The 66,159-nt window shown below is 32.9% G+C and overlaps 2 protein-coding genes across 3 annotated transcripts; both read left to right on the top strand.

Annotated features, from left to right (window-relative positions):
* Nucleotides 1-6,942: 6,942 nt before the first annotated feature.
* On the top strand, nt 6,943-24,808 carry LOC137387760 (protein unc-93 homolog A-like). 2 transcript variants are annotated; one of them, XM_068074265.1, is made up of 10 exons: nt 6,943-7,132; nt 12,526-12,712; nt 15,207-15,361; nt 19,102-19,192; nt 19,963-20,045; nt 21,161-21,244; nt 21,578-21,823; nt 22,285-22,420; nt 23,056-23,187; nt 24,322-24,808. In XM_068074265.1, the coding sequence occupies exons 1-10, from the start codon at nt 6,998-7,000 to the stop codon at nt 24,501-24,503; spliced, it is 1,431 nt and encodes a 476-aa protein (XP_067930366.1). In that variant the 5' UTR covers nt 6,943-6,997; the 3' UTR covers nt 24,504-24,808. The 2 variants fall into 2 exon arrangements, with proteins under 2 accessions (XP_067930366.1, XP_067930368.1); XM_068074267.1 differs by having other exon boundaries at nt 7,035-7,132; nt 12,578-12,712.
* A 7,157-nt stretch (nt 24,809-31,965) lies between these two features.
* On the top strand, nt 31,966-56,791 carry LOC137387385 (protein unc-93 homolog A-like). The gene is made up of 10 exons (XM_068073796.1): nt 31,966-32,090; nt 33,878-34,064; nt 36,816-36,970; nt 45,198-45,288; nt 46,709-46,791; nt 48,593-48,676; nt 49,489-49,734; nt 50,487-50,622; nt 54,246-54,377; nt 56,119-56,791. Exons 1-10 carry the CDS (start codon nt 31,998-32,000, stop codon nt 56,400-56,402), a joined length of 1,491 nt encoding a protein of 496 aa, XP_067929897.1. The 5' UTR covers nt 31,966-31,997; the 3' UTR covers nt 56,403-56,791.
* Nucleotides 56,792-66,159: the final 9,368 nt, after the last annotated feature.

Below are 66,159 nucleotides of genomic sequence, written 5' to 3'. Positions count from 1 at the left end.
AGTGTGACGCATTGGCATTGGGCTTAACCCAAAGCCCCGGTGATGATTTTAAAAGAGTTGGAGCTCAGCTATGTTTACTAAATCTTCCTAGCGGCTAGTTTCTAGTTTGAGGTAGTTGTTAGATTGCCATCATAAAGCTTAAGTCAAGCTAACTTTGCGCAATCTATTCTAATATAGCTAAATATTCTAATACAAGTAATGCTTTTGTTTAGCTATTTATTACATAGCCATAGCTCAGGCTTATATAAACTAGGTCTGGAAGGCAACAGTGCAATACATACTATGAGAGTGAATAAACCACATCTTGTGCTATTATTCATACAGGAACATAACAGAAGTTATTGGTGACAAGGATGGGATATTCTTAAGCAGTACAACTGAGATTCTTACAAGAATATAACCCAGAACCTATACAGCATTCTCAGTGTATACAAGTATGTCTTCGGAAATGGATAGCTTAATTGAAGTAATTACAGCTCATCAAGAACAACAACAAGCTTATCTGGAAGAAAATAGGAAACTCATGAAACTACTGGTGAAAGGTCAAACCGAAACAGCAGCTAAGCTAGCACCATCGGCTGCCTTACCTAAGTTTTCAGAGTATGATTCAGCTACCGAACTATTAACTGATTACATGAATCGATATGACACTTTTGTAGCAGCTCACTCAATACCTGAAGAGAGAACAGCTAACATGTTCTTAATTAATCAGTCACCTGTTCTCTACAAACAGATCAGCAACATGGCTGGCCAACTGGAGACTCCAAAACTTATAAATGAAGTTACCATGGAGGAAATAAATAACTTCTTAAAAGAACAATATGATCCCACACGATTTTTAGTACCCGAGCGATATAAATTCTGGAGTACTATGAAAAGGAAACCTGGAGAAACTGTTCATGAATTAGCGAATAAAATTAGACAGGAAGCGACCACATGTGACTTTTCTAATATTGATGATCCATTAGATGAAGCTATGAGAACACGGTTTGTCTGCTCAGTAAATAATGAAGCAGTTCTCAAAGCACTGTTCAAAGTAAAAGAAACTGAGCTATCTTTTAGAAGAGCTATTGACAGAAACAGAGGATGCAGCCAAGATAGCCAAGGAAACCGTATATGGAGAGCAACAAAAAGTCAACAAGGTACAACCAGATCATAGAACTAAGACACCAACAAGAACTTCAAAATACAAAGAAGCAAGACAGACAACTTTCAATTGCTACAGATGCAATAAACTACACATACTGCTAAGGAATATACATACAGATCTGCTACATGTAATTTTTGCCAGAAGTTAGGACATCTAGAAGTTGCCTGCCGAAAAAGAAAAGCAACTACTAATAAAAGGCCTATAGCACAGGAATCTACATCAAAAAAACAGCTTAAAACTATTCGAAGAATACATATAGAACAACTTCAAAAGAGTATTGAGATAGAGGAACAGATCGTAGAAATGGAGTTAGATACAGGAGCCTGTGACAACTTCATCACTGAGAAAGTCCGGTGTAAACTTGGAAAACCTATACTCTCTACAACAACGACAAACTACGAATCTGCTTCAAAACATCCAATTGAAGTAATTGGACAGTGCCAGCTGAATACTAAAACCGTAAAGGGAAATCATTTTGCTTTAAACTTCGTAGTTAGCCGGGTTCCAAATCTCAACCTGATAGGAAGAGGAGCAATCAAACTATTGGGGATATCAATAGACAACCTGTTCAGTCAACAAACTACTATGACTTGTAAAGTAATAGACCAGGAAACAGCTGACAAAAGTCTACAACAATCTTGCGAGCAACTCTGCAATGAATTTCCTGATCTATTTAACAACGATCTAGGCTGTCTAAAGGATTACGAGCTAGAAATAAGATTCAAGGCAGATGCAAAACCAGTGTTTCACAAAGCTCAACCTGTGCCATTTGCTATTCAAGATGAATTAAATCTAGCCTACGAAACTGGAATTCAAAGAGGAATTTGGAAACCAGTACAGTTTAATCAATATGGTACGCCTGTAGTTCTGGTCAGGAAAGCGCAACTTTCTAACAGTCATCAAAAATCGATCAGAGTATGTGGAGACTACTCGCAAACAGTCAATCCACAATTAGAGACTCACCGACAGCCTATACCTCTACCCAAAGACTTGATGAACAAGTTAGGAGGAGGATACGGATATACTAAAATTGATCTAGCTGATGCATACAACCAAATCCCCCTGGGACCAAACAGTCAGAAAAAGCTTGCTCTTAGCACTCATAAAGGAGTACTACTACAGATGAGACTTCCGTTTGGAATCAGTTCAGCACCTGGATATTTTCAGGAGATAATGGAACAATTGACAGCTGATCTACCAGGCGTAGCTGTATATTTAGATGATATACTGGTTAGTGGTACTGATGCTGCAAGTCATTTATAGAATTTGCGAAAACTACTTGCAAGACTGAATGAGAAAGGTTTACGATGTCGTAAAGAAAAATGCCAGTTTGCTCAACCCTTGGTAGAATATATTGGTCATAACCTTTCAGCAAAAGGAATTTCTAAAAGACTAAAAGCAGATGCTGTTAAACAGATGCCTGCACCTACTAACATAAACAGTTTACATTCATTCCTTGGATCAGTACAGTTCTACAGCAAATTCCTACCTAACTTATCAACGATTACAGAACCATTACATCAGCTAACTAGAAAAATGTGCAGTGGAAGTGGAGTGCAGAACAAGCAACCAGTTTTCTTCAACTAAAGCAACTGCTGACTGCTGACACAGTTCTTACAGATTTCAACTCGAAGCTGCCTATAGGAATAGCATGTGATGCTTCCGAAAAAGGAATTGGAGCTGTCTTATTTCACAGATATGAGGATAATAGTGAAAGACCTATTATGCATGCTTCTAAAACATCGGCGGTGACCCAAAGAAAATATGGTCAGATTCAAAAAGAGGCACTAGCTATCATATTTGCGTTGAAGAAGTTTCACCAATTTCTCTATGGCAGAAAATTCACCATCGTTGCTGACCATCGAGCATTGACATCTATGTTTGCACCTAACAAAGGAACTCCTGCACTTGCTGCTAACCGATTAGCAAGATGGGCTCTCTTACTCAGTCAATATGAATATGAAATTGAATATAGAAAGACTAACAAACATGGGAATGCAGATGCTCTTAGTCGGCTACCTGTTGGACCAGATGTTGAGTTTGACAGAGAGGAAGACGATGCTGAGGTAGACATCATTTGCACTATTAAAACTATTGGAGCTCAACTAAACCCTACAGATCTAGGAGTAATAGTCAAGGAATCTTCTAAAGACATTGTTATCTCTACAGTCATGAGATATACAACAGAAGGATGGCCACATCGAGAGGAAGCAACTTCAGCTACTTCTGAAATCAAAGAATTTAAAAAGTTAGAAAACTCACTATTTGTGTGTAATGGTTGTCTACTCTATGGAAACAGAGTAGTAATTCCTACCAGCTTACAAAAAGAAGTACTGAAGATATTGCATCTCGGACATTTTGGGATACAAAGGATGAAGCAGCTAGCACGCACAGCCGTATACTGGCCTAGAATGGATGCTGACATTGCGGAGACAAGCAAGTTGTGTACATCATGTGCTGAAAATCAGAGACTACCTTCAAAGTATCCTGTACATCCGTGGATGCTACCAGATAAACCATGGAGTCGTCTACACTTAGATCATGCTATCAACTTTATGGGAAGTAACTGGCTAGTTCTCACAGATGCTTACACTAAATATCCTTGCATTCACAGGACCAGTTCTACATCGACAAAATTAACTACTGCTCTTTTAGAACAAGATTTTTCACACTTTGGCTATTCACACACATTAGTTACAGACAATGCTACTACCTTTAAATCAGAAGAGTTTCAACAGTGGTGCAAAGAAAGAGGAAGTACACATTTATCAGGAGCTCTTTATCATCCTGCAACAAATGGAGCTACTGAGAGAATGGTGCAATCGTTTAAACAAGCTTTGAGGAAGTCTACCCTACCACCTAATGCAGCATTATTAGAATTCCTGATGCATTATAAAAGAACACCTTTAGAGACTGGATATTCACCAAGCCAACTGCTACATGGAAGGCAAATCCGATGCAAAATTGACACAATTCTTTCATCACCAGCCCATTTGGCTCAAGGAAAACAATCTAAAAATACACAGCTTCTGAATGACACAGTAAACAAGATTCACAGCTATCAAGTTGGAGATCCATGCTATGCGTTATACTGTGGCCCTAGAAGATCTAATCAGCCTCGATGGGTTCCAGCATTAGTGACTAAAGTCTATGGCCAGCGAAGTGGTAATGTTAGAGTATGGCCACGCGGACCTACATGAAGGAGACATGTAGAACAACTACAACCTAGATTTAGCACAGAAAAAGACCTACACCCTGGAGATATATTTCAAACATCAGATAAAAATAGTGACAGGCTACCTATCCCGGTACCTCCCGAAGAACCAGTGCGTCAACCAAAGAGACATCCTCTACACAGTAATTATGGACCAGATAATCCACGTAGATCATCTAGAAGGAGACAGCAAACACAATTTTATCCGTAACGTTTCGTCTGTTCATATTATCTCCAGACTAGCGAGGAGGTGTTAGATTGCCATCATAAAGCTTAAGTCAAGCTAACTTTGCGCTATCTATTCTAATATAGCTAAATATTCTAATACAAGTAATGCTTTTGTTTAGCTATTTATTACATAGCCATAGCTCAGGCTTATATAAACTAGGTCTGGAAGGCAACAGTGCAATACATACTATGAGAGTGAATAAACCCCATCTTGTGCTATTATTCATACAGGAACATAACAGAAGTAGTTATTCTCCCTTGTTTTAAAAATAGAACCTATTATTTGCGGATTTTAATAATTCGCGGATTCACGGAATTTTGCGAATTATTCAATCCATCAAATAATTTCATATTGTAGGGTGCATGCTAATATTAAAGGTTGTAGTCTGCTAAATGTAAAAATAGTACATATTGAATTGAATAATTTATAAAATGGTTTACTTAGATCAGTAACCAGTAAGCCTACTCAAAAGTTTTAATAAAATAATAAGCAGGGATCGTAGTGTTAGCAATGAATGACAAGTTTCATCTTTGCCGTTAGATATGGCTGCGCAACTATCTTGTCTTTTCATGCATGAGAAGATAACTTTGAAATGTTTTCAAAGTGCCTTTGATTTAGACCAATTGAAAAGGCTAGCAATTAAAGTAGATAGTAGTAATTACATTAATTAACATGTTTAAAAACCTGATAGTAATGTAAAACTAAATTGCTGAAAGTTTGCTTAACTAATGTTTTCAAACACTGTAAGTCCAACCTCCACTTTTGAATGTCTAATCTTTTATGCTATTTCCCTTGATCTCTTTTTCCCCCTGCTCGTTCTCTTAGATCTTAAACATCTTTAACGTTCATTTAGTTCAAATACTTGCTAAATCGTTGAGACCATGTTGCTTTGGTACTTTTGTTGAAACGTTATTTTCGCCACTCTAGATCAGATTCTTATTTCTTTCGGAGCAATGTTGATGGTATAATAATACGACAAAAACCGCTTCTACAAAAAATTAGTCATGCTCAACCATTTTGAGTAACGTTAATAAAATGATAAAATATAATTTTAAACATATGCTTAATGCTTTAATTTTGGGTTCTACAGTTTCCAAAGCAGTGTCATGGCTATAGTGAAGTTAACTGTTAAAGTTGGAGTTGTCTATTTATTTTGCAACAGATCCTATCCATACGGGGTGGCTGCCACTCATGGAAACTGGGGTTATGTTGAGGAAGCGGACCTCAAAGCATTATGCTGTATTATCAAAGCCCTATACTGTGTGTATAAATATACAAAGGTACCGTATAGAAGCTACTACACAGAAAGTACTGTATCCTGTATAGAAGGTACTGTGTACTGTATACAATGTACTGTATCCTGTATAGAAGGTACTGTATACTGTATAGAAGGTACTGTGTACTGTATAGAAGATACTGTATCCTGTATAGAAGGTACTGTATGCTGTATAGAAAGTACTGTATAGAATGTACTGTATCCTGTATAGAAGGTACTGTGTACTGTATACAATGTACTGTATCCTGTATAGAAGGTGCTGTTTGCTGTATAGAAAGTACTGTATAGAAGGTACTGTGTAGAAGATTCTGTACACTGTATTGAATATACTGTACACTGCATTGAAGGTATGATTTGCTATCAGATACTTGAGAACTCGGAAGGAGTTGAAAAACTAACTCAATTTCTGGTCAAAATATTATCTGTATTGCTTTGAAATAAGTCTGTAATTATTTTAGTTTGTAGCTTCCATTGGTACTGGAAGATTTATAATTCTGTGATAATTCAGGAGTTATCTTACCTTTACTGCTGCACAGAAAACCCCAATGCAACAATTGATAAGACCTTGATCAAACTGTGTGATTTAGCTAACCATCGGGTGTATTCTCTAAAAGTACAATACGTTATCTAATGCCAATTTCTGAAGGACCATACTCCTCTCCTTCAATTTGAGAAGCTGATAAAAACACTTTCAATAAAATTGCTACTGTGATAGCAATGCTTTCAGTTTTATCTCTCTGTTTTGCATAATGCAGCAAGTTTATTATGGGGTATTTGCTAATAGCAACTACAGCTGGAACACTTCATTAAAATATAGCACTTGCATAAGTTGAATGTTTTGCTCTAACACGAAGAACATATATTGGTGCTAAGCATTCCATTATTCTAGCTATTGAGACCGTCTCAGCAGTACTAATAAGACATAACGCAAGTGATTGGCTGTTATTGATATTACAGACTTGTTGAATGCATGGTGGCATGTTGCACTGCTTTGTGGTTAAAAAATCATGATTCTCTAAGGTCGATAGTTTGCCAAGGCTTATGTGTCCAAGTTCTACAGCTATACGGGAAGATATAACTGCCAAGGCTTCATTTTATATATAGTCTCTTTACAATTAACTAGTTACAATGTTGAGCAGTGACAATGATTTAAACATCGTGAAGCCGCAATTAAAAGAAGAATGCGGAGAAACAAAGAGTTGTGATGCTGAAGTGGAAGAAAATGCTTCAGAATCTGAGCCCCATTTTCAATCTCTCGGCCAGGTAAGTCTCTACTTAGCGTTAGAGACGAACTTACACAAACTTTAGTAGATTTTATTAGGAAGAATAGCAATTTCTCTATCATTTGTGATTGTTTTTGATGTTTGAGGTAATCTGGCTGCAAGGATGTTTTAAGATTAAAATGGATAAAACTTGATCATGGTTAAGGTGCTCAGAAAAAATACATGTCAAATACGATCACTAGTATTGTAGCTGCCTGCCTCTTCCGTTATTGATATTGGCTGTTGCATTCAAATCGCACTGTTTCATATCTCTACTCTGTGGGTCCTTTAGCCGAAGTGCAATTATAAATCTTATAATCACACTTTCGCTAGTATCTGAGTGTTTTAGAAGCAACCAAGTTTTATACATTTTAATTTTGAAACAGTCAGAGAACCTCAAACATCAAAAATGATCGCAAGTGTTAAAAAACTACCAATATTTTTTGATAAAACTTGCTAAAATTTTGTGAAAGTTCATCTGTAAAGAATCAGAGAATAAGCGTCGTGCTAAAGGCTAATGAATTGTTGATATAATTGATTAGCAACAGGCAAAGTGAATTTGATGTTCTACTTATTAAAATGTATTATTTTTGATACTTTATTAGTAGTGGTTTAACCTTGGCACAGCTATTTTATTCTGATCATACTAGACAAAAAAATAACTTCAGCTAGAATTAAGCAACAGTCTGGTATCTGAAAAATGTTTCTGTAAAAATATATAATTAAAAGACAAAACTTTTTCACTAAAATAAATGAGATGAAAGGTAAAATAAAGGTCACAATTTTGTTCAATAAAAATACTTACAATGGCTGGTATAAAACCACAACCAACTGCATATAAAGTGCAACTATATTGGTAGGCATGGTAGCTCTACAGCATATCAAAAATCACTTTGTTGTCGTCTGTAAAATCTACCAGAACAATTACAGGTAATTGTATCACTTGATTATTTTAACTAACACAAATGTGCTTATTGCCCACGAATGACAGCGAAGAACATCCCTTCAACTTATAAAAACTACATCATAATTCTTTTTACCTCTCATAATATTTAATTGGCCAGTAGGCCAATAACCAAAGGTTTTGATAACCAAAGGGAATAATCAACTACTTTACTGATACATCTTGTTGTATGGAAATATCGCGAAAACAACATACCAATAGGGAACACAGTCAGATCACAGGATAAGCATAACAATACATACAAGCAGCAAAAAGCCCAAAGGCATCGCAAGATCCCATAATTAAAAAACATCAAAAGCAAATTAGAAACTTAAAAATTGAAGGAATCAATCATAGAAATTGCATCAACACCAGATAGAGAGCATGCCGAAGGGATATCAAAGCAATTAAACCTGCCAAATACCATCACCAGAAAACCACCAAAGAAACATTAGAGACGATTCACATGCATACACATATACAGATTTGCCACTACTGTCAAACATGACCTAGATACCAGGAGTTAAGCAACGAGCTCCACCCTACATGTCTACATCACATGCACCGGCTGAAGACTTACGCGAACAAGACATCTTCACACACCTGACATAGAGCATTGAACCTTAACACTCATCCTACTGCTAAAGGCTAGCTATCCTACATAACAGACAACTATAAAAGTGAACAGCTCCAATGACTCAGCTTCTCTCTTTTTCAAGGGCTCACAGAGCTCTCTCTTTTTTCCCTGAGGGCCTGCTTAGGTGCTCTCCCCTCTTGCCTAGTGAAGAGCCTCTTTCTCCCCCACCTATGTAGCCTTATTCTCCTTCATCAGCTAAGCTTCTTCTGCGCCACTATCTCAACTGTCGAAACTCTCTACCTATGAACTGCCACAACTTTCAGTTGACTGTCGAGACTCACAGCAGCGCGGAACTGAGCAAACAAGCATTGTTTCGAACAAACTCTAACAAACCCTTGACTGATAAGATGTGGTATTAAAATATTATTGGTAATATCATACTCGGTATATTAATCTAAAGCCTACATGACTTTCTATCAGATTAAATTGAACTGTTTGAGTGCTAGGGCAGCAATCCCTTGTAACATATTCGTTATATTTGGGTTGAAAGGTGCCAAGAGGCCTAGTTCTATTTTTGCTCTAGGTCATGCAACAGAATGACAAAGAAACGAACAATGCGCTCAGCTCACCATAAAGAGCTATGACTATCATGTCTTCACCAAGCTAAAACAACGGGAATCTTAATAATATTCTAGATTGTACATCTGCAGCTGAGAAGCATGAAAGCGAAACTGACTGCTAGCCATAACATAACTCCCACTGATGTTTTGTGTTGCACTGTTTTCTCATGTTCAATAAAAGCCCTGAAGTTTTTATTCATGTTTTGCAGTTTGAGTTGTAATGAACAAATAAATTAAGAAGCCAGCTCTACAGTTTATCATACCAGCAAAGACTTTTTGGTGCAAAACCAGCTATTTCTGTAATTAACTGAGTTTGAAATGAGGAACAGGTCTACACCTATATGTGTGGTTTCTAGAAGCTTTGCAAGACAAATATTTTGATAACACGTACCCATTGAACAATGCTTTTATATAATCTATTTAAACAAGATTTTTGAGTACTGAGTAACCTGCAGCAATATTCCCACAATGAAGTTTTTCCAAAACTGCCATGAGACCTATAGAATTTAATTTAAAGCTCAAAAAAATGAATGCAAAGAAAGTGAACATGGGAAATAAACTTACAACTATAGAATATTTAATAGTATGTATTATGTTATGATCAGCTGCATAGACATACTTACATGAGCCAATAACCAGATTGTGCTTGTCACTAAGTTCGTAACCTGAGGATTGTAATGATGTGCAGTATGATATGATTATATTTAGAAAGCTTATTACTTATTAAGGTAAATTCATCTCAGACTACAACCGCTGTCTGTAAACATATTCAAATGCAAGAATGTTCTGGATATTAATTTTAACTAGATATTCTAAGCATGAAAGATGAATGAGAAGAAAGTGAACATAGGAAGTAAACTTACAACTATAGAATGTATTATGTTATGATCAGCTGCATAGACATGCTTACATAAACCAATAACCAGATTGTGCTTGTCACTAAGTTCACAAACTGATATTAATTTTAACTAGATATTCTTTAGCTCTAAACATCAGGAAAAGCATAACAATTAAACAGCTTCCACTATTTCTCAGTTAAAATGAAAGCATTGAACTTTTGAGTTTTAAATAGGAATGAAGACTTGAATTTTACAAATTAGTAAAAGAGGGAAGCATAAAGGAAGGAAAGGAAGGAGAGAGAAGGGAGCATAAAAAAAACTTTCAACTGATTTCATGAATTTTTTATTAATCATTTTAGATGTCACTCGTCAAAGCTTTTTTGTTTTTAGGGACTACTTTAGCCACTCCATGAACACAGCAAGTACTTGCATAACTTCTGTCACACAAATTACGTCTATGTATAGCAAAAAAACCAGCTGAAGTGACATCTTTGATTAATTTTTTTTAAAACATCTATTGAGCCTGAGCCGGAACCCTGAAATTGCACACATAGTTTGATAAGTCACTTGAATTCCTGCGGAACTTATCGGAAAATTTCACAGAGTTGGATCTGCTGTAATTTAGTTTCCAGACACTTTTAAGAAGGCAGCTGTTAATTTAAGGTCACTGTGGTAGGTCAGCCCAGAGTTAATCTGCCAGTTTTTCCGATAGATGACACAGCCAAACATTTATCTTTGCAGCATAGCTACAAACTGTTCATTTGCAGATATACATGCAATCAGTCTCCTCGGACATAAACAATAGTTGGTATAAATTTGTTTAAATAGAACATTATAATATAATTTTACAAATTAGCAGATGATTTTCAGTTGCTGTGGTATAAATCATAACAGTCTTTTTTATGTATTTATGTATTTTCTTGTTGTTTTGAAGGCTTTTGTTGTATAAATATGTATGTAATAGGTTATACAATACATACAGTACATTACATACAACAACTTGTAACACGAATATATATTTATATATTAAAATTATTTTGTAAATCTATCAACGAGATTATAAAAAATTGCTACAAAAAGTAACCTCATAAACTTTAACATTTTATAGCACTAGATTTATGCAAAAATTTAAAAAGTGCAAAATAGAACTGCTAGAAATAACTGATTTCACATTACAGATAGAGGCTGCGAACAGCTGTAGCTGCTTTACAAACTTTTAAAATATCTTTCTGAGTAAAACCAGAGTCATCAAGGGTTAACAACCCAAAATTCTGGTGTTACTCAGCTGAGGTCATTACTCGCTACTTCAGTGAAACAGAGAAATGTAAAGTATTGAAGCAGAGCTATAGCAAAGTAATTGGTTTCGAACAGCTATAATTGCATTTCAATATCAATGAATTATACCAGTTTATCACTAAAGATGTTTTAACTTGAGTTTTGGTAAAAGTATAGACGTCTCAACCAATGACAGTCCAACCTTTACATACTGAGTTGATTATTCTGAAAGTTGCATCAAATGTAAAAGCTGTTGCAGGTAGTCAGAAAAATTGAGTGCCAAAAAAATTATTTGTTCATTCAACTGACTCAAAGACTTCGTTCAACCTAAAATATGCTAATTCATTCAACTCATCCAACAGACTTTCGATAGACCTATAATAATAATTACTGCTGACAAGTTTAAACAATATTCAAAAAAGTGCGTAACAAAATGATGAAGAGAGAATATAATAAGCAAGAAATCAATAAAAAGTAGTCATTATAAATGTTTTACTTCAAAGGCACGCAATGTGAATTAAAGTGTAGGTGGGCAGTTTTGCAGGTAGATATGATAATAACATACAGAGCTTAGCACAGTTAGTTTGAATGTCTAGTATTATGACTATATTTTGATTGATTTCCTTCTTTTAGATGATTTGCAAAAAATTTACAGGAATTCTTGTTATTTACACGAAAATGCCAGCATTCAACAGAAACATTATCATAACAAGTGTCTGGAAATAATATAATGCATTGTTGATAATTGATTCATGCTTTTACTTGACTATGGTTTATGTATATCTACCTAGCTATATTTTATTACCTATTACATACATTCGAGTTGTGAGAAAACTTCTGCTGATGAGACATTTAGACTTCAATGCAAATGTAAAATTTTGTGTGACATGTATCTAGTAATGACACTAGCGACAATTTAGGATAAGAAATGATAGTTTTCTATCTATGTTATTTCATTTTCTGTGCAATTGCTTAGTGAGCTTCAAATCTACTTACATGTACAAGCCTAAATGCACATATTCCTTTATAAGTAAATGTCATAGATATTAAAGTCAGAGATGTATAAATGTGACAACAGTAAAACAGCTTAATTCAAGGTTCTAACTTCTGCTTTATGACAAAGAAAACCTGTGTTTTTAGATCTGGAAAAACACACTTGTCCTTAGCATAGTGTTCCTGGTCTTGTTCACAGCTTTCTCTCCACTACAAGACCTGCAGTCCAGCCTTTTTAAACAAGAAGGAATGGGAACCAAGGTTCTCGCCATCATCTACAGCTCCTATGTTATATCTGGGTTCTTTGTACCTCCTGCTCTCATCAACACTCTTGGTATGTGTGACATTGATAACTCGTTAACGCATTGATTCTTTCGATGTTTTGAACGTTAAATCCTTTGACAATTCTATCTAGTGAGATGTAATGTTCCTTATAGAACTTTGTAGGAGTATTCATTCAGTATCAGGAACTGACTAGAAGCAAAGATGTTAGTATCAGTTAATAAGAAACATGTGAAAGCATCAATATCTTAGTACTTTCTGTTTAGTTGGTGTTTTAGATAAAAATATTGGTTGATAAGTTTTTGGCTGAGACTTTGTTGGCAGGTAAAGTTACATGTTACGAAACAAATACAAATTGAGTTTAAAACTAAAAATGTGTAAATATGCATGATGCTATTTTTAGTTGTTTTGCATCATACTAAACCAAGTACAACTTTAACAACAGTAATTGCTGTCACATTCCTTAGTAAGCAATGCCTCGCTAATTTAAATATTTTGCAATGATTGCAGTGTTCTATTGAAGAACCCGACACGACCCCTAAATGTAGCTACATATGTTTTGAAAGTTTGCTTATGCCGGATACTCTGTTACACGTATTGATAACAAAATATGTTTTTTTCAAAAGTGACACTGATCTTTAAAGTATTTCATAAGTACTTTAAATGATAAATAACAAAGTTGATCTTTGTCCAAACAGGCACGTGAACCAAATTGAGTTTAAACAAACCACCATAGTTTTGTTACATCTTTAGAAAATAGTGTTCATCTTTTTTCACATAAAAATTGATTTAACTTAAAGTTGTTTCAAAATGTATCTGGCACTTGCATGCACAGGCAGATGTTTGTTGAGCAATGATATCCGCAATAAAACATTATGTCAACGCTCTCACAGTTTACAAACAGAGTGTTCAAGCAGAAATTCTTATTTCTTGCAAAGTAATTAAGAAGAGATTCACGCACCACCTCACATGTATCTGGCCATAGGTTATGATTTCACTGAGTAATTTATTAAATGTAAACATGTTAGTTATTAAACAGTGACAATTTAAAGGTAAGTGAATATTGTAAGTGTAAGGAATATGGTATATAGTAAGTGTAAGGAATATGGTATATAGTAAGTGTAAGGAATATGGTATATAGTAAGTGTAAGGAATATGGTATATAGTAAGTGTAAGGAATATGGTATATAGTAAGTGTAAGGAATATGGTATATAGTAAGTGTAAGGAATATGGTATATAGTAAGTGTAAGGAATATGGTATATAGTAAGTGTAAGGAATATGGTATATAGTAAGTGTAAGGAATATGGTATATAGTAAGTGTAAGGAATATGGTATATAGTAAGTGTAAGGAATATGGTATATAGTAAGTGTAAGGAATATGGTATATAGTAGGTGTAAGGAATATTGTATATAGTAAGTGTAAGGAATATGGTATATTGTAAGTGTAAGGAATATGGTATATAGTAGGTGTAAGGAATATGGTATATAGTAAGTGTAAGGAATATGGTATATAGTAAGTGTAAGGAATATGGTATATAGTAAGTGTAAGGAATATGGTATATAGTAAGTGTAAGGAATATGGTATATAGTAAGTGTAAGGAATATGGTAAATAGTAAGTGTAAGGAATATGGTATATAGTAAGTGTAAGGAATATGGTATATAGTAAGTGTAAGGAATATGGTATATAGTAAGTGTAAGAAATATTGTTTATGGCAAACCTTATTATCTCATGTGGTCACTCTCACTCTACCATTTACAGTAAATAGATTAATTTAGAATCTCTTAGAGAGGATACATTGTCATCACAGCTGTATCTAACTTGACACATGAAATGTGTTTACTATAAAGGTAAATATTTAACAAATGTGTCAAATATTTAACCTTCTATTGACAGCTTTTCTTTGGTTAGATGTGCCTGGCAATAGTCTGTTGAAATCTGAAAGTTGGCTCATCTGTGTGTATCGGTATAAACAATTAGGCTTAGGTTGGCTTTTAGAAGAGTTAGTGGTCAAAAATTGGTAAAGGGTTTTAAACAGGCAAACCGAGTGATGAAACCACACAAGAAAGTTCAGCACTTATTATGGGCAGCTTGTCAATATCATATGCTTGAAGCTCTAGACTTAGAATTACCAAAGCATTTGGATGTACATGTAATACAAATTATATGCATAAAGAGCTTAGAATAGTTTAATGTTTGCAATACAAATATATATTTAATATAATGCAATATAGTACATCACGTTATTATCTAGTTGAATTGGTTAAGATATGGTATAATATAATACGATACAACAAGTATAATCTAACAACAAAGTATAATTAATGTAATATAATATTATATGATATAATAACATTTAACACGATACAAAATATTATAATATAACATAAAGTGATATAACATAATAAGACATGATGTGAGGTGATAAAACATGTTATGATTTGATATAATACAAGTACTATTTTTAAATTAAAATTATCCAATTATCTAAAACACATTATTCACATACCCCATAATCCCTAAGTTCTTTACTACACTTTGACAGGTTGCAAATGGACACTGACTCTTTCAATGGCATGCTATATAATGTATATGGCAGCACATTTCCATGCTAGCTGGGCCCTATTTATCCCAGCTGCTGTAATTCTTGGTGCCGGGGCAGCACCATTGTGGACAGCAAAGAGCCACTATCTTAACATGGTATGGATTGATCACAGCTCTTACATGTTTTACTGATTTCATATCTGATTTTAAAGGTTAACATAGTTACTTGTCAACATAGTTACTTGAAAGGTATCACCATCATTTAAATGTTAACATTGTTACTTGTATGTTACCATATCTATTTAGGTTTTAACATAGTTATGTAAGTGCTAACTAGATTTGTTTAAGTATTAATATACTTATGGGAAGGTTAGCATGGCTATTCATATTTTTAATGTGAACACTTTTCAACTCATGACATCACACAGAATATCTCTAAAGTAGAAAGCTTCCTACTTATCAATAGTTCCTTAAAATGTGCTTAAAGATGTGATTGCCACAAAAAAGCTAATCAAATGAAATTAAATCCAATAAAAGGCTAAAACATCAGCTACAATTTGATGTATTTTTTGTGTTTTTAGACTAACTCTGTCCAGAGATATAGGCGTTTAGATGAGGTCATCTTTTGAAATGCTCATATTCGAGCGGGTGCTTTATCGTGATGTACATAGTGATACATGTGAAAAGAGTCCATGAGCGATAAATATAAGACCTTTTCTTTAGCCAATCATCAGCACAAAATTTTTATACAGGTCATAATAAATTTTATTACTCGTGAAACGCGTTGTCTGTGATCTCGGTGTTAAGGATTTTACTCATTTACTAGTTCGCGCATCGGCATCGTATTTAATTTACTGAATTAATTGACATCGTTAATTTAATGAATTAATGCCTCTACACGTTTTTATTGACAAACAACAGAATTGTAACAATGCTTCCAGTTCTAGCAAAGGTAACTCAGAGTTTTCTGAGCAACAGGTGGTTAGAGATTGGGGCAGACAGCTTATGACTCGGGCTGACGAGTGTCAACAGCGCTACGCTGCAGAGGAAGATAGGAGAATGGAAGTAAATTTATCTTTAAATTTGGGTTTCTTATACATATGCTGTTGTGTTTACATTCAGATTATATTTCCCTGTTTCCAACAATAATGTAACTTCCTGTGCATGTGTGAGTGATATGGATGCACAGTGAGTTGCACAGCTCGCTACAAAATAAACTATGTTGAGTGTTTAATTGACGGCTTCTTAATTAATCTATAGCATCTAGCAATATAATGTCTTACATGTATATTGATGAACAAGTGTTAACTATACTAAAAGTAATATATAATTTTTTTTAATAATTTGTTTTATTGATTACAGGATGTTTATGTGGTCCTACCAGCCAAAACAGCTTTGTCAGTTTGGAAACTGCCAGCAATGGGAAAAAGAGACTTGAATGTGTGCTGCACAAACCAAGATGTATTTTGTTTGAGTTTACTGCAGTAGATTAAATTGTCCTACTATATGAGCTAGAACTACATTTATGTGAGTGGCGACAACGTGAATGAATGTTTGTAATAAAACTATGTCAAAGTAAAAAAATTTTGGCTTGTAAAAATTATATAATAAAATAATATTGCTGAAAATAATGCAAAACATGATTTGCAGAGCAAATTGAATACATCATACATGGCATTTCCATGACGCGTATAATTCGCAAATATGAGCTAATCCGCAAGTTATTCGCGTCATGGAAACGGCATAAATCCGCAAGGTAAGCAAGTTTTGCGATCCGCAAAACTTTATCGAATTCATCGTGCCTGCGAATTTTGAAAACGGCACTTGCGAGTAATGCACATTAAATATCGATGGCTACTACATTAAAACGTTTTCACACTTCATCCGTATTTATTTCGATTTCAGCAGTCTCGATGCGCCAACCAACGATCCGAACCATCGCTGCTAAGCTAAGCTGCCAAGACTGCCTAGCTATTTATAGAGTCATTAATTAGGCTAATACTTGACCTATGGGGTCAAGCATCTGACCCCATAGGGGTCAGATTTTCCCCATAGCTTGACCTATGGGGAAAAGCGCTTGACCTATGGGGTCAAGCGCTAGTGTTAAATCAGCATCGGCAGGTGTTCATTGAAACGCTCCATTGCAAAGTAACTCAACTTGGGGATCATTCGAATTATGTGAATCATGTGTGAGTCATGGAAACATAGTGATAGTACCGTTACCGCCTGTGCTGAGATCTTGTCTAGTAGATAGCTCAAGGGTCGCAACCTGCGGCTCCGTTATGTTATGTTCTGGTACCAAGCTAAAAATGTTATGCTCCGTGCTACCAAGTGAAAACGGGTAAGTCCACAAACCGCCAACCAGGTGCAGGAATGGCTTTAATAACCCTCTGCCAGAATTGATGGGTTAATTGATTTCTAAGAAACCAATTTGCGTTAACAAATCAATGTTTTGCGTTCACTATTTTAATCAACTCATAAAACCATTTATTCTTTTACCTGGATCAACTAATCAAATGTGACCAGTAAATTTTTTTTCTAACAAATTGATGTTAATATTGAATAGATAACGTTGACCATATATGGCTTTTTTAGGGATGCAGTTGGTTTCGCCATATATTCAAGCATATTCTTTTCAAAGATGTAGCTTGCTTATTGTATCTAGTAGCTAGTTTCCGATGTCGGTAGCAACAGAGAACTTAGCTGATACAAAGGCCGCGATGAAATAAGTTAACTCGGCAACCTAAATATCATAGACTAGCAGAATCGTAGTCGGTAGTCAAATGTTTACACAGCATATAGAGGAAACTAATATGACAAATTTTTAATTTCCCTTATTTGAGGTGTTTGAGACATTATAATTATGTATCTGTAGCTAGATTTAAATTTTTATCCTAGCAATTTTGAGCAGACACAAAATAGAATATGTGCTGATAGAGCCGCGTAGGACTAGACTTTTATCGCAATAGCCGATGTGAATACGGGAGATAGAAACAGAGTGTTTTACTATACACATCATCTTGGACAAGTCTGGCCACATCTTTTGTTTAGAGTTTTTACCACGATCAGTTTTTGTCGATTTTAACCTTCAAATATCTTGACAATGAGATCACCCAAAACAACAAACAACATCTCAACTGATAGAAAAAAATCAATACTTCTTGTTAAAATCAACTAAAATTTGACGCAATCACAAATTTAAATGTGGTTCACTAGTTTTACATTTTCTTATTTGAGACATCGACAAACAAAAGTTAACATTTATCGGCTTTTGCTAGAAATTACTTACTAACCAAGTTAAAGGTGCATCTGAACACAATCCTTTTGTAAAGAGTTTTTTAGCAAGCGCACGAGTATAAAAGTGGCAAGAACTATGTAGATATTACAGTACTTCAAGTTATCAATAAGTCACAATTTACTGAATTTAACAAAATCATATATGGGTATTGAACCTTTTTACAATTTTTTAGTCATTTAAAAAAAAATTTGTAAAATTTAACAAAATTGAATTTCCAATAAAACCTGTTATTTCTATAAAGGTTTTAAACGTTTCATAAGTTTCTGTGTTATCTTTCAATTATTTTAGCTTATATTGAATTTGCATTAGGAAATTTATGTAAGCGAAAAAAACAACAGTGAACTATTTTTAGCCACACGATATTATTAATAAAATTAATTTGCTGAAAAAAATTATATTAAGTAGAAGTTTGTATAAAAAAAGCCTTTTTTTTCAATAAAAAAAGTTTGAGCCTTCATTCTACTTTGCAATATTGTACACAAGTGTATTTGATTACATAACCTTGTAGAGTACTAAGTGTTTTGTAATCTCATATGTAATTGTACAATACACTGTCAAATGCATGTGTACAGTTATTATCTTATGCAATGCATTGTAGCTGGCTCATGAATACGCTAGAAAAAAGGGTGTAACAAATGATTCGGCTGTTAATCTATTCTTTGGAGTTTTCTACCTCTTCAAAACATCATGTAAGTTGTTTCCTATTTAATTATTAATTCAATTTATCTGCACAGTTAAAAAGTTATTAAAATTTTTCAATATCAAGATATATGTAAACAAACAACTTCTGTTAGCGTTGTTATCAGTAACATTAAAAGCATTTTATTTGCAATATAATAAAACTGTCATAGTATACGCTGACTTTTATCAACATTATAGTAGATTTATCATACTATGAGCTGAGATTTGTCAACCTTATAATATATTAGATTCATCATACTATATGCTGACTTTTATCAACATTATAATAGGTTTATCATACTATACACAGACTTTTATCAACATTATAATAGATTTATCATATTATGTGCTGAATTTTGTCAATCTTATAATATAATAGATTTACATTACTATATGCTGACTATTATCAACATCATAATAATTATAATTATTTATTATGCAATGTGACTCTGTAAATAATCAAGGCAACGTAATCCTTCTCACTTTATAGAACAAAATCGTATACTTATACACTGAGCACTCCTGTTGCTTGTCAACATAACATGAGTTGATACTTGTATTACTTGTATACTTGAATGGTTTTGAGTTAGCAAAGATTTGATTGTAGTAGGCGCTTGCACTGCACTGAGCCAAGAAAATTTTGTGGACTATGTATGGAAAAAGATTCAGCTTGAATATAACATGAATTGTTATATTTGCTAATTGTATGGTTCTGAATTCATGAGGATGTGGCTGAATTAGATACTTGTAGAACACTAAACTAAGATAGTATTTTCAGCATCTGTATGGGGAAATATCATATCTAGCCAAGTGCTGACTCCATCAGACTCTAATTTTTCTGTCTCACCTCTATCAACTGAGGTGAGTTTAACTTGTTACTATCAATCTCTTGTCATCAACTCTAATATATTAGACATGTAAACTGACTATAATAGTCTTACAGTTTGCTTTTTCAGAATATATTATTGTCAGATGAACTCTCTTCATTTAACTCTTAATAGTAATACTGAAGAAGGTTTGACTCTTTTTAGCAAGAGCTAAATATAATAATATTATTATATTTTACCATATTATACTATATTACAATATGTTATAATATGTTATAGATTATACCATACTGTATGATATTATAGTTTATTCTGTTATACTACTGTTTTTTGCTTGTACAAACAGTTTAGTGTTTAGCTAGATGTTATTTCTTGGTATTAGGTTAAGTCGACTAACAAAGACTGTTTCAGCATTCTCTTTTGTATTCTCACCAATCTTAAAGTACAGAAAATAGGAGGCTTAGATATCTTTTATATCTATGTATGTTTTTTCCATCTTTTAAGTGATTCTATTTCTAAGGACAAGACATGTACATAGGTTTCGCATTGTTTTTACAGTGGTTTCACCAAATTTTGATAGGTTTCCTTCTTCTTGCCATCAACTCTCCTAGCACTTAGAATGACAAAATTAACCAAGTGTCTTCAAATGTGTTCCCCTGCAACAATGTTGTGTCTTTTCAATTTAATCACATGATCTGTTTGACTACTCATATTCTACAACAACTTTGATAGTTCTAATTCACCAACAATCTCTGTCTTATAATAACACCATGTTTTGTTGTGTCAAATTCATGTCGCTTCACCATTTGTATCTGTATCATTATTATTATTATTATTATTATTATTATTATTATCATCATTGCTACTATTATTATTACTACTAGTTTCCATATGCAATCGGACAGTATTTTCGTTATTATACTTTTAGCTATTATTTTACTTCATCCAATCATAGTATTATTATATTTTCACTTTTGTAAATTAATAACTATAAATTTGTTGGAGTAGCCCAAATGCAGCAAACTATCACATTTAGAATTTTATGTTTGAAGTGAAATAAATGCACAATGAAAATAGTGTATGAGCCAATAAGAATCTGTGCATAAGCTGTGCTTGGAGAAACCTTCATGTTATTGTTTTAACTTCTAGGAACAAATGCTGTGTGGAAGGTCTTTCTGTCCCCAGATGCATTCTTCTAACAACAGTAATCTTGAGAGACCACCAAACAGTCAAGTGAGTCAAGTGCATACGTCTACCTCGAATTATCACAAAAAAGTGTACTTGTTTAAAATTAATTTTTATATCACTGTCTATATTTTAATAGAATTATCAGAAAATGTTTTATAAATACTATTTCGATATATTTAAAGTATTTCTGTTTATCAATGTAATAATTTTTTGCATTTTTATTTTAACAAACCAATTTTGTGCAACTCAATCAGTTTTAGACTGTTTTTTAGACACTATTCTCTTTGTATTGCTGCCGGAGCTTTAAACAATTTACAGTGCACAAAGAGTTTAGCCATAAAGGTTTTCATATCTAGTCAATGTTTAAAATATTTTCAGCTCTTCATGTTGGCTGGTGTTTATACTAGTTGTGCCTGTATTGCTGTGCTAATGGCTGCTTTCCTGCTGGAACAACTACCAGCTAAAGTAACTGAAAGGCAAACCGGCTGTTTAAAGAATAGCTGTAAATCTCGGCTCCTTGTGGCAACACTTGTACAACTAAAAGATAGAAGACAACTTCTTCTCTTGCCTCTTACCGTGTACTGTGGATTGCACCAGGCATTTTTTGCTTCTGACTACACACAGGTAACTTACACAGTTACTGGTGTTTTCTGGCTACATACCTGTAATTTATCTAGCTATTGGCTTATTTAACTAAAGTTTCACATATTTTTACGGTTCCTTTTGTTTCACTTAAGTTTTCAAACTACCCAGGTTTTGGCAATATATCTACTTAGTAATGAAAATCATTTCATTGGTTAAATTATATCTGTAACAGGATGAAGCGCTATTCATTAGTACCTTATATTAGTAAAAATTGTTTTTAGACTAACATACACTATAAGATTATAAAGTTTGCTGCCAGTTTTACAACAAAAACCGTTAAAATAAGGGAGACCGTTAATTGTTGTATGGTCTTTAGTTTTACATGGGAAACAGTCCGTGAAATCTACAGTTACAATTTTTTTTTTCGCAGTCTGTAAGTTCATAAAAATAAAATATTTTTTTACCAACATACTCAAAACAATCAACCATTATTATTTCAGGCATTCATCACTTGCCCATTTGGTAATTGGTGGGTTGGATACGCAGTTGTATGCTTTGGTGTCACATCATCTCTCGGTTCACTTCTCTTTGGGAAACTTGCGCAGTTTGTTGGGAGAGTTCCTTTTGTTACTCTTGGTAAGTTGAAGCACCATTTGTTAGAAGCAGAGGTTTTTGATTCTCATTGAACAAAGAGTGGCCAATAATGAACTATTGCACTTGTTAGTTTTTTGTTTTGATGTTGTTATTGCTGCTTGATGGTAAAAAGCAACACATGGATGTAAATGAGCAGGAACTTATTTAAAGTATTAGTGTAAACTTTTCAAGCTAAATGGTTTAAAAACACTTTGACAGTTAAATTAGCAAACAATACATGGCTAAGCTTTTTTTGTACATGCCTTTTCAAAAAAGGTCATTGAGGATATTTATACATCCTCTTTTTGATTTAAGGTCTCTAATTATATTTTAAATCTGGTTAAAGCAGTTTAAAGAAACAATATCATGTTCTTACTGACTCAGTCTTTCAATTCAAGCATGACATAGATATATTATGTAATTTATACCATAATACAATTTGAAAAATAAATTAATTTTTACTTTCATTAAAAAACTGATAGCCTAAAACTTTGTTTGATGTTATGTAGCACTATATTCATTATTTACATAAATTTTACATAAACTATTTACAGCAACATATGAAACTCTGGCAAAAATGATTTGGCCTAAAATGTAAAAAACTACCAAAGCTTCAATTTAGGCATAACTTTTTACAGGAGCTGGAATAAATATCGCCCTCTTCATAACCTTTCTAACTACTTCTACGACACAAGAGCATCTATACCTCTATCTGTTCTATGCTGGATTTTGGGGAGTGGCTGATGCCATATGGAAAACACAAGTGAATGGTCAGTTAACCAAAAGGAGAGTTAATTTTAGTCATAGTTTTACTACTAGCAACCTGGTATTCATGTTTCTTCCAGTCTATATTTAATAATTATGTAACAAAGGTCTCTTTCTCTCTCTCTCTCTCTCTTTCCCTCCTTCCCTCTCTCTCTTTCCCTTTCTCCCTCTTTCTCTCTATCTTTTTGTCTCTCTGTCTCTCTCTTTCCCTCTTTCCCTCTTTTCCTTTTTACCTTTTTCATTTGCTGTTCAGTGAGAAGGCCTTTGGATATTTTCATCATAAGTTGTTTAACCTAGAATATCAACAATATACTTTTTTTCTGGTTTGCATGTAAAGTATCTCAATAGCTATTCACTCTAGTAAAAAAAATGCTTGAATAAACTTTCTGCAACGATTAAAAATATTGTAAAGCTGTTCAAATCCGTTTGTACAACTCTAAAGTAATTTTACATAAAAGAAATTCTGGTAAAGGTTATAGCTATTATAATGTTACAATCTTTGCATCATCATCATTTTTTTCATTATCACCACCATCCTAATTACAATTGTCAACACCATTATAATCCTCGATGTTATTATTATTATGGCAGTCTGTTAGTGTTAGCGATGACTATTTTAGTTTAGTCAGATTTAACATATTTAGCTCACTTTTCAACTTTCAGCCTTTGCCGTTTCTTACAGCTCATGTGTTCTTTTTCACATTACTTTTCTTCTTGATGATGTTTCTAAATCTCTTTTAAATGCACTTTACTTTTTGCAACTAAGCAAAAAACAGTTTTTGATGCAGATAATAATGACCCCTCCTCTCAACTATATTAAAGCAGATTTAAATTTATATCGATGTCCGCAAATAATGATTGCAGGTATTTTGGTACCTCATTATTGACGATCTTATTCTTATTTTGCTAACTATAGTTGATCAAACGTTTTTTAGCACATGTGCTTGTAGTTTAATAACAAGAATAACCTACTCATGTTATCATATTAGTTGTGTTTAGAACAAAAGTTTATCAGTTTTAAGAATAAGTATTATCTGTTTTTACTATTGGGTGACCAATTTTATTTTATTTTTACTTTCTTGCTTTACTAGTTCCCTGTGTAAATGTACACTTGTATTAAGCTAACAGTTCTTTTACAGGATTTTATGGAATTATCTTCAAAGAGAACAGTGAAGCGGCTTTTGCGAATAATGTTTTGTGGCAATCAGTGGGTTTCATATTAGCCTGCTCTTACCAAAGTGAATGCTGTCTCGCGGTAAAAGTGTATATTCTTTTGGCTTATCTCTGCCTTGGAATGGCTGGATACTACACAGTTGAATAAACCAAGTGGAAGCGTGATAAGAAACTGGATTGTAAACAAAAACAATAGAACTTAGGAGAGAATTTCCAATCTTGCTGTATAGTGCTTAGTGCTCTGGGTAGCTGCCTGTGCTGTTTAAACAAAAGGATCTGTCGTCTTTCTAAATGAGAAGAAAAATCCAATTTTAGAGTTTTGGTTTTTGACATGATTTCATGCTAACATGAAAGCTTATGTATTTTAGTGAGTTAATAGGCTTTGCTAATTTGCCTTGCACTGACTTATCTGTGATTTTGAGCATAAAACTCATGGAATAACAGAAAATAAAAAATATGCATTGCGGAAATATGTTTACTTATGAATTTTTGATGTGATCAAGAAAGAATGTTCTACATTTTTTGCTGAACAACTTACCACATGCATTGGCAGCTAACACCTGTTGTTCCAACAATTCTGTCAACCGGTACAGAAAATACTTTGCTAATTATATCCTATTAACAATCTGTTCTAATAAACAATTTAGTGAACTTTGGAAACACAAAGACCCATTTGATTAGGCTATTATACATTAGACTATTTCAGATTAGATTAGAATTAGGTTATTATTTAATTAGATTAGTTTTTACTAGGTACATAGAGAGAGCAAATAGAATTAATTAACATAGATGTTAGTTATATTACACTGCATCTAACCTCCTTCAGAAACAAACAAATTAAAAAAACATATGTTCAAACATGTTCAACAACTGAATTAATCAAAAACACTTTTAGACATTCTAAGGCTGAAAGTATATAGTAACCTTCAAAGCAAATAAATATACTTTCATCATGAAGGTAAAAGTGCTTTGTACACTAGAAAAAGCTGCTGACGTGCTGTCTAAAGATAGTCTAGCAGAAACATGCAAGATAGAATATTAAATGTTACAGTAAATTAAAGCTTGGCTCTGCCACAGTTTCTCATTTAACTTTACTCAAACTTAATAGCCAGTGGTTCTGAAACTCTGGGGTCAAAATTTCGTTGCAATGAAAATGCTTGAATGCGCAAGAATTGCTGAATGTCTATCATACATTTTATTTCTTATCATGCTTATTGTGCATATTTGTGAAAAAGCCGATAAAACCAATATCATCTGAGGACATACATTTATAGAATAACTAGCTGTGCCACCCGGCGTTGCCCATGTAATAGAAGAGTCTTTGGACAGAAAATTGATTTGTATTTAACATACAACAACATTTGTCATTCTAACTTTCAAACTACATATCATGAGAGAAGTGTGTCGTGTAGTTGAAATAAATTAAGAGAGAAATAAAAACAACTGTAAAGGTTTTAAAACTTTGTCAAACAACTGCACCTTTCAAGCTAGTGGCCTGGCATATTGCCAATGGAAACTCCACTAAGCTAGTTAATAAGGTTAGGCTTCCAATGACAGTAAGAATTCCATGAATTTTCATGAAATTCCATGAATTTGAGTCTTTATTGTTGTCAAGCTCTGCTGTTCTAATAATAGCTATAGCCGGATTTCCAACAGACAGACGGAATTCCAACACATGGACTTTGAGAAATATATATACAGATATTACTTGTAGTGCAAAAAGACTAACTATCGTAGATAAATTGTTGGATCATGGTCTATTCAAAGATAAACTATATAAGACTATATTTGAAACACCTGTTCACTTTGAATACCTATCTTGAGTGTATATAGCTATTTCACAGATCATAGACCATGATCCTTTCACTATACATGCGTCTATACTTCTCATAAGCATACATGTATACTTGGCTATACAGTACACAGAATTCTTGATTGCATCAATTTGAAGCATTTGTTCCTGTCTATAACTTATATGACTTGACCACAGAACCTAATCTATTCTACAAATATATAAACTGTACATACATGAAAGAATCTCAAGCATTGATCTCTTCAGCGCTGATACCAGTACACAAAACCACTGAACCTCAACCACTCTAAGCATTGATAACTGACCACAAACCACAGAATCTCAACTGGTCTAAGCATTGATAACTGACCAAAAAGCTTTGGTATTTGACCATGGATCAACAGAGCTTATTTGGTAGAAAGTCACATATGACTAGGACGTATGACTATGCTGGTTCAGGATACTGGTGTTGGCACTCATAGTTATATTAATTACAAACTGGTTTAAATTGTTTACTGTGTGGTTCTAGTAAAACGATTGCAACGGTCAGCAGTAGATTGCTCGTATCAGAAGGTCTCTAAAAGTCATTAGCAATATATGCAGTCAATTTATTTTTGTTTTTAGCCAAGCTGTGCTGAAGCAGGTCCCTGGAACTGACTTATGAGCATCTGGAGGATGATGTATATTAGGCAAAGTTACAAAAAGTGTTCTGCCTTTACTGCCAGAAATTCCATTTTGATTCCACTTATAAATTTTTATATAGTTCTGAATAATTATTTGATTCCATGCTTTTATTTATAGAGCAAACTTTGCATGAGATCTTTTAAGGGCATGTTTTGCTAGTGCTTTTTCAAGGCAGGTGTTACAAGTCCTTTTTTTAGGGCAGGTCTTGCAAGTGTTCTTTTTAATGGCAGGTATTGCAAGTCTCTTTGTAATGGCAGGTCTTGCAAGTGTTCTTTTTAATGGCAGGTATTGCAAGTCTCTTTGTAATGGCAGGTCTTGCAAGTGTTCTTTTTAATGGCAGGTCTTGCAAGTGTTCTTTTTAGACCAGCTCGTTCAATTTTTTTATGGCAGGTCCTGCATCAAGTTTTCCGGTCCAGTCTCATTAGTGGTGATAAATCAGAATAACTGAGCTACTGAAACAAGCGCAACAGAAAGAGGGATCAGACAAACAAAGGTTGCGTGAGGGAATATTTTGATCTTTATTTGTAGCATTATAAGGGCTAAAGTTAAAATATGTTAAAGCAAAACTCAAAATACATGTAACTTTTCTAATTTTTTTAAAAAATGGTTCTATGCTTTACGCACAATAAAATAATTTCAAAGTAATATTTTTAAAACATAAGATTATAAGTTATTTAAAACTTTTGTATAATTTACTGCTATGAACTGCAATAAGGAAGTTTATCCATTTCAACTTTTTTATTGAAGAGGTAAGTAATAAAAATCAATAAGTAAAATTAAATACAATTTAATGCATATTTATTGACAAAGATTTTTACCTTTATTTCTCTATCATACCTAAAAACAAAAAACTTAGCTGCGTCTGCACCCCTACTTTTCCATTATTTGTTTTGCTCTCTCTTTTACCTTTTGCATATGATAACTTTGTCTTTCACCTTGTCCTTGACCTTGATGTATATTTTATAAAGTACCAAATTATAAGTCTTCAACCTTCAATGTAACATTAATTTTTAAAATAAGATTAAATAGGTATCAATATATGCATAAGATAATTCTAGAAGGAAATGCATTTTGGGTACAAACCTAGATATAACTAATTAAAGCAGAAAAATATGGAAGGTCAGTGTTTAAATTCTTTACAATAAACAACCTCGCAAGTTAAATTTCGAACTTGGAAAAATCTGTTGCTCTAACCTGCTGTCTATCTTACAATAGCTGTGAAAATAATGCAACATTTTAATTTTGTTTTGCATTTGAAAGGTTACTACATTTTAGCCATTGAGCAAAACATTTGAATTTGGTCTAATTATAGAATTTCTAAAGACTGGTAAAAAATCTACTCTAATTTCTGTAACCAAGATTAAATTAGTGAATAAAAGTAAGGACATACACAATTTGAAACTTTCAAGGGCATTTTTCTAAAGGCTTTGAAGAAGATAATTTAGTTTATAGAATTAATGAAAAATTGAAATCAAAATTATTAAGAGAAACACCTGTCATGTCTTTCCCTAATTATAAATACAATGTACCTGCCTGTCATGTCTTTTCCTAATTATGAATCCATTGTACCTGTCTGTCATGTATGTTACTAATTATGAATACAATGTACCTGCCTGTCATGTATTTCACTAATTATAAATACAACGTACCTGCCTGTCATGTCTTTTCCTAATTATGAATCCATTGTACCTGTCTGTCATGTATGTTACTAATTATGAATACAATGTACCTGCCTGTCATGTATTTCACTAATTATAAATACAATGTACCTGCCTGTCATGTCTTTTCCTAATTATGAATCCATTGTACCTGTCTGTCATGTATGTTACTAATTATGAATACAATGTACCTGCCTGTCATGTATTTCACTAATTATAAATACAATGTACCTGCCTGTCATGTCTTTTCCTAATTATGAATCCATTGTACCTGTCTGTCATGTATGTTACTAATTATGAATACAATGTACCTGCCTGTCATGTATTTCACTAATTATAAATACGATGTACCTGCCTGTCATGTCTTTTCCTAATTATGAATCCATTGTACCTGTCTGTCATGTATGTTACTAATTATGAATACAATGTACCTGCCTGTCATGTCTTTCACTAATTATGAATCCATTGTACCTGTCTGTCATGTATGTTACTAATTATGAATACAATGTACCTGCCTGTCATGTATTTTACTAATTATGAATCCATTGTACCTGCCTGTCATGTCTTTTACTAATTATGAATCCATTGTACCTGCCTGTCATGTCTTTCCTTAATTATGAATACATTGTACCTGCCTGTCATGTATTTCACTAATTATAAATACAATGTACCTGCCTGTCATGTCTTTTACTAATTATGAATCCATTGTACCTGTCTGTCATGTATGTTACTAATTATGAATACAATGTACCTGCCTGTCATGTCTTTTCCTAATTATGAATCCATTGTACCTGTCTGTCATGTATGTTACTAATTATGAATACAATGTACCTGCCTGTCATGTCTTTCACTAATTATGAATACATTGTACCTGCCTGTCATGTCTTTTACTAATTATGAATCCATTGTACCTGTCTGTCATGTATGTTACTAATTATGAATACAATGTACCTGCCTGTCATGTATTTTACTAATTATGAATCCATTGTACCTGCCTGTCATGTCTTTCCCTAATTATGAATACATTGTACCTGCCTGTCATGTCTTTCCCTAATTATGAATACATTGTACCTGCCTGTCATGTCTTTCACTAATTATGAATACATTGTACCTGCCTGTCATGTATTTTACTAATTATGAATCCATTGTACCTGTCTGTCATGTATGTTACTAATTATGAATACAATGTACCTGCCTGTCATGTATTTTACTAATTATGAATCCATTGTACCTGCCTGTCATGTCTTTTCCTAATTATGAATCCATTGTACCTGTCTGTCATGTATGTTACTAATTATGAATACAATGTACCTGCCTGTCATGTCTTTCACTAATTATAAATACAATGTACCTGCCTGTCATGTCTTTTCCTAATTATGAATCCATTGTACCTGTCTGTCATGTATGTTACTAATTATGAATACAATGTACCTGCCTGTCATGTCTTTCACTAATTATGAATCCATTGTACCTGCCTGTCATGTCTTTAACTAATTATGAATACAATGTACCTGCCTGTCATGTCTTTTACTGATTATGAATACATTGTACCTGCCTGTCATGTATTTTACTAATAATGAATATAATGTACCTGCCTGCCATGTCTTTTACTGATTATGAATACATTGTACCTGCCTGTCATTTCTCTTACTAATTATAAATACAATGTACCTGCCTGCCAAGTCTTTTACTAATTATGAATCCAATGTCCCTGTTTGTCATTTATTCCACTAATTATGATTTCTGTTTGGACTATACAGTGGTCTGTTTAAAAATAGAACATATTTGCAGTAAATAATTCAGTCCAAAGTTTTTATAGATTTTGTGTGAGCCGATACATAAAACTACGGATGCTTCCTTGGTGCTCAGTCTTCAGTATTATCAATGAAAGACACAATGAGCTTGTTGAATACTGGTCACTGTTAAATGCCTAATTTATATTCAAATAAGTAAACAGCAGCATTGCTGTGATTAATGGAGGCAATTAGCTTTTCTAGGGTGTTCCTTTTCTCATGGCCACGATATCCCATGTCCCGTGTCCAGATGTCCCATGTGCTATGTCCTGTGTCCATGATGTCCCATGTCTTGTGTTCATGATGTCCCACATTCCATGTTTTGTGTCCATGATGTCCCATATCTCGTGTCCCGTGTCCCATGTCCCGCGTTAAGATGTTCTAGCTTACTGTTGATCTCTCCCATTATGCTTTTACAGAGTCTCATTCTATGATATCGTATGTTATCTGTGTGAAGTTATATGGTCTTTATAGCTGATGAAGTTTTTTGTAACATTTCATAAAAATATCTCATAATCCAATTACTAAACTACTATCCTGATCTTTTCTGTAACCAGAAAACATTGTTTTATTAAGCACTGAGTAATCATACCTGCCTAGCCCTTTTCATGTGTCTCTCTGAGACATCACATTATTACTATAATAAAACAAAACCAGTATTGCTATAACTTTTATTAATATGTAGTCTCATGTTCTCAATACTGAAGTTGGATGGCATACCTTAACCATGTAGCCACAGCATTTTTTTTAATATTTTGATATTTATGCAATATTACTGCAATTAATTACATATAACATTAAAAGAAATGCATAAAAAACATAAAAATAAAAACCCATGACATATAAAACACTGTAAAAACTAAATTAAATGTAAATAGTTTGATTAATAGAATAGTTTAACAAACAAATTTATTGTTTCTTCACCTCCAAGTCAAAGAAGAGAATTGGTAATAGTGTGGTGTAATTTACTTTAATTTAGTTTGAATAAAACTTAAACTACCATAGTCTATATAACTCTTTATTTTTATTACTTTTACCATTTTAATTTCTAATTTTCATTGCCTTATTCATTTTTTGCAATGTTTGAAAATATTTCTAGCATTGGATGTTTAGGCTTTCAGTCATTTCAGGCATCAATTCGAACATCTTTTTTTTAAAACTTATATAAGTTAGGAAACCCATTGAAGTAAAGGTAAGTTGTACTTCAACAGCAGCACTAGCCAGCAGCAGTGGGTTGCACCATGTGCAGAAACCAATGTTCACAGATGACCCTGACATTTAAAATTTTACAATTTCCAGTCTGTTACCGTAATAACACATCATTACGTTGCATAAACGTGTGGCCCAGATAATGACAACTTCTACTGGCATGAGCAAGTCTAAATTGTTATAAAATGTGACTTTAAACAAAGAGGAAAGTTTCATAAAAGCAACAAGAGTGCACAACCAATATGAAAAACTATGTGGTATTTAATCAATATTCAAATTACCGATTTGTGAATGCCAAAAAGCTCTTTGTGATATAAATAAAACTCAGAGAGTCCAAATATTCTGATGCTCACCAGGTCAGGTGTTCCCGCAAGAGGCCAAGCGATGCTAATGATTCGTTTAATGACATCTTAAATGCCAGCAGTTACCTATAATAAGAGAGGTCGGTAGTTGCAGAACAGTTTGACTGTCCAGGTAGGTCCAAGAGCCACTACATTTCACCAAGTATGAAAGACAAGAACCAGATAAGTGTGGTGAAGCTCTCAGATGAGCCAGCCACAGAAGCTGACGAAACACCAGAGTTTGAATCTATATCTCAGGTAAGCAGTTATATAAGCAATTTTGCTGTAGAATAGGTGGTAAGGATGAAAAACAAGTTTTAACCAACAGAAGTAAAGATGAATAGCCTATTGCATGTGCCACCTTGAATCACATGTCTATTAGAAAGTATTCAAGCATGCTACTGAAGTACCTCAAGTTACTTCAACTCTATTCCTACTAGCATTAAACTTACAAGTGAAGTAAAACTAGACGTACTTAAACCCTTTTCTCTTGATAGCTGTTTTGCTTTGTCAAAAAGGCAATACATACATGTAGCTTCGTGCGAGTCATACCTTACTTTGTATAAAAGCCAAAACATCTTGAGGATATACTTGGTTCCTGTAGCAAGACCCTGCTTTTATAGATATACTTTATAGTTATACTGTTGTTATACCCTGTTATTTTTGCTATATTCTGCTTTCATTGCTATTTCTGCTTTTGTTGCTATACTCTGCTCTTGTAGCTATACCCTGCTCTAGTTGCTATACTCTGCTCTTGTAGCTATTCTGAGTTCTTGTTGCTAAAGTAACTTATGCTAAACAAAATAAAGCTGATATAGTTTGTATACATTTTGTTATTGAATGTAATTTTTACCCGTTTCAATCAGTTTTGAAATAGTAGAAACTATACTTTAGCTGCAGAGTTCAGTACTTGCTCTAATTTTATTTTTAACATTAAAAACTTGTGTGTCTTGAAGTGTACATGGTCTGATTGTATAACAAAAGACACACTCACATGTAGATCTTATTGCATTGCTAATTTTAGCAAGAAACATACTTTTCGAATTAGAAAGGTAATTCGAAAAACTACCTATTTTGGCCATCAGATATATATATAATGATATTTGGGTATTTTAATACAGATAGAAGATTTTAGTAGCAATTAATAAAAATAATTTCCAATTAATTGAAGTTAATTTACAGTATTGTAATAGGGATGAGAGAATTGTAACAGTATTTTCCATATTACCAAACCATTAAGAACCTTACTCATCACTCATTAGAATTGAGAACTGAGCAGGCAGTTTTTAAGTAAGCAACAAAAATCCTTAAAGCTGTCATCACTGACGCACAGACGCACAGACGCACAGATGCACAAAGAAACAGACGCACATACGAATAGACAAAAATACACATGATGTACAGACGAACAGACGCACAGACGAAGAGACACCCAGGTGCACAGACGTACAGACGCATAGATGCACAGACGAAGAGACACACAGACGCGCAGGTGAACAGACGCATAGACGAAGAGACGCACAGGTGCACAGACATACAGTCGCACAGACACACAGACGTAAAGACGTACAGACACAGAGACGCACAGACACACAGACGCACTTGCATTTATTTTTCATTAACTAAAACCAATAAATGAAGCTAAAGTCAATGCTAAATGTCTATTTGACGTCAATTATAAGTTTCAAGCACTTTCATGGTTTGTGTTTTCGTTTTTTACATGACAGTTGCAATTTTTCAACTCACTTGAACTTACGTGATGTGAACAAATCGCATTAAAGCTCTAGATAGAACATTGTTAAAGAAGCTACAGACAATTTTTTAATAGAATCATTAGAGGTTGTTTGTTCTCATGCTTTCAAATTCATTTTCTCAACATGGGGAGGGATTTTCAAAGCTGCATGTTATACCCTTTATTTAGATTGCTTAACTGACTGTAGCCTGTTTTTATGATTTTTGTATGGATAATTTTAAAAAATATTTGTTTCATAAAATTATTCCAACTTATAAATAATAAAAAGTTCTATAGTCTCTCTTGCTTGTAGATATGGAGAAATGCAATAGTACTGAGTGTGGTCTTCCTCGTGCTGTTCACAGCCTTTGGACCAGTACAAGATCTGCAGTCAAGTCTCTTTAAAGAAGGCGGCATGGGAACAACGGTCCTGGCCATTCTGTATGGAGCATTCGTGATATCGGGATTTTTAGTGGTCACCCCTTTGATCAACTCTATAGGTAATCTTTAGAGCACAGTGTATTATTGAAACAGAATTTTATGTACATGTATATAAGGTATTGCTTTCTTGCTGGATAAGAGCTCATTAGCAACACTAATATGAGCATCTACTAGCAGCATTTGCTTCACAGCAGTTCTGCTATAAAAATATTCATCTTCTAGAGCTGTTAAACTCTCGTACTTTTTGCTAAAGTTCCTATGCACTTTTTTAAAAGCACATAGTTGGAGTCTCTTGTTCCTATATACTTGTGTTATCGAAACGCGTTCGACAACTAAAATGTTAAAATGGTAAATCAAAGTCTTGCCACTCAGGCAGATTTAGCTAGACTAAATTTGTGAAAAGTTTGATATTTTCAAAATGGTCTTAAAGCAATAATATTAGCTTTATCACTTTTTTTGTATTACAGTGGATATGAACTTTGCTATCACTTATCAATGCCAGTCAAAGCTAATTAGACCATGTAAAAAAACACAAAATTTAAATTAAATTAATACTAGTAAAGTAAAATTGTTGTTCCATTTTTATTAACCACTTATTGGTAATTGAATTAATTGTATTAACATTCTCAGAAAGAATAGATACCAAAATATTAGAATCAGTATTGTTAAGTTTAAAGAAAAGTTATAGTTCCACTTCAGAAAGAACTTTTTGCATAACTATTTTAATGTTAAAATTTTATTGTTTGGAAAAGTTTTTTATAAAAAATAAACTGGATTACTACTTGGAAGTTAAATAAAAAAGGAACTTTTAGGAAATTGTGCAACCTTTACAATACTGCCTGATTGGTTAACTCCCATTTGATGGATACAAAACAGAATGAGCCTCCAATGTTCAAGAGCATTCAATTTGCCACTCTCAAGGTCATATGCGGTTGTCAATACTTTCTATTTGCCAAAATTTCAGGCCGGTGAATGATTGTCCAGTATACAGACACGCATCGCCCTTCCAGTCAGTCAAAAAGGATACAGCCAGTAACATTCAGTTTCCACATCCGACTGGTCTGTTTCCTTCGCCAAGCCAATCAAAACCTAATGATGGTTGACACGAGGCCACAAATAGAAACAAAAATAAAAACTATAATTTTAGCATCATGCCAATAGTTTCAATGCATGTAGAATTGTATAATGTATAACAACAAATTGTTCTAAAGTGGTAGTCATGTAGGACTATCACTTTAGAACCACTATGTCATTTAACCAAGGACAAAATGAAACTAACGCGAAAGTCATGTAAAACTTTAATTGATAAAAAATATATATTTACAAAAAGAAGCGCCTTCTGTTTTACAGTTTGCTGATGCATTTGTACAATACATCTTAATACAGATAACACAAAATGTAATATGCTGGTACTAGTGTTTTAGAGTTTTGTTTTCACGCAATGAAAATGCATTGTTTGAAAATTAAATCAAAAGGAAACTGTATCATATAATTTGGCTATTTTACCTTTCGAGTTTTGATACCAGTTTAAATATTAGAAAGAGTTGGAAAAAAGTATTTTTTAGTTTTGCGCTTTCAATAAAGCTATTCTTATCTGCTATTTTAAATATCCATATAATCAGTCGAGGCAAGTAAAATATTAAATATAATAATATAGTATAATATATATTATATAATAATAATATAAGTAAAATAGTTTAGCTCTGTAGCTGCTCAAAGTTACTAGGCTTATTCAACTCTAAAAATCAAAGCATGAGGCAAAAGTTTAAAAATGTGTATTTGTGATATTTCTAATTTTTTATTCGTTATGTTTGCTTTTTAATTATAAACAGAGTATGATACTTTTAATGGTAGCAGCAGCAGTACTACTACTGAATTTGGTACAAGATTTTTTAAGGCAATCACTACGGTCAGAGGCTTTTATGAAGCCAACTAAAAGGTAGAGCTTTACTCACACATGTAGGTAGAGATACTTACCCCGATTGATAATAGCTCTTGCGTATTGCATAGAGCTATTACCAATAGCTCTATGTATATGCGTAAAGCGTAATATTGTGTATTGATATTTTTGAGTTATTATGGTTGCAATAAATTGAATGTCCAGTGTACTTGAACATGCATATGGTTATAAATGTATTGTAATACTATCACACTATTGCCAGGCATGGCTTTATACTGGTGACCTTTCATTTACTCAAAGTTGACCTTTCTTTCTCTCAACGGCTATGTTTATACTGTTAACAGTTAATTCTTTAATTATTTGTTATAAGTTTACTGTCAGCAATGGTTGCCAGCTACTTTCTATTGGCTAGCATCCATCAGTTTTAGCAATAAACTTTGTTATACTTACATGCTATACAGGTGGGATCTGTTATCGTAAGCAAAATATGTTTTACATGCTAATTGTATATGTTTTAATGCTAATTATATATGTTTTACATGCTAATTATATGTTTTATATGCTAATTATATATGTTTTACATGCTAATTATATATGTTTTACATGCTAATTACATGTATATATGTTTTACATGCTAACTATATATGTTTTACATGCTAACTATATATGTTTTACATGCTAATTATATATGTTTTACATGCTAACTATATATGTTTTACATGCTAATTATATATGTTTTACATGCTAATTATATATGTTTTACATGCTAACTATATATGTTATTAAGTTTTAAAAACCTCTTATTGTTACTTATCTCTATTTTTGTTACAAATATATGCTTTCCTGTTACTAAATTATTTTTGTTATCTTTCAATGATGTAAATACAAGTTTATTTTCTATCTTTTTTAGGCAGCAAGTGGACACTGGTGATTTCGATAGTCTGTTATATTACATATGTGGCAGCGCACTTCCATGCAACATGGGGTGTGTTTATACCTGCGGCAGTTATGGCTGGTATGGGAGCGGCACCTCTGTGGGCAGCGAAGGGACACTATCTAAACACTGTAAGTGCATCACAACTAGTTCAGACATAGATGCGCTGTGTGAGACAGCTAGTAAGAGCCAGCGTGAAAAAGCTATTTTGAGCTAGTTTGAATGTATGCATTTTATGTTTTTACCTGTTGGTGATCTGTTCCAGTGAATTTTAACTTTGAACTTTTCAAAACAGAAGCCTTACCAAATCCTGAGTGTATTTTGGAGTTCAATCTGAACAAAGAACGTAAAAAGGCTTGGGAAATAGAACATTGATACAAGTCTGTAAGGTGTCTGATGTCATTTTTTGTATCAGAATCAGCTAACAGTAGTTCATTTTGTTGAAAGAAGTGATTGGTTGTAATTAGCTAATGTTATATGACCTCATCGATAACTGCTCAGCATGATGACATTTGGTTTAACCAAAAATACTTAAGCTTTAATTTTATAATTATTTTCCGTACTGGTGGATTGTCCTACTTGTTGTTTTTTTTATTTAGTAGTTCAAATACATCTGAACAAGTAGTTCAACTTACTAAAATACTCAAAGCTTTTAAAACAGTATATCTTCTATCTATATAGATCTCAAAGTTTGTACTTTGGTTTGTCCAGCTATAGCTGTGAAAAAATTTGCATTAAAAGCTTGCTCCGTGCTGGATTTAAACTCACAGAGATTGCCACTGCAAGATTCAAACCACACCCTTAACCATTGCGCTATACAGTCCTTAACAATATATTGCCCTTATCGTATACCTAATACTGTATGCACATGTAAATGACATTATTTAAGCATTGCACTCATGCGTAATGATGCCCCTGTTATAGAATATTTTTTGCCTAACTGTATGAAAAACAATGCTTTTGGTTAAGGGGAATTTTTTCTGCCACGCGATATCAACGATCGTTTCTCTTGAAATTAAAATTTGGAGATTTGTGTACTGATTATATACGTTATTAAGGAATATACTTTGCTTGCCAAGGCGAGTTCAACATTACCCGTTGTGGTAAAAACGATTTTTCGAACAGATAAATGATAAAATTTTAGTTCAAAGTTTGAGGTTTACTAAAATATATACTAAAACTTCCTTCAAGAATGTGTTTAGTAAGCTAAATTTATTTAAGTTAAATTCAGCGTTTATGCTACACATCTGTCTTGAAGGTAAGAACTTTCTATGTAGCACATTGTAATGTTACATTATCTTGCAGATCATAATCACAAAATGCACTAAAGTTATTGTAGGTACCTATAGTTAATAAGGTTAACATATTGTTTTGTTACTATTTTTAATGACGATAATTTTGAGGATTTTTATCGGGCAGTAATTGCATTAAATAATTACTATGGATTTCTATACCACTCTATACGTCTATACGATATTTTCGCCTTATGATGTCAACACTGAAACGAACTAAAATCGTATAATTGTATACTCATAATTTTTCATTGTAATCGTAGCAAAATAGACTATATTTAGCAATTTTTGCTAATAATTTCACAGTTACATTTAAACACCTTTATAGTTTTATTTTTCCTCCTAATTTATTTCAATGAAACACTTCTTTCATGATATGAAATTTAAACGTTACAGTTGTTTGAAAAAGTTTGAAAACCTTTACAGTTGTTTTATTTTTTTTTTAATTTATTTGGACTACACAAAATACTTTTTTCTTGATAGGAAGTTTAAAATTTAGAATGGTAAATGTTGTATGTTGAAAAAAAATAAATTTTCTGTCCAAAGACTTTTATTACCCGTGCAATGCCAGCATTCAGCTACTATATATAAATCTCAATAGTTTGTCACTCGTCCGCCCAGCTATAGCAATTAGAATCTACCAATGAAAATCCTTTTTACACAATATTTGATCTCACAACCTCCTATTTACAAGGCGAGAATTTAACCCATTAGACCACAAGAGATGCAATGGATTCATTGGGCAATACGGGTCATTATCTGGGTTAAAATACACATAGCGACTGTGTTCGGTGCAACGTTATTGAATCTTGCTCTCACAACACTTGTTAGTAAGTTTAGCAATACGGATACTAGCTTACTCAAATTAGCTAGTGGCAACTACATACCTGCCACTACTTATAGGCTGTTTATAAAACCCGTGCAACACCGGAAATTTGGCTAGTTAAATACTGAAATTCAACATATGTTGCCTATAACAAGCTAAAACATGACTCATACAATTTCACCAAAAATATGTACCTGTATAACATCCAAAAGAGCTCTTGTCTACTCAGAGCTATCATGAGTATAACAAACTTGTAATCAGCTTAATGAATGCTGCAGTTCATACTGGATTAGCAAACATCCAAACAACCTATTGGATCATGGGACGGTTTTACTGGCGCTAAAGCTATGGCTGTACAAGTTTACTGCTAACCTGTAAATGACCGTAAGAGCCAATTTTGATACCACAATAAATTTTAGAATATCAAGTGACAAATACCCCTTTCTAGATTAGCAATTAATTGTTTTACATCTTCATATTAAAATATACAGCACAACTAAACATGGGATAATAAACAAAACAGACTGCAGGTAAAATACACCAATCAGTTATACACAAACTGTTTCTTACTAAAAAAACTCCTCAAATAACATTCAACAAATCTTTGATTCAGTAAACTGAGTGAGTTAACCTTTAAATAAGGTTTTTTAGTAAACAATGTAGCCTTTTACAATAGATTTTAATTATTTTAACAAAGCATTATGACAGTGACCTCTGTTGTTACAGGCTTTTTAACAAATCAGGTTGCAAAGTGCATAAACAAATATGGTCTCCTAAACTAAAGTTAGTCAGTCACTTTGTTAAAGTCATGGTTAGATAAAATTTGTTTAGAGTTTTCCCTCCTACACATTACCATCTACATTATAATAGAACGGATTAAGGATGAAAAGCATTACTGTCCACAAACTGTCAAAGAATAAATAAAATTCTCAATGTAATCTTTTCTGACCTGTTTATAGCAATATTAAAACAAAAATTTTTTGTGCAGATCAGGCATTGCTAATTGTAGATTTATTGACAGCTGTAGAAATATCTTACTGCTTTATTGGTAGTGTTCTGAAAATCAAAAAAATATATTTGTAAAATAAACTCCAAAAGAATGAATGTAGTAATATCTCTTTACAAGTTTTGGTTCTGTTTTTAAAATAAAAGTTGGTTTCACATTGCTATTAACACGTTGAGGGCTGATGGTGTGCTGCAAATACAAAGTTCCTGGGTCTGGTAACAGTTCTGTTTAATAGTTTTAAAGTTCTGTGATGCGTTGTACGCTTTAAACAGACTGCAAACTGAGTACTGTTATATTGTACAGAGTGGTATGATGTTTCTATATATGTCATTTCTATTAGTCTGCTAGAGGACCCAATAAAATCTTAACTAAAAGTGTTTGAAGATAAGTGTGTTTTTGTGATAGCAGACTGAACAAAATGTGGCAGATGTCAGAAGGTTTTGTTTATAAAATCTGCTTGACATCTTGAGCAAGGTTGTTTTTGAGCAACCATGCGTGCATCCTAGTATCTAGCATAAATTCATGTTATGTGTAGAAAAACAATAGAGGTCTAATAGAGGTCATTTAACACTCTATTGATTTTATTATAATATGTCATTGCACTGACTAGTCAATACCCACTTAGTTAATGGGAAGCGCTTATTGGGGCTCAAATATTATAGCTTTGTACTAAAGAGTGAAACGTTTAAATTTTCGATGTTATTTCTTGAATATTTTTGAGTATCTGTTACGTAGTATCCTCAATATGTCTACTGACTTTTTAAAAGCTTCTACTGAATTATGTGAAGCTATTAAATCTGTAAGTTAAGACTCTCAGATCACATGGCAAGGTTGTCAAATCTAGTATGTCAACAAGTTTTATATAAAATTACTGTATTTAATCCTTTATGGTGAGACTTCTAATATTTATTCAAATGAGCCATCAAACAAACGTTTGTTATCTATGCAAATCTACAGAGCTGGTGCAGAGCTATTTTATTTGGCAACAAAAGAGGAAAAAAGAATATATTAAACTAAACTTTAATAATGATTAGTGTAATCAGTGTTTTATCAGTATAATGTTTCAATAATAAATTAAATATCTCACTCCATACTTACAGATCATTCTAGAATTTTACATTGGAATGATTAGATAATTTCTGCTGTTAAGCTAAAAGCAGAAAATAAAGAAAACCTTCAACACTATGAATTGAATTTATTTTAGGCTTTTTTACTGGCAGCAGAGTTTGAAAACCATGTAAATTGAATAGAAAACCTTATCATTCATTATCAAAAACATTACATAAAAAAAATTATATTTTTTATTGTTATGAAAATTCAAAAGAATTTCATTCTTATGAAAATTAAGAGCAGATATATATATATATATATTTTTTTTTTTTGTGTATTTTGGTGTGTAGATAAGATGCCTTATTTCAGCGTATAAATTATTCAATGATCACTATAAAGTATTGAAAGTATACTTCTAGATTACATGAACATTAATTTTTTTAAATTGAAGTTAACATTAGCATTGTTGACACATCTGAGTATAATTATATAATTACATACTGCATAATTATATAAATTACAGTCTCGGATTATAAAACATCTCTTCTGACAACTCTGAGAGATTGTGTTACAGCTCTTCTACCTCAGATTGTTGATAGTTTAACAGTACCTAATATTCAAACTTTTTTGAAGATTCCCTACACTAGCTGTGGTTCTTGACAAATAGCTAAAGGTTTAGGTTGGGGCACAGCTGCACACAGGTCAGCAAATCTACTGATAATAAGGTTGAAATAAAAGGGTGTATCAATCAGATATGAGCTAAACTGGTCCTTGGCTAGGCTTTAAACTTGTACAAAACAACACCATGGGTTTTGATTATGCAACGCATTTTTAAAATGGTCTAGAGATGCTAACAATAAAACATTTCATCAGAGTTTCTGGAGAACAATAGCTACATAATTAATAAGTAGACGACTCCCCATTCACTAAAACAATTTTTAATTTATTATAGACTGTTCTATATGTTTTTTAAATTTTTGTCAAAGACCTATTAATTGATCAAAACTATTTTTATTTTTATATAATTTAAACACAACTATTTTTCATCTTCATTAATGTAAATTATCAAAGCCTTTTATGCTAGTTTTTTAAAGGGGCGTATCATCGTTTACATTAAAACTTATTGATAACAAGGTTTATTTGATATGTACACAATGGAATTATTAAAAATATTATTTGCAACTAGAAAATAGTTTTGAAAATTTGTTTTAAGTTCGACTGATGTCTATCGCTGGATTCCTAGCTGGGTAGGGAAGACCCGGATTTTATATGTTTTCTTGACACTTAGGCTAAGTTGCTTCATCAAATCTTGAGCTGGGCAAATATTACTTACACAATTCTTAAGGAAAACCTTTATCCATGGTCTCAGCTAAAAGCTTTAAATGTAAACTTTTTGTTCATGATATAATGTAGGTTGTTCAACTCACTATTTAACTCTGCATAAAAAACATTTCATATAACAGGCACTTAAGGTTTTAAAAAGTTTGGCAGAGTTCCTATTTTGTAAATTTTAAAAACTGCGCTACTTTGTAACAACTATTGTAGTTTTTCATTGCTATTTTTATACATATTAAAATTAATAAAATTATATATACCAAATCAATATAAGACTTTACCAAATATAAACTAAATTGGATTATGCTGCATAGCATCATCATCTCTGTACCTGTACAGAGATGATGCTACACTTTTGTTCATGTGTACCTAAAGTTAAACAGTAATATAGTATTTTTAATAACGATTAATTTAATAGTTTATTCTTCTGCATATAAAACACCTTGTACATTTAGCATTATTTTTCATAACTTTGTACAACGCATTTGCTTTAAGTATTTGTGCTAAGGATAATTGTCTGCAGTAGCTGTTAATGAGTATTCATAGATATGTAGGTCTCGGGAGAAGAAATGAAATAAACTAATTATGGTGTATTCTTATAGGCATACTAGTTGAATACCCGGCATTGCTTGGGTAATAAAAAAGTATTTGCACAGAAAATTCTAAGATTTTAATAGCTATAGCTGGACAGACAGGCGACAAACTTGAAGATTTATATATACATATAGATTTGCTTCAACCTACATACAATCTTTACTACAATAAAACCTGTGTCTGTCTGTCTGCCATGTAAGAGATTAGGATAAAAGGTTGATCCGTATGGAATCTAAACTTTTAGCATTCAGCTTAGTAGCCCAACACTCTGTAGAGTGTTGGGCTACTAAGTGTTGGGTAATCAACTGCCTTTTGGCAATTCAGAGTAATGGTGGACGTACTTATTATCTGCGCTTCATCGGCCCACCTGTCGGATCTTGCACGAGACACTAGACAGGAAGAGTACTATTTATAAGAGTATATCAATGTTTGAAACCTAAAATTTAGGTTTGCTGATTTTGAATCTGTAAATAACTCAAAAATGTTGTTTTAGCACGATTGTACATTCTGACTGCCTTGGTCACAAATATAAATAGCAAGTAATGCTAACATACTATGAAAGTTTTATGTATTGAATTTAATGTAATGTGCTTCAGAGTTTTTTACATTTTTATATAAATTGAGTATACAATCTAAGATTAGAATACCAAAATGAATCTTTCTTTAAATCCAAAAATATTCATTGTTATAGAAAAAATTAAATATACCAGCTTTAATTTGGTAATGAACCCTAAAATATTGACATTGCTAATGACTCGTTGCAAATATATTTGTATATACAATGTATAATAATATAATTATATTAATATACATTAATGTAAACTATATTATTACTACATTAAAATTAACTTATATATTGGGAGTTTGCCATTTTCTTGGATATGTCCATCTGACAGTGTACTGTCTCATAGTTGGCAGCATTAAACCAAGGACACTATTAAATTCAGATGGTATAGATTTCATCAAAGGTTAAATTGAATCCAGTCTCTGACATGACAGGCGATAATATTTTTGGCAAACAAATTTCCCAGCTGGACCGACCTCATGTTTATTTTCCTGTTTAAAGTTGAAGTATCCATATTTTCAAAGTAAACTTGTTACAGAAGTTTTAAACTTGTTGGATAAGAAAGTTTTAACGCATTAAAGGAATGTGCTGACACAAAGGCTACTGTAGCCTTTGTGTCAGCACCTTATTTACCTACAGGTGTAACACCTGTAGAGCTTGCTACACCAGCAGCTTATTAATTTTATTTCATGGATTCTTTTGAACTTTTTTTACATAATAAGTTTTACTTACTTTTAAATAATATATATAATATAATGCAGTTTCATAAATAAGAGAAAGTTTTTTATTCTGACAGCCTATAATCTGAAGATTCTAAAAGTGTAAAACAAAATATTGTCATTTGAATAATTATATAGACTCGTAATATCTGATTAATTGCAGCAAATTGAATTCAGGTTTATAATTACATATGCATCCATAGAAAAGATTATGTTTTTAATATTATTCAACACAAATTTTATGCAGGTGTCATGCAAACAAAATATTGGTTCTCATGTATATACTCAAAACTATTATTGTTTGACTTTATTAATTTGCAAATAGATCTTACTGAAGTTTTCAAAAACTAGTTTATCATTTTTGGTTTTCATAATTTAGAGTTCTTTGTACAGTTGCCTAGTTTTTTTGATTTTAAACACAAAAAATATCAGTGAAACGTGACGCTTGTCAAATTGTGCAGGGGGTTGCCATAATTTTGCACATCACTGTATGAGAGTTAATAACATTTACAGTTAAATATCCATAATTACGTAAAAGTTTATAATAAATTATGTTTTATTTACAGATATATAAGGGCAATCAATAAAAGATAAATAGCTTCAATTATAACATGATAATATTTCAAAGTTTTAGGATTTATCTTCTTTGATTTTGGATTGTAATTGCGTACTTACTTTTAACACGAAATATATTTGAAAATAGAAAACCATATCCAAGAACTACAGCTTATAGAAATATTTTCTAAATCTTTTGACTCTGTTTTTCAAATAGACACACAAAAGCTGCAACAATATTATATTTTATATCAACAAACATGTGTACCGCACACCAGCGGAGAAACATGGCCTTGCCTACAAATGTATTTGTTCTGTGTGTACATGTATTTATGCAACATTAGCTCTCATGCAATACACAACACTTTTCTTGTTGAATGTATTCCTTCTCCTTCAAGTTTCCGTCTGTGTTTCAGTTGGCTCATGACTACGCAAAGAAGAAAGGAGTATCCAATGATGCAGCTGTCAATCTTTTCTTTGGAGTTTTCTACCTTTTCATGACATCTTGTAAGTTGTCTTATCTTGTAAGTTGTTTTACCAACAATATTCTTTTACTGCTCATCAGTGCATTGCGGTGGTTGACTGGCCAGTCTGCCAGTTATATGATTTGCTCGGTGTAGTCAGCTGGTCAGTTCAACTAGTGTGTGACATACTCCGTGTGGCTAGCCGGTCAATCTAACCAGTGTGTGACATAACTGGCATGGTCAGTTCAACCAGTGTGTGACCTAATTGTGGACAACTTTAAAGACACCTGACTACAGTAAGTTCAGAGGACTCAGGGTACGATAAAGTCATCATGTACAGCTTCTACTTTCAAGTAGAGATATCTATAAATTAATAAGTCCCATCTTTTCAATTTGCATGTCTGTTACTAATTTCCACATTTTTTCACCATATTTATCCGAACTTCACATACACATTTATTTCATGTGTTCCGCCAGATAGCCAAAACTATTTGGTTTTGAAACTCAGTCTTGTTCCTGAGACCCAGCTTCTTGAACACCCACATTTAGGCTATCAGATTGGAAACAAAATACATTATAAAAACTATTAACATCTATTAAATATTTGAAAATGTTCAAGTAACATTAAAAATTTATGGTAATTCTTATAGTACGACTTATCGTAAGCTGCTATTTGTGTTTTAAGAAGTGCAAAAATGTGCAAACTAGTACAGTCACACCTTTTGGCAGGCTCTGGTGTTGACCAGACAAAGCTGGTGAGTTTAAATTGTTTGTTTGGCAGAGATAGTAGTTTAAGGCCAGACAGTCTTCCTGCCACCACTGGTGGCCATGCTAAAAGTTTAATGCCCATTCTTTTGTTTTTGGGTGCAGCGATTCAGACCATTAAACAATGGCTCCTTCACAAAGAAAACATGCATGACTTTTTTTTGTTTAACCAACTTGTAAGGAGTGAGAACATAAAATATCTCAGTTCTTTTTTGCCTCATATAAAACAACGGTTTATAGCTCTCTACACGGCATACATAGTAAATATCGCAACAGATTGACTTTGTGTGTTGAAGTTCAGTTATATAGTTATCAATTTTATTAAAACTGACTTATAATATCATGATAAACTAAAACACACACACTTCTGGTATTTACCTTATCGAGGTTAATTACGGAATTATCTAACTACATGTATAATTGTGGTTGCACCAACACTTGCTGAATTGGAGACAAATGAACAAAACCATCAGAGGTTTTACTGATTTTTATGTTGTCAAGCCTCAAACAATCCATGAGTAATCAATTTCAAATTTTAAAAACAATAAGGGATGCTGAAACTTTAGCAAATCAAACAAAGTAATCTGCTCCCTGCAGACATCCAGCAACCTGGTGTCATTGTTTTTCATCATTTACCTTGATAAAACTGATTATAAGTTACTCGTCTAGAACAAAGAGTTTTTTTTTACTTTTTGTAGCTTCTGTATGGGGAAACATCATATCAAGCCAAGTGCTGACTCCATCAGATGCTAATTACTCCATCGCACCTTTATCTGCAGAGGTAATTTACTTTGGGGATAAGGTAAATTAATTCATGTCACCAGATGTAATAAAAATCCTAAATTGCCAGAGTTAGTAAGAATATTTATTTGTAACAAATTAAAAAGCTTAAACAAATGCACTGAAGCAATTATATTGGATATAACAACAAGAATAATAAGTGTTGGATATAATAACAAGAATAATAAGTGTTGGATATAATAACAAGAATAATAAGTGTTGGATATAATAACAAGAATAATAAGTGTTGGATATAATAACAATAATAATAAGTGTTGGATATAACAACAATAATAATAAGTGTTGGATATAATAACAAGAATAATAAGTGTTGGATATAATAACAATAATAATAAGTGTTGGATATAATAACAAGAATAATAAGTGTTAGATATAATAACAAGATTAATAAGTGTTAGATATAATAACAAGAATAATAAGTGTTGGATATAATAACAAGAATAATAAGTGTTAGATATAATAACAAGATTAATAAGTGTTAGATATAATAACAAGAATAATAAGTGTTGGATATAATAACAAGAATAATAAGTGTTGGATATAATAACAAGAATAATAAGTGTTGGATATAATAACAAGAATAATAAGTGTTGAATATAATAACAAGAATAATAAGTGTTGGATATAATAACAAGAATAATAAGTGTTGGATATAATAACAATAATAATAAGTGTTGGATATAATAACAAGAATAATGAGTGTTGGATATAATAACAAGAATAATAAGTGTTGGATATAATAACAAGAATAATAAGTGTTGGATATAATAACAAGAACAATAAGTGTTGGATATAATAACACAAATAATAAGTGTTGGATATAATAACAATAATAATAAGTGTTGGATATAATAACAAGAATAATGAGTGTTGGATATAATAACAAGAATAATAAGTGTTGGATATAATAACAAGAATAATAAGTGTTGGATATAATAACAAGAACAATAAGTGTTGGATATAATAACACGAATAATAAGTGTTGGATATAATAACAATAATAATAAGTGTTGGATATAATAACAAGAATAATAAGTGTTGGATATAATAACAAGAATAATAAATGGTGGATATAATAACAAGAATAATAAGTGTTGGATATAATAACAAGAATAATAAGTGTTGGATATAATAACAAGAATAATAAGTGTTAGATATAATAACAAGAATAATAAGTGTTGGATATAATAACAAGAATAATAAGTGTTGGATATAATAACAATAATAATAAGTGTTGGATATAATAACAAGAATAATAAGTGTTGAATATAATAACAAGAATAATAAATGGTGGATATAATAACAAGAATAATAAGTGTTGGATATAATAACAAGAATAATAAGTGTTGGATATAATAACAAGAATAATAAGTGTTAGATATAATAACAAGAATAATAAGTGTTGGATATAATAACAAGAATAATAAGTGTTGGATATAATAACAAGAATAATAAGTGTTGGATATAATAACAAGAATAATAAGTGTTGGATATAATAACAAGAATAATAAGTGTTGGATATAATAACAAGAATAATAAGTGTTAGATATAATAACAAGAATAATAAGTGTTGGATATAACAACAAGAATAATAAGTGTTAGATATAATAACAAGAATAATAAGTGTTGGATATAATAACAAGAATAATAAGTGTTGGATATAATAACAAGAATAATAAGTGTTGGATATAACAACAATAATAATAACATTGGTAGTAAAAATAGCTTTGATAATGAGAGTAGTGATAATGGTTTGAAATGCATATATTGTACTATTTTAGGAGCTGAAACTGTGTGGAAAAGCATTCTGTCCACAAAATACAGCGGGTAACAACACCAACCTGCTCAGACCACCAGAGAGCAAAGTAAGTCGATTTTCACCAAATTGCTAAAGCTGGAAGCATACTTTATTTCTATTTTACCAAGCAATTTTTTATAACTACCCTTATACAGAAATTGACCAATTTAGTGTTAAAAAAGTATTTTAAAAATACATTTAATGGGATAATAGCCAGGCATTCTTATGTGGAACTAAAATTTAATAAGGACTCTTTTGCCTAAAACAATAGTATTGTTAAAGTGTATATCATATTGCATTTTAATTGGTGAAGTTTAACCATTACTATAATAAGAGTCATGTCCATCCTTCTGTCTGCCTGAAAAACATTAATAAAAAGTATTACCTGATGTAGAAACTGAACTTAGACATCCAGATTTGCAGTCATGCACACTACTAATTGCGCCCCTGGACCATCTGGTAGCATCACAGATTACTTTTAGACATACTTATCACACATGATGATCGCTCCAAGTGTACGATATTTTTAGCGTACAAGTTGAAATCAAACTAGTTTCATGTTTTTTGTATATCAATAAAAAATTTTATCAAATGAGATTTATTTTAATAGCTTTCCGGTATATACATGGTTATTGTTTGTAATTATAAATTAAATTATTTATCAGCTGCTACAAAACTGTTTCGTAAGTTTAGTGACAGAAACGCCTTGAACTGGATCACCAGGTAACGATAATAGTCATTATGTTACTGTTACCTGATGGTTGAGGTCTAGGCGTGCCATGGCATCAAACTCTTACAAAACAATTTTATTGTATCAAAAATCTTATCTATAGTTAATAAAATTGAATATTAGTGAATATACCTTTTCTTGTTATGCAGTTGTACATGCTGGCTGGGATCTACACAGGGTGTACATGCATCGCTCTTATAATTGTTTCAACCCTTCTACAAAAGCTTCCAGTTGAGATGCATAAATCAGGAGGCCTGTGTGCTAAGGCTAATTGTAAGCCTAAGCTCTTGATAGCCGCATTCCTGCAACTAAAAGATAAAAGACAACTCCTACTCATTCCCATCACAATACATACAGGACTTCAACACGCATTCTTTGGGTCAGACTACACGCAGGTGAGATTAGGCACACAGGTAAATCTAAGTACGGTTGTTGCGTTTGATTAATTTGCTTTCTGCAGGTGTAAGGTTGACAGATAGGCGATCACCGGCCAAGGCTGCCAGAGAGTAATGTACAGCATGTGTAGTGTTATAAAAATCTTTGGACGCTTATGAATTTCGTATGTGTAGAGAATACTCAATTCAGTATGCATGAGCCACTTACAATGAAATTTCCTACTTAACTAGTTTCTCTGCAGAATTACAGCAGTTTTTATTTTGGGGTATGAGAGGGTAGTCTGGGGTCCTGCTGGTAGGTAGTCTGGGGTCCTGCTGGTAGGTAGTCTGGGGTCCTGCTGGTAGGTAGCCTGGGGTCCTGCTGGTAGGTCCTGCTGGTAGCAAATAAGCCCATCCCGGCAACGTATCATTAAAAACATTTATATAAATATGTTTAATGTTTAGGCAGCAAAAACCCAACGGATATCTAGAAAAACACATTTGACATTTGCTGAAAATATTTGATTGGATTCGTTCTCCGGTTATTAAGACAGATATGACCCAACAGCAGGAAATAGAAGACAATTCCAAGGTTATATATCTGCATAGTGCTACATGAACGACTATCAATATACATATTTCACATTAAAAAATGTTTCATTATTTTGTCATGCGCACTCCTTTCAGGTTTGGGTATAAAGTCCAAAAGCACCTTGAAGGACATTTTAAATTCAGCTTGCGCAGTAAAAGATCAAACTGTTCTATCATTTTAGGCATTCATCACCTGCTCGTTTGGCAATTGGTGGGTTGGTTATGCAATAATATGCTATGGTACAGCCGGAGCCATCTGTTCGCTTCTCTTTGGAAAACTTGTCCAGTTTGTTGGCCGCATTCCTTTCTTCACTCTCGGTATGTTCACAGCATTTAGAGTTTGCATGTATCCTAATGACTTAGCACATAGGCCTACATTATATTGTTATACATATTATTTATAGTATATTACATATAGTATATTATATATAGTATGCTATATACAATATGTATAATGTACAATGATATATAATGATATGTATATCATTGTTATAATGTATATAACGATATAACATACATGCCAAGTAGTATATTGTATATAATATACTACTTAGCACATAAGTTCAGATTAATTATGTCGCATTATATAATATATAGTGGTATATTTTTATATATTCATTAAATTAGAATTTTTTTGCATAACACATAAAAATATGCTTAGAGGCGCAAAGCATTACATACATTGTATATTAAAATATTTCATTTTATGCAATACTAGATGAATGCTCGATATTGCGCAGGTAATAATTTGAGTAACTTACCTGATAAGTTAGAAAAGGTAAGCCTAGCTTTACTAAAACAATCGCTATGTTTGCTGACAGCCTAATAATTGTTTCGTTACACGTAAGTGTCGACCATGCTAGTTAATGACCCCAAGAGCTTTAAGCCTGAGTATTCTAACAGATGTTATAAATGTTTTAACGATTTTTTATTTTTTGGGTACTGTAGTGTAATAGTTGGCCTCACCACCTCCAGATCTGAAAGTCCTGAGATCAATGATTTAAAATGCAAAATGCCACGCTTAAAAGTTTTGCTCTGCTGAAAATACTTTTTGGACGATAATATTGACTAGTTCAGCAGTGTAGAAGCAGAGTTCTACTCAGTAGACATTGTGGAAGATATTGAACAGCCAGAACATGCTTGTTTCATCGACAGAAAAAATCAGATCGCGCTGGCCGAGCAAACGATGCAAATATTTCTGGTTTTTAAAACGTTAATTTTTGTTTCTACATGTATTATCAGTATGGTTCGTTTATGTCACTTGTTCATAAATATATATTTGTAGCATTTGGTATACTATCATTATATAACTTATAAATATGCAGATATATAGCATATTATTTGATAGCCTCATTGCAGTAATCAGATCTTACAACGAATCGATGCTCGTAACTCCTCTTCTATTGCACGTACCAAGCTAGTTTTTGCTGCAAACTGTAGCAAACATCAATGAGTGCACTGAGCTTTTATGCAACATTGTTAAATACTAGAAATTCTACAGTCATACAGCCCACGACCAAAGTGATATTGGAAAAAAGAAAGGGTACTAAAGGTTGAGAAATGCAATATTAGTAGTCAAATGGCACTGCAGTGCAATAGAATAACTGCAACGATAGCTGTAATTGTACTGGGTGTGGGTGTTATTATATGCAACAAATAGCAATAATGAAAGGAAAAGATTGTATATTTATATCTCTCCCCTGCAATAGGAGAAATGCAATATTGGCCAATATTAGAAGTAAAATGTACTGATATTATTAGAATAACCAATATTATTAATATAGTAATAATATAAAACCAATGCACAATTTTGGCCAATTTTGTTTACATTTAAAAACGTCATAGTTTTTATAATCTCATAAGTATAATCTCATAATCTGAAAATCTCATAAGAATCGTTAGAAAAAAATATCATCGTCATTTCCTTTACTTACACTGCGTTGTACATCAGTTAGAATACCGAAGTACTCTAGAGTCTAAAATGTCAGTTACTTTGAAATCGGCAAAAATGAAACGATTTCAGTACTCCTACGTTAATGACAAAAACCTTCGACAATGCTATAGACTGGTAAAATGTGCACGTTATTTTTTCGTGAAATGCGCGTGACTTTATCGTTCAATTTTCTATCGCTCGGCGTTTCAGTTTCCGGTCTTAACTTTTATTAAACCAAGCTTTTCAAACGTTTTGTGGCGATTTTCGTCCAAATTAATCTGTCTATTTGTGTATAATCCGATCAGATGGGTAAGTTTTAAGATAATGCCGACGGTTTACAAAGACTTGGTAACATATTTAAATAGGCTTATATGTGTTTTGTATCGTTATTATACTTTAACGACTCTACAACACGATAGTGAAATTTGTTGATGAAATTTCTAGACAAGGGTTCATCTCATTGTTGATGATTAATTTTCGTAAGTTGTGTGCACAGGCATTTATCATAAAAACTCTCATACTTCGTTTCCGCTCGTTAGTTCGTGGAGCAATGAGAAGTAATGAAAGTAGCCTGCCACTTGCTGTTAGCCTGGCACATGGTCAATGGAAAATTTGAGAATGCTTAATAATTAGAGCAACCAGTTTCTTGTTACATCATGTGACGTCATGCTATGACCCTGCATAGTATGCAAAGCCATTGGGTATTTACTGCCATATAGCGACATATATCAGCTAGCAAACAAATCAATCTCTGTGGCCTCATTAGTACAGCCCCAGACTTGCAAACGGGAAGGTCCGAGGTCAAATCTCTTTTGGTATGGATTTTTTATTCCAAGATTTTAATAGCTATAGCAGTAATGCAGACAGACATACTACATACTTTGAGAAATACAGTGAAACATGGATAACTCACCCACGGATAGCTCGAACACTTGGTTAATTCGAACGGTTTCTTTGGTCCGTTCCCATGTAATGATAAATTGCTATAGATAACTCGAACTCAACACTGTTAATTCGAACGGTTTTTTGCCCAACGGCTACCGAAACGGTTGTTATCGCTTTTGAAAATCACTTTATTCCAAGCCATAGAGGTAAACCTCAACTTTTCGTAATTTATAAGCGTCGTTATTACCGCCATCGGCAAAATATTTTTGTCAACGACTTTTCTAAAGGTTTGGTGAAATTTGATTTATACCAAACATCCGCGTAGCGATCGCCCTTCGGAAGCGAGGTAAAGTGAGGTAATTTTTGCATAAACTTCAAGAAAAATCGGCAAAATTGGTCGTGGGTAAAACGCTCAAAAGAAAAAGATGTCTTTTCTTTTGAGCATTTCAACAACGATCAAGTTTTGCCAATGTCAATCTAAAAAAACGTCCTGGCAATAACATCACCTCAAACAACGAACCAATCTCAAGTGATAGAAAAATCTCTATACTTTTTGATGAAAATGTTTTAAACTTTACATTAGAAGCATTTAATTTGAAACAAGCCATTTGTGCGTTTGCTTTATATTATAGTTTGTATATGTACTGATGTCTTCTTTTTTGAGCATTTCAACAACGATCAAGTTTTGCCAATGTCAATTTAAAAAACGTCATGGCAATAACATCACCTCAAACAACAAACCAATCTCAAGTGATAGAAAAATCTCTATACTTTTTGATAAAAACGTTTTAAACTTTACATTAGAAGCATTTAATTTGAAACAAGCCATTTGTGCTTTTGATTTATATTATAGATTGTATATGTACATGTATCTACTAATAAATAAGTAAATACATGGACTTGTGACAGTGCTCTGATAACTTAAACGCTCTGATAATTCGAACACTTTCGCTCGGTCCCGTGAAGTTCGAGTTATCCATGTTTGACTGTATATATATAGATTAAACAGTAATGAAGATCAAGTGTTTATAATGCTGATATCTTGAAATGTTAGCTATTTCGTTTATCGCTACTGAATACCATTGTTCTGTGTTATTTACATGCTATTATTATTATCTGACAGCTGCGGCGGTAAATGTAACACTCATCACGATTTATCTCTCAACTGACATCACACCAGATAATATCTACCGCTACCTCATCTATGCAGCCATCTGGGGGATGGGAGATTCAACATGGAGGACACAAACATTGTGTAAGTCCACATAGTTTTTGCCAATTCATGCTTCCTGACATTAAATGTATACCGGTAATCAAAATATTAGCACGGCTAAGAGCTAACTTTGATAAAATATTGTTATAGTATTCTAAACAAGTTCTAGATAAATGTTTTGAATGCTATCTCAGAGGCCATGTAGCTAGAACCAAATTTTTTGAACAATATATAGTAACTGTAAGCATGTTGCTGGAAAACAAAATCTAAATCTAAACTAGCTGGAGTTCTTATTAGCAGTATTGTAAAACAATAGAGCTATTGCCGGAGTTGCAAAATGACTTTCTAAAGAAAAAAAATAGTTGTAAAAGTTAGTACTTTTATTTTGGTACTTCGATAAACTTGGTACTTGGTCCTGCAATAAAATTAGATTATTTTCAAAACGTTTTCATTTTTAAGGTATGTAAATTATATATATATATATATGTATATATATATATTGTATTTAATTATGTAAAGCTTTTTAATGTCTTTTTTTATTTTCATTATTTTGTTTGGGAAGGATCTGAATTGTTCAAAGGTAATCGGTGGACGACATTGAGCCGATAAAAATTTGACTTCAAGCATTGCTGAATAAATTGTCTGTCAAAGATTTGTTGAGCGATATTTTTTGTGTCTTAGGAACAACTAATTACAAAAACCTTGTATGGTGCCTCTCAATGAGCACCTAAAGCATGCTCATGTTGAATATTGGAAAACCACAACCTGAATTGTAATAACAGTGTTTTTTTCTCATAGTGTTTTCTGCCACCCTTTGACATAGCATAAGGTAGTCATGCTGCAATGTGGGATGGGACTGTACTGCAGGGGTTCTCAACCAGGGAGGAATTCCCCCATAGGGGGAACTTCGAACATACAACAGGGAACAGAAAGGTGTCTGATTTGTTAAATTTTTAATTTATGTCCCGCAGTGCCGTGGGAGTTTGGGTTTCATCATTTAACATTTTGGTTTTATCTATAACACTAGTTGCTAATAATGAGCTACTAGTCAGAACCCAGATATATGTGAACACATCCATCCAGATTTTGATTGGATAGTAAGTTAACCTAGTCATAAACCAATTCACCGCCATGCCAAAGGTCATGTATTGTTGTGTGTTGTATGCGTGCTGTATAAAAATTAATAATATGTTATTATATGTTTAGATATGTACAATGAAATGCAACTATAATTTGTATCGGTTGTTTTTATTCATGTGAGTTGAAAGTACGTTACGAATAAAATTCATAAAAATGTTCAAGGGGAAAACTGATTGAGAAAGTTGGGAGCCCTTGCTGCAGTAAATTTTCCCTATAGTGTGACTATGTAGTAGTACTCCTACATAGTGTGACTCTGGTTTATGACTCACTTCATAATGAGAGTTTGTTGTACAACTCTATAATGTGATTTTGATGTACACTTTAGCAGTGGGTTACTTTAGCATAGTCTGCCATAATATTATAGCAACTAGTACACTAGCAGCCCCAAGCACCGTGAGAGAATGTCATGTGTAATAAGTATGTTCACAATTATTCCTAAAAGTTCAAAGGTGATCGAGTGATGTAGGGGTCTAGTTTCTAATCCTGTGCCAGACAATCCTTTTCTCTAATGCTCTTAGAGTGGCTTTCGACAGCTCTTATTATAGTAAGGATTCCTCGGACAACGTTGTGATTTTTTAGTCTACAGTGTATAATGTGTACACTGTGTATATTGTGTGTATTGTGTGTATTGTGTATATTGTAGCTCTTTATGGTGTGATATTCAGAGACAACAGTGAAGCGGCGTTCTCCAACAGCATGCTTTGGAAGTCTATGGGATATATTACAGCTTTCGCGTATCAGAGTCGCCTTTGCTTTTCTATCAAAGCCTACATCCTGTTAGCCAACCTCGGTTTAGGAATGATCGGATACTTTACAGTAGAGTATATTGAATATAGGAAATGTCGTGCCGCGTATAAATTTGGCACTGCAAAGGAGAGAAAGAAAGATGTGCAACTATCATTTATGGCATATGTTGATCTGCCATAAACTCACCAAAGACGTGGTTGCTGCATCTTTTCCATGTTAAGGCATATTTTACAGACTGTGTATATTTTTTATTCAGGATGCTAACCTGGTTTGTTAAAAACTTTCCTAGTAAATACCTACAGTTTCATAAAATCCTTGCAAAAGGGTGAACAGGAAATGAAACAGAGGTATGGCTCAAAGCAGTCAAGGTATATCACCATAATGCCTTATATAAAAGATCATGTGTTTATGTGCTCAATTTTTGTTCTGTAACCACATTAACAGACATGTTTTGTAACAATTTAACTGTCAAAAAAAAACCTACTGAGTGTGGATTGGGTTATCAAATAACTATATTCCTATAAAACTTTTTCTCTTTTTGTTATTGGTTAATGAAATTTACTTTGGAATTGAGGGTATTTGTTTGGCTGAGTCTGTTTCTCTACTAGATAGGTTTCCAAACGCAAAAATACAATACATTGTATAAAATGATATCATAACAACAAGAAAAAAAACATCATAAAGAGAAAGACACAATTTATAAACGAGTATCATGTAATGCATTTAATAATATTATTGTTATTATTAATATTATTGTTCCTTAGCATAGCTTTATAGAGACTTAAGATTTGCAACTTGTATATTGACAATATTATGGTCAAAAATTGTCTTTTTTAGCAAGCTGCTTTAGCCCTTTAATCTCTTCAATTTATTTAGGCACTCAGGTGCTCAACAAGATGTGTTAAAATTAAAGATTGAGAGTTTGTACAAGTGTCAGCTTACCTTTATAACAGTTATTATATCTGAAATCTTCTCTCACAATAATGGCATCCTATATTGTATGCAGTAGGTCAAATGTACCTGAAATCAGACACAAAAACATAAAATTGAACAAAGAATAATGGATTTTTAGAGTAAAGACAATTTATACGCTAAGGTAATGCATTAGTGACAACAAAAAAGCAATAATTATTATAACCTTTTCGTAAAAGGTGAGACTTAGTTGTAAAAAACAACACATTCACTATTTTATTGTACAGAGTTGTCTTTCCTTAGTTATTTGCCTGAGTATTTCAACCTATTGTTAGCTTTTGCAACTTCCAAAAATTATGCAAGCGATACTTTTTGAAAAAGTTACCTAAATTTTAGCTCATTCAAATGACATAAAGATGCATATTCATCTTGAAAATTGTCTTTATAAGAACTGCGAGGACAATACCTGCTACAAAATGTACAGAGACTAATAGAGCAAGCAAAGGTGGCAATAAGCATCTTTATAATTTCAACCACCTTTGATGGGCTAAGTTTGAGCCAGAAGATATATAAGGCAGAGTGTAAGAGATAATAACTCTAACTTGGTGAAGTCACAATGTTTTAGAAATTAATAGCCCCTCACTGGCTTTTTGTTCAGTTGACTTTTAATTGCTCCTAAATACTAAGAACAAATAAATAATGAGTACATGGAACTTGTTTATAAAAAGGTTACCTTTGCAGCAGAAGCTTTTTGTATTCAATGTTTTGATGGACGATACTGGTACTTCTCGATACTGGTAAAAATCTAAAAATGAGATAGGCCTATCAGACTTTTTTGTGAAAAACATGGAGAGAATGTAGAGACAATTCTTACTCCAGGTACTAATACGATTGTTCCCAAGAAAATCGTTTAGCTTTTGCAGATCTACTGAAACCAGAAATTTGAGTGTAACAACACATACTAAATTAAAACCGCACATTAAAAATTGCAAATTAAAAAAAAAAAAGTAATGGTAAAAAACTTTTTTTTGAATTTCAAAAAAATAACAAACAGAAGATAATATTAGTATACAATTAATAATAAAAAGTGCATGTTTAGCATGTGCAATTGCAAAAGGTATATACAGTACATGGTAAGATCGATCAAATTGATAAGCATCGCTTAGTTTTGTGGTTAAGTGTGTGTGTTTGCAAACTTGCAGTAGCAATCTTTGAGAGTTCATGTCCAGGACTAAGCACCTTTTTCATTATCAAAACTTTATCACTATAACTGGACAGACAAATGACCAACGTTGAGATATATATATAGACTAGCTGCATTACCCGTCCACGGGAACAGATTCACGTACAGCAAGAGGTTTATTGAGAGATGTTTTTCATACTGTAAAACAACTCCAAATATACCGACTACTAAAATTTTTGCCCTGATCAGACTATGCATACACATATGCAGTCATATGTGTCAATAATGTTGGGGAGAACAATGGAAATCTGCAATATGTTTTACAGCTAGTCTACAATGCATCAGTCTCAAACCACTCAAGTTGGGGTTGTCCTATTTGTGTACAGAGAACTGATAATGAAATTGACATTGCTAGGCAAACTGGAGTTCTTCAAACTGGCAGTATTGAAACATTTTGCATCTTTTAAGAAATTCTTACAAAATATTTTGCTATCGCCAGCATGTATTGAATGGAGACTTTTACATGCTTAGAACACTAATCATGGCTCACCAGTTCTTTGTCTATGGCCTGTGTTTTGACATGGTATATACAAACAGTATTGTGGTTGTCTCAATAAAATTTATATGTATAACAGCACAGACAGTATGATGTCAAGGCAGATACAGCATTAGCACCTTACAATAATAAAACATAACGCCAACATGATAGCCTTTTTATGAGATACAATAAGGAAAACGAATGCATGAAAATATACATACTATAGTATAGTATATATACTAAAAAATATGTTAGAAAATGCTGCATGTAGATATTATGTAGGTATAGCAGAACGTGAAGAACATAGCATGACATAACAATAACATAATGTTAGTTCAACGCCACACTTGCAGATCGACGACATTTGTTTTTCTGTCGGGTGTATGAACAAACAGTTTTCAGCTTGTGCCTACTTTCGAGCAGGCAACGTACAGCTGGTCATGGCTAAAGCAAAGTGAAAGTAAGTCGATACCAGCTGCTCTCTTTCTTCTCACCATCAACTATTGCAACGCTCGGAGTACCAGTGCAAGTTTTGTAGTAGTAAGTTACAGTACTCGTAGCTGGAAAAAAATTAGTAACTCAGCTGCTGAAGGAAATGAACATGTTTACTATCATGAACAGTGGGAAATCCAACGTTTTTAAGTAGTGGAGTTGTGGCAATTCGTAGACAATATGACATTGAATGAGAAGTACTTACCTTTTTGAAATAGAAATTTAGTAGGTAAAACGCGAAAACAGTTGTCTAGGCGGCCGAAAAAAAAACAAACGCTCACGGTGACTCTTCTCATTGGCAGTAAATATTAATTACATGTAAATTACTACTCATTAATTTATTTAACGAGTAGTACATTTGTATAGCTGTATAGGCCACAGAACTCATGACGGTGCTTTTTAACACGGCAGCAGCTTTGCTGTTTAAAACAGAGCAGTGCCGTTGGGCACTGTTCCGTATTAACCTATGCTTTTAATCCTAGTGCCTAACGGAACAGTATCGTTAAGCATTGTTTCGCTTTTTTTCTTTCACCACTACAGGCGCACTAACCGGAGATTTTGGTTAATGCGGCCTAGTGGTGAAAAAAAAACCACAGAATAGCCGCACCCTTATATAAGCCACATGGCTCAAATCAACAGAAAAAAGCAGCGGCTAATAGTCCAAAATTACGGTATTTGCTACTCATATTTAGTTGGCTTCGTACGACCAAATGGAAAAAGATAAACCGCTCTACAATTTATTTACTACTCATATTAATTCAATTCGCTTTGTACGACCAAAATTCATATGACGAAAAAAGGAAAGACTGCTCTATAAGGTCGACTAACATACACGCGCGCACACACACATGCACACACAAATATATAGACAGATTTTTTGCCGTTTATACAGTAGGTTATTATTTCTAGTAATTGATATTAATTATTTATAGTTGACACTGTGGCTACACATAGACTGCTGTTGTATATGAAAATCAGCCATATATGGTTGTCTTGATAAGACATACCATAACTTAGACAACCAACAAGTTTGTTGTTATTTGTGTAGTTATTTTACTATTGTGCCCTTGTTATGGCTGATTGGCATCATTGGCATTTGGCTGCAGGTGAAGAGCTGCTGACTAGTGTAAAAAAGTTGCCCCACAAAAGACAGATTTTGAGTTGTCTTACTACCAAAATGTTTGTGTAAAATGCATACAAAAATCACTAGTTCGTGTCTTGCAAACAGCTTAATTGATTTAAACTTCTTTGATAAATTTGGTATTCAAATTATGAATGAAGTTGTATAATAGTGCGATTAAAATTCTGTAAAAAGTTGAAAACAAACATGATATAAGGTAAATAAATATTTATTGGACAGTAAATAGAACATAGGCAAAAAAGGATAATAGAATATAATGCATATGTTTGCGGATATATATAATATTGCAAATGCAACTTTTTAACAAACTACAAGGTTAGTTTATGGTTGACTTCATTACTCCTTTTTCAAGATATTACAGCCATTATTACAGAAATTACAACCATTATTAAAGATATTACAGCCATTATTACAGATATTATTGCCACTATAACAGATACTACAGCCATTATTACAGATATTACAGCAATTATTACAGATATTACAGCCATTACTACAAATATTACAGCCATTATTACAGTTATTACAGCCATTATTACAGATATTACAGCCATTACTACAAATATTACAGCCATTATTACAGACATTACAGCAATTATTACAGATAATACAGCCATTATTACAGATACTACAGCTATTATTGCAGATATTACAGCCATTATTACATATATTACAGCAATTATTACAGATATTACAACCATTATTACATATATTACAGCAATTATTACAGATATTACAGCCATTACTACAGATATTACAGCCATTATTACAGATATTACAGCCATTATTACAGATACTACAGCCATTATTACAGATATTATAGCCATTATTACATATACTACAGTCATTATTACAGATATTACAACAATTATTACAGCAATTATTACAGATATTACAGCAATTATTACAGAGATTACAGCCATTACTACAGATATTACAGCCATTATTACAGATATTACAGCCATTATTACAGATATTACAGTTATTACTACAGATATTACAGCCATTATTACAGATATTACAGCCATTATTACAGATATTACAGTCATTACTACAGATACTACAGCCATTACTACAGATATTACAGCTATTATTACAGATATTACAGCCATTATTACAGATATTACAGCCATTACTACAGATATTACAGCTATTATTACATATATTACAGCCATTATTACAGACACTACAGCCATTACTACAGATACTACAGCAATTACTACAGATATTACAGCTATTATTACAGATATTACAGCCATTACTACAGATATTACAGCCATTATCACAGATATCACAGCTATTATTACAGATACTACAGCATGTCATAAAACATAGAATCCATTCCTTACATAAAACGCTGTTAGCCCTTCATATATGAGCCAACATGGTAGGAGTAATAACATTGAAGGCATTGTTCAGCTGTGTAGGCGTGTATTTTATTTCTGTAAGGACTCCACTTACCAAATGCGTGCAAAGAACAAACTAAAGCTCTGAATTCCCTACTCCTATCAAAACTGAGCTCTTTATATAGTAAAACATATCAAAAAGCTTCCATAAGTAGCGAGCTTGTTTTCATTAAGCTCTTCAAGTATCTCAACATCAAGTTCATCTGTAAGCTCTCATATAGCCCTCTGAAGGAGTGCATTGCATAACTGCTACATATGTCATGTTACAACAGATCAAATATAGTGTAGGTTTAACTTGTTATGTTCTCGGCTCCACAATTTTCTATTATATTTCTTAAAAAGATATGGCAAACCTTTTTAGCTGTAGGTCATTTTGCAACTCTACCTATTTTTACCGTACTAGACCTAGTAGCAATGCAACCTTCTACTTTCGTGTCAAATAACATCACCAAATGCTCTCAGCGCTGAGTGGTGAGTGCTGAACACCTTTAACTAGGTGTTCAGTTAATTACATGTAATGTTCCCCACTCATGTAGACAAGACATACTATTTAAAGAGTACTTTAGAGTTTGGTCAATAAGTGTTCAAAATTGTCTTACACGGGGATAAGTAGTTAATATAATCATGAAAGTGTCAAATAAAATAAAAACAATAGTTGTCATTTGTAAAGAAGAGAATATTGAAAAAATTGATTTAAATGTTGATAGGCAAGTCAGAAACAGAAGAAACATTGGCAAGCAAAGGCTGTGAAACCTCTAGTTAAATGCCACCTTTATTGAACCCTTCCTCTAATAGAATGCCACTATAGAAGGGTTAAAAAATACAGTGCCACCCTTTACTTGAAAGCCACCTCTATGCACCGTTACTTTGGCATTATTTGATCATTACTTAGCATTATTGAAGGTGATCAGTAGAAAAGTGTCCACAAAATGGTACTAATGACTCGGCTACATCAATAACAATTAATTCTTTTGTTGTTGCTGTAGGGGTTGCCATAGTTTTAGTGACGGTACACCTGAGAAAACCGATTGTCACAATCATCAGAACTACACTTTGATTCAAAGTCATTAAGGTTTAGATCTGATTCATTGTCTTCAGATCTGTCTATAATGTGGTTTATAATCTGACCTGAAGACTTGAAACTTGAAAGGGTTTTGATAAACAATGGGAATACTCTTCAGGAACACCGTACAATGTATAATACATTCTAGGAAGTAATAGCAGCCATTGTTATGGCATATTAAAGTTGGTCTCCTACCTCTTAAGCTTTATGGCTTTTCTTTAAAACTTTTGAAAGTGACATCATTGAAATATTTAATAGCAGCATCGAACTATTATTTCTACTGAAAGTATTTCTTGTTAAAATTGATCTAATACTTCGACATATAATAATTATATGTCGAAGTATCAGATCGAGTTAATTAAGTAATACATTTTCTTATAGATATACAGCCATTTCTATGACAACCAGCCAAAATCTGTTTAGATTTTTAAATTCAGCATGTTTTTGATATAAAGACAGAAATCTAGATAAATATCACAACCTCTTAATATTGGTTGCTATAACGTTTTGAAATGTAAACAAAACTGTGCATCGGTTTTCGTTTCTCAGACTTTAACACCAGTTTTCTCGGAACTATGTTTTCGCACTGATGGTAAACGTGCATTCAGTTTATTTACCATAAAATCGGCTGTAATTAAGCTAGAATCAAAATTTTTTTTGCAAAATAACTGTGAGAATTTTCTCCTTCTGTTAATGCAGATAACTCTGAATCTTATAATCCCGACTTTACCATGGTTTCTGTGATCATGACACATGACAAACAGTCTGGCAAAATGCTGGACATAAATTTCGCTTCGACCTAAAAAGAATGCAAAATATAGGCGACATTAGCATCGCTTCTTCAGTAAAAGGTTTATAGGCCTATTTATCTTCCCAAAACTCTGACGAGCTAGTCGAGAAATACAGCACCATCTTCTTTTTAAGTGCCTCCTTTAAAACGCCGCTATAGGAGAAGGATTAAAAAGTACAGCACCATCATGTTCAAATTGAGGTTATACAGTGTGTCTAGAAAACAAAATAAAACAATTTGTAGGTGTTTGTTTTCAACTGTCCATGATATACAAGTTTCGTAAGACATGCAAAATACAGAAGAAAAAAAGGTTTCAAAATATTTTTAAAAAATGACCAATTTAGAGATCTTTCCTGCATTAGTATTGTTTTTAGCACTGTACAAGCTAATAAAACTGTATTTAAAGATTATCCATCTAGACAAACTTTGTAGCTTCAAGCATCAACAAACCACTTAGCGCTTCTGAGTGAGAAGCATGTTACAGCCATGCCATGAGTCATGACACACATGTATGTTTATCCGTTTTGGGAAGTTTTGGTAATGCCGCACTGGATCAGAGAATGCCACTACAACTGTATCATGTCACTTATCCTTCTGGCAAGATTTTTTAACCACCAGAATAAATAAGTCACTTAACACAGCATAGCGAATGGTAGTGTTTTACCATAGCGTTTTATTTTGCACACCGACCGACAAATATAATTTCGAGAAACATGTTTGTTGATGCCGTGTGGTGGGAAAAATACCAAATGGTGGGGATGAAAAAATATCATGTTTTACAATGTAAAGCAAAAACCGTAAAACAGGGACGTCGGAACCCTGAGTTGCACTGTACAATTATACCTCGACATGCGAGCTTAATGTGTTGTGGGACAGATCTTATATGTCAAACCTCTTGCATCTCAAATCAAGTTTTTCTATATAGAACAACTAAATACAAATTAACCTGTTCCCATCCTCTGAAAAAAACGAGATACAACAATGCATAAAGATGTTTTAAATTGTTCTAATTCACCCTGTAAGCTCACAAAATAACAAATATCTATCTAGTAGTTATGCTCTGCAATAAAATGGAGCATTATTATGTACAGTACTGTATGGAGTCCTTACCTTCCAGACAGACAGTTACAAATGGCAATACATTTAGTATGCTACAATTCAGCCACACTATATACCATAAACTTTAAACTTAACGTAAAAGACCCTATTTTACTATACAGCATTAGAGTATTAGAAAAAGGAACAACTGGGAAACGAATATTGTCACTGCTAACCACCTCATAAGTCTCTCTTATAGATTTACAAGTAATAAAGTTATTTAACACATGATGAAATAGATGCGCTTCGCTAAAATGATGAACTTGTGTCTACAAAAGTTGTGCGATCCATTTAGAAGAAATTTAAGTTTTGCAAGCCAAATTATCCAGGTAAAACATATCTAACTTGAACTTTACGGTATGTTCATTTTTTATGATTTTTACTGGAACCACATAAATTTATGACATTTTTTCACCATTGCAAACCTACATTAAACTAACTAAATTATTACTATTATTGCTAAAAGAATTAGCAGGTATGATATGTGGCAGTGACATGACTTCTTTATGCATTTATGGTGATAAATGGTCAAAATGGAATAGATGTCAATTTTGTATTTCATTGACTAAAAAGATGACCTATTTTTTATAGTCGGATTTTACGCTAGTTTAGTGTAAAGTCTTTGTAAAACGCATTTCAAATCGTAAACAGACTACAAGCCATTCCAACTCCGACTCTCTGAGTTGAAGCAACTCGGATAAATTATCCTGGTGTAAACGCACCTTGAACGTAAATTATATATGTATACTCAGATTTTCGTAATTTCCGATAAAGAGAATAAGTGTTTCATTGGTTCACTGTTGTTCTCCGGGTGAGGAAAAGAGTATTTTGGACGTTAGCTATTAGTATGCATGATTGGCTATGAATGGTGTTAAACTGACTTTGGCAAGGTACATGTAAATAAATGCAAAACATCCTTATTGAGCAAATAGTCAGATAACATTATAGGTCTTATCATCTACTAGGATGCCGAGTTTTGGTGAGAATTAAAGCAACTTCATCATATATGGATATTAGATGCATTGCGATAAGGAACGGGGATACCAACAAACGAGGGTATATCACACAAATTCACACCATATGTATTGTTACGTTTTCCAAACGTTCTCAACAAAAAATACACCTCAAATAACTTTTGCCACTCAAAATTCTCATCCCTTCCAATAGTAGACAGTTTTTAAGAAACTCGGGCAGGCAGATGCTTAGTTCAGCATAAACTTGAAAGCACTCAGATATCGATAGATGATGGTTGCATACAAAGTCTATGCAGTGAGCTTTTAACCTCGCTTGTTCGATTGGTCACAAACGCATGTT

The sequence above is a fragment of the Watersipora subatra genome, chromosome 2 (assembly GCF_963576615.1).
Source record: "Watersipora subatra chromosome 2, tzWatSuba1.1, whole genome shotgun sequence".
NCBI lineage: Eukaryota > Metazoa > Bryozoa > Gymnolaemata > Cheilostomatida > Watersiporidae > Watersipora > Watersipora subatra.
The sequence above is the reverse complement of the archived record's forward strand: the minus strand, read 5'-3'. Positions and strand labels throughout refer to the sequence as shown.

Excerpts from the sequence above, each read along its gene's own strand:
- LOC137387760 (XM_068074265.1), top strand. The coding sequence starts at position 6,998 with ATGTTGAGCAGTGACAATGATTTAAACATCGTGAAGCCGCAATTAAAA. Across the intron at positions 15,362-19,101 it reads AGAGCCACTATCTTAACATG|CTGGCTCATGAATACGCTAG; the intron begins GTATGGATTGAT and ends AATGCATTGTAG. Across the intron at positions 23,188-24,321 it reads ATGGAAAACACAAGTGAATG|GATTTTATGGAATTATCTTC; the intron begins GTCAGTTAACCA and ends GTTCTTTTACAG.
- LOC137387385 (XM_068073796.1), top strand. The coding sequence starts at position 31,998 with ATGAAAGACAAGAACCAGATAAGTGTGGTGAAGCTCTCAGATGAGCCA. Across the intron at positions 45,289-46,708 it reads CTACCTTTTCATGACATCTT|CTTCTGTATGGGGAAACATC; the intron begins GTAAGTTGTCTT and ends TACTTTTTGTAG. Across the intron at positions 54,378-56,118 it reads ATGGAGGACACAAACATTGT|CTCTTTATGGTGTGATATTC; the intron begins GTAAGTCCACAT and ends TGTATATTGTAG.